Consider the following 72089-nt stretch of genomic DNA (forward strand, 5'->3'; position numbering starts at 1 on the left):
TCGATAATAACCTGCTAAGCCCATGAAGCTTCTAACCTCTATCACACTGGTTGGTGCTGGCCAATCCATAATAGCTTTGATCTTGGATGGGTCTACTAAGATCCCATCACCAGAAATAACATGCCCAAGGTACTTGACCTCTGATCGAAAGAAAGCACACTTTGATAAACTGCCAAACAACTGATTGTCCCTCAAACACTGCAAAACCTGTCTCAAGTGCTCCTCATGATCTTTCTCATTCCGATAATATATCAATATATCATTGAGGAACACAATCACAAGTGGTCCAAAAATGTGCGGAATACCCCATTCATGAGGCTCATGAAAACAGCTAGAGAATTCGTAAGACCGAATGGAACCACGGTGAACTCATAGTGGCCATATCTAGTGTGAAATGCGGTCTTATGGATATCGCTTTCCACTATCCTCAACTGGTGGTATCCTGACTTCAGATCAATTTTGGAGAATACTTTGGCACCCTAAAGTTGGTCGAATAAATCATCAATTCTGGGCAAAGGATATTGGTTCTTGATGGTTACTTTGTTTAACTGCCGATAATCCATGCATAATCGGAGAGATCCGTCCTTCTTCTTCACGAAGATGACTGGCACACCCCAAGGGGATATGCTAGGATGAATGTGACCCTTCTCTAGTAGTTCCTCAAGCTACATCTTGAGCTCATTAAGCTCATTTGTGGTCATCCTATAAGGTTCTCTTGAAACTGGCTCTGCTCTTTGTACAAGGTCTATATAAAAGTCAATCTCTCTACGGGGCGGCATTCCAGGTAGCTCTGAGGGAAACACGTTTGAATAACCCTTAAGGATAGAATGGTCATCAATTGATGTTTCTTTTTCATCCTCTTCCTCCCTGTCACTGATAGTGATGGAAAAAATCTGACATCCCTTTCGCATGCTCTAATTAAGCTGCATTGTAGAGATCATACGAAGAGACATGGGTCTCTGAATCCTGGTGATTACTATGGGTGAACCATGATCATCCTCACACTTGATTTCCTTCCTACGGAAATCCATCTTAGCTCTGTGGGCATAAAGCCAATCCATGCCAAGTACGATACCATAAGATCCAAGTGGTGTAACTCTAAGGTCTACTAGGGTGGTGGTATTGCCAATCTACAGCTGACATGCTCTAAACTTTGATTCCACTGACACTCTAGCCCCTAAAGCTAACTCCACTTCCGAATTGACACCCTGTCTAGTTGCCACTAGCCTGCAATGCTCCACAAGCAATGGAGAAATAAAAGAGTCAATAGCTCCTGAATCAAATAATATAGATACACTGTTACCTTTAATCATACCTGCAACCTCAATGACCATAGCCTGGTGCTCAGCCTGGCAGTTGTCCACTGCTACGAAGACTCTATGGGACCTGCCCATATCTCCAACTATAGGCTCTGATGTGGCCATCCATTGTTTCCCTGCCATCTGACCCTGAGGACAATCCCTCACCATATGCCCCATGGCTCCACATGTAAAGCAAGCACCTCATACCTGAAATTGAGAGCCTTAAGGCCTAGAGAAAGCATGTCCTCTTGTCCTGCTAGATCCACTGTACACACCCCTAGAGGACTGCTGAGTCCTCACCAAAGGTGTGTAAGGAACCTGAGCTCTCTGATCTCACCTTTGACCCTGAGACTGCCACTGCTTGGGCTTTGTGCCCTACTAATACTGTGGAGGCTTATGCCTCTGGTTCTGTTGTGACTATTGCAGAGGAGGGGGTTTGGAGAACCCCTATGAGTTTTTGTTATTACCCTTCCAATGGGGTTTCTGAAATCCATATGTCTGGGGTGTAAGGTTTCAGTTCTGGAACCAATCCCTAGTATCCTATGGTCTGACCTGAATCTCCTCTGCTATCAGTGCCTTCTACATGGCAACCTAAAGTCTCCCTGGAGTGGACATCCTCACTGGTCCTCCTATGCCGGCATTTAGCCCTCTGATGAAATGGTTAACAAGAAGTTTCTTGTCCTTTAGATAGTCCACATATGGCAAGAGCTCAAAGAATTTGCTCTCATACTGGGTCACTGAGAGACCCTTTTGTTGGAGGTCATGGAGCTCATCTATCCTACGCTGTCTATAATGTTCTGACAAGTACCTCTCCCTAAACCTCTCTGTAAATATCTCCCATGTGAGAGTATCAAGAACTAAACCACACTTGTATTCCTCTTGTCTCCACCATGTGGAGGTCATTCATCTCAATAGATGGGCTACAACACGTTCTTTTAGATTGCTCTCGTAAGAGCGCAATGCGAAGCACCTATCAAGGCTCAAAAGACAAGCCTCAGCTTCTGCCCCGTTGGTAGATCCCCCAAAAGATGGTGGCTGGAGGTGCATAACCTCCCTGATAAGATCCCCTGGATCCCAACGAGCTCTCTCATATAACACTGGCTCTACCACTGGAGGTGGTCCTTCTAGGTGCACAGACTCTGGCTCATTTCCACCCTAACTCTCTATGGGAATAGGAGGTAGACTCTTGCTTTGTTCCCTATCAGCTGATCTATGACTCCCTGAGTTCTGATTTTCAACATGATGATCCCCGGCTAGAATCCTATCCTGGACTATACCAATTAGGTTGTGGATTTCTTCTAAGAGGTTTCGGTTTGGGTCAACTAGTTGTTTGGGAGGAGCCTCTGGGTGCACTTCCTGAACTGATTCCTCCCTATCTACCTCTTCACGTGCCATGCATACACGCCTAGGACCCCTTCTGCGCTTGCGAGCTTGTCACGTAGTCGAAGGCATCCTAAGAGAAAAATAAAATAAAATAAATAAAATAACTAATTTCTTTGGAAAAATATTTAATTAATTAAATTTAAATATCCTAGAAAATTAATATAATAAAATTAATTAAACAATTAAAGCGAAACGTAATGCAGAAAGGTTCCTAGTGTTGGAAACCTTGCTCTAATACCAAAATGTCATGCCCAAACTTTAGGGCAAGAATAGGATAATTTTTTTTTTTAAATCACAACTTAAAACATTAAATTAGCAAATATGAAATGCTCTAACATGTTTTGTCTTAACTATGTTTCGAGTTAACTTTATCTACTAACTCAAGTAATAAAAAATAATTAAAATTAAATGCAGAATTCTAATTGAATAGTTTTATTGTCTCATCGATTTTAATCAATAAACTAAATTAATAAATTAATTAACATAGGTAACAATAAATCTCCAATGTCCATTATTTGATCTTAGGATCTAATTAACTAAGACCTAACACATAGATTTGTAAGTGTCTATATTTTATTTAACAAAAATTAAAATGTAGTTTAAACGAAATCGACTTAAAGAGTCAATTAAATTCATAAGGAAAATTTCCCTATAAAGTTTAATCTCATCACAATGTCTTACCCTATCTGTCATAGAATTTCTAAAGGGATTAAACTTCATAGTACTTTAAATTTAAACATTTTATATTCTTCTTTAATTAAATCCATATGTTTATTAAAAACACAAATAAATTATAAACACTTAAATAAATATTTAATCTAAAATCTACCTTATTCTCTTATATTTTCAATCTCTCTCTATATATATTTACACACACACACACACACACACATATATTTAAATACTATATAAGAATTTTCACATAATTATAAAAATAAACTTCATGCAAACCCTACCTAAAAATGCATATTATAAAATACCTCATATTTTATAATATACTAACTCTTTTCTTTACTACCTGGGCTAGGGTTTTATATTTTTCTTTTTGAATCTTATAATTATGCACGGGTCGACTGAGTTCATGGTGGAGCGGTGGCCATGATTTAAAGATGGCAAGGTTTGGGGGAGGCGGCGGTGGTGACCCCGTGGGCGCCGCTCACTGTGGGTTACCACAGTGGCGGCGACCACTATGGTCGCCCACAGTGTCAACCTTAGGGTCGTCCACTGTGGGAGGCCGCAGTGGCACTGACCACTGTGGTTGCCCACAGTGGCGGGAGATGCACCGTCCCACTATGTTTAACACAGTGGGTCTGGCCGAAACCTACCCCCCGATTTTTTTTTTAAAATAAATTTTTTTTTATAAATTTTTTTTTATAATTTATATATATATATATACGTGTAAATAGGTATATCTATATATATATACCTAGTATATATAGATATATATAGCTTTATATATATATATATATATATATATATGTATATATATGTATGTATATATCTATGTATATGTATATATATATATATATATACATACATACATATATATATATATATATACATACATATACATATACATATATATATACATACATATACATATACATATATATATATATACATATATATATATACATACATATATATATATATATATATATATGTATGTATATGTATATGTATATGTATGTATGTATTTTGCATTGTATTTTAAATATGAGTATAAATTTATATACATTTGATACATAAGGAGAAATAACATTATTGTGCATTTAATTTCTATATATATTTTTTAAAACTACTAAAACAGATTCCTAACGAAATCCTAAATTAAACCCATCTATATTTTTTTTTTTTTAAAAACCCAAAAATACTTTATTGCCAAAACATAGATGTACTAAGTTAACCTTAGATTTATCTTCAACATAAAGTAGCTGACTGAATTAAATTAATTTTATACAGCGACTGTAAAAATATATCTTTATATAGACTAGATAAACTATCTATCTTAGATATTATTTTTTGTAATAAATGAAAAGATAATTTCTAGAACTCTATTGTACTATATTGCATTTACAGAAAACATAACTATATGTTATAATTTCAGCCTACAATATGCATGCAAATCTAATTTATTTTTTTCCCATTTTATTTTATTTTAAATGCATAAGAATGAAATAAGATATAAAAAAATTTGTTGAACTTTGGAAAAATAAATTTAGGAATACTCATTTCTTTTCTGCAATAAATAGCATACTAAAATATTACAACTTTTTAAAACGTATTTCCAAGACACTATTGTCTCTTTACCATGGGTCTCTCATTTCTAATAAATGAGGACTTTTTTAATTATTAATTACATTTACAAATGATTTCCTGCAACAAATAACTCCTGCAACCTTCCACTTGTCCTATTCTTTTCTTCTGACAACCTACATTTTAAATCAAAGATATTACCATGGAGTGCTCACCTCCCAGCCTAGGCTAACTAGTAGCCACCTCCAAGCTTGGAGAACCAGGCCCTAGATAGGTAACACACATGCAAACACAAAAGACAAGGGAAAAACAATCTCAAACACAATCCCAACAGAGGTTACACTACACCACACATTGTGATGTATTTTCAAGGGTGGCAGTGGACCAAGTACCCTGAGGAGACTGCAAGTATGGTAAAATCTATAGCCACCTCATGGAAAATCAAATACATCATAAGTATAACAACCCCCACATCCTTATGCCCCCCAAGACATTCATGCCTTATTTCCCTCCTTATGGCCCCCAAATGCATAAACAAGCCATGTAGCAAGGGTCTCATAAAATCCCTTGTGAACACTCTCATAATGAGAGCCTCTCACTCGAGGGTTGTCACTTCTACCACTCACAAGACCATCCTCTCTCCCAAGAGTAGGAGGCCTTGATTACTCCCAAAGCACATAAAATGCATACAAAAAGTAAAACATAGATCACAATAATTTTCCAAGGAAAACATGCAAGAAACTAACCTTTTTACACAAGAAAATACTTTCAACACAACATGCAATATTAAACAATACAAGGAGAAAATATGACCAACCTTCAACTGCCCAAAGGTATCTAGATTGGTTGAAGATGAGCAGCCCAATTCCACAATCCTTGATTCTCTACACTTAGTCAAATTCCTAATGCAAATCCTATCTTTTTTTTTCTTTCAAAATTCCTTGTCTCCAAAAATGGAGAGTGGGTGATTACCCACAAAATCTCTCCTTCTTGCTTAAGAAGACCCTAGTGAGAGTTCTCACAAGTTTCTAAAACTAAAAATGAAAGGTAGGAGAAAATGGTAAAGGGATCTCACATCCAAAAGGAAAGTTTACAACTTAGATGATCCTTCTAATTTCAATTTTCGCACAACTTAGAAAAGTCACTTTTTAGGGTGTCTAAAGGGTCACATGGGAGTTGAAACATGCCTAGAATTACTTCTAACCCTTAGGTATACCTTATGGGCTTTATGAAACACTCTTAAACTACCCCTAGGTGTCCATTTAACCCCTTTATAACCCCTCTAATGTTAATTTTTGGGTCAAACCTAAGTTGACCACCCCAAAGATTCTCTTCCCAAGGGAATTATGGAATCACATTAAATTAATTGAAAAAGATATGGTTAAAAAACTCTCTCCAAGAGACAATTTAAAAAACAAAACATAAATCGATCACATGTGTCAAGTGACACAATAAAAATACTTTTACAAAAATTACACTTGAAAATTTGTTTCTTGTTGGACTTACACAAATAATTAAATTCATTCTAACATTCATGTAACAATCACTTTCACAGATAAAATACAATACGAATGGGATGTTGTCTCTCCAAATAGACAAACCCTTGTTTTACGAACGCACATAGGTCTAGGTTTGGTTCTCCATAATATTTCCATGGTCACATGGATAATTTTCCTACGCATCTCAATTACACATTAGTAATTTAAAATAACCTCATATAATATAAAACACATGAATAAGAATACGCATCAAACACTCTACATACAATATACACTTAAACAAATCAATACACCTTATATCCAAACAAATCCACATAAGCAATTATCATAATTCTCATAATTTTGATCCACCCATAAAACATGCATCCTATTTCTATCATCATACTAAAGTCCTGCAAATCCAATAATGACATATATCATCTCAAATTCATCCTATTCTAGAATCATATAGAGTTCTATATCATAAAGCATATAATTGAAGTATCAACATATAGCAATGTTATCCAAATCTTGGGATCATATAAGTTCTAAATCCATAATGCATAAAAATCACTGAAATTCTAGACTGAGTCGGGGTAGGGCCTCACATGCACAGTCACTGATATATCACTCACCGACAGGTTATATTGTTCACCAACACTAGGGATGATCTATTATCATATGGAGATTACTTGGTTATGTCGAAGACATGATTTGGAAACTTGGTTTTGGTATCTTGGTTATTGGTCTAATCGAGTTAACATATTTGTTGTTACTGACAAATTGGTCTAGGTTATGGACCAACATGCATTATCTATTCTAGATTAGCACAACACGTTATGGAGATGATTTAATCAATTGGAAATTTTTCTAAATGTATTGAGCCAACATGATGCATCACATCTTGACTTATTTGTAATTGATTTTTTTGTAATATTCTTAGTGAGTTGACCTACACATTTGGTCTTAGGTTTTGGTATATATTTAAGATCTCATTTGTGAGATAATGTAATAGATAGATAGAGGTATATGGTTATGGTATTGTAACATGGTATGTGTGAATATTAAAGATCATATGAGCAGACTATAGAGAAGGTTCAAGTAAGGTATGAAGGTGATTATCTAAGCTTAACTAGTACTGAATCCAGCATTGAAGATGCTACTTTGAGTAGTACATTATCATTGAATTTAACCATCCAATTGTAGTCATTGTGACTCCTACTTTATGATTGAGTAGTGAGCTCTAGGCAGTTGGCCTTTTTGCATGTGGAGACCCCATTTGTATACGCATACTATCTGCAGTAGTATCATTTGATTGTGGGTAAGGGTTTCCACCGTGGGTTTTCCCCTTATAGGGTTTCCACATACAAATCTCTGTGTTATGTGTTGTGGATGTTGTTTCTCTTTCTATTCTATGAATTAAGTTTCACCGGTATTAATATTAACTACTAATCTATCTACCGACATTAAGTTTGGTTTACCAGTATTAAGTATCAAGTTTGATTAAGTTATATTTGGGTTGAAATTAATTGACAACTGATTCACCCCCCCTCTCATTTGCCTTCGAGTCCTAACATTATGATGGTACACAAACTGATTATTGATACTGGTCGTAGTAATAATATAGTAGCTGTTGAAATGGTGGATATCCAAGGTTTGAAGAGAATTAAATATCCTACACCTTATAAAGTTTCTTGGTTACAGAAGGGGCATTAGTTATTTGTAGATGAGAAATATTTGGTTAAGTTTCAAATAGGCATCTGTAAGGATAGTGTTATGTGTGATATCACGTTCCTATGGATGTGTGTCACATGTTGCCTGGTAGACCTTGGCAATTTGTTGAAAATGCCATGCATTATGGTAGGAATAATTCTTATACTTTTGAGAAGTATGGAACCAAACATATCTTGTTTCCTTTGCAAGAGCCAAAAGAGGACAACCATAGTGGCAATAGTAAGGCGACATTAGTAAGTGGGAAATGGTTTGTTGATGGTGGGGAGAAAGAAACTATAGTAGCAACTAGGAATTTGTTTCTTTTTTTTTTTGAATGTTGCAAGGATGTGAACGGTGTTGAATTGCATGTATGAGAACCAACATGAGAAGAGGATAACCAAATTATAGCAGATAAGAAAGAATCCCATGTTGGGGAAGTAGTAAAGATTAGTCATAGTCTTCATGGACATGGTGTGGAGACAATAAAACAAAATATGGAAGATTATCTAGTTACTTCAAATTACAACCATTGAGGAAGAGTAGCTTGCATTGACAAGAAGTGGGACAAACATTGCAATAGGGTATGCAGAGGTAGTATTTTAATTTTGACAATCTTTTGATACAACTAGAGCTTCTTTACATGAATGTGTAATGATTACAATATCTGGAGGTACTAGGAAGCCAAACAACATAGTACAATAATGGAGACAAGAAACATTTCAAACACCATTATTACTTTCTCACATTTAATTTATACTGATGGTGAGATTTATTTTTGTAACATGGGAAAAGAATGGGAAAGGTAAAACAATGAGTGGCTCCATGTAGAATTGCAACAAAATATTAATAGTCATGAGATGGGGTGTGAAGACCAAAATTTTGGCTGAAAGAAGACATACAGAGAGGAGTTGGTTTTTATGATAGTTTGTTCTAAGTGGAAACTACCAAGTCAAAAACAAATGCATATAGTACTTGAGAGGATTAATTTGATAAAGGGTGGACATAGATCCACAAGTGAATATGAAAAACTAGAAATCATCTCTTTATGTAAAGAAGCCATTATTCCACTCACATGCAAGAAGAAAGAAAAGAAGTAAGTTGATAAAGGTTGATGATTCCAAGTGTAGGGGGTATGTTGCAAGTTGATACCAACTTGAAAGGGTAGCTCCACTATCATACTCCGTTTGCAAGCTATCCTTGCAAACATCTCACCCGATGAGCCTGATAAAGGAGAAATGACTCCTCTATTTTGTCTATTTGGTTTATTTGTTTGGTTCATGTTATCTGCTAGGTTTTGACTTGTAGATTTATTTTGGAGTCAATTTCATTTCTCTTTCTCAGATGACATGTTGACTCTGTTTTCCTCAAAATGGTTCACTCTTGCAACTCCTAGGTATGGACAATTATGGATGTTGTTAACTAGTATATGGAATAGTGGGAAAAATAAATAAATTAGAAAATGAATTAAGGACAAAAGGGGAAGAAAAGAGGGATAAAAAAATAATGGGAGAGGGGTGACATTTTCTTGGTTTGGGAGGCTAATTGGATTAGGGATACGTATGGTGTAGTTGGATAGAATGTACCAATCAGGATTCTTTGTCATCAATTTGGAAATAGAGAAAGAAGACTACTTTGGAGTAAAGGTAGATGGATTACATAGAGCCAACAAGAGGGAAATCAATAGAAAAAACTATGAAAGTTGAATAAAATTGTGTTTTATCCTTGTAATCATTTCATTTTTGTGATGTAGAAATAAAAATGAGAATTTGGTAGTTGTATTATTGTTTATTGTTTAAAGAACTGCCTCATATAAACATATAACATGTTGCTCTATTTTGAGATCTTGCAATTTCTATCATGAGATCAAGTAACTATTTCATTTTTGGGTTTTGTCACTATTGTAGGTAGAGTTAATGTGTAATTGTTTGTGTTTGGAATACGTTGCCACTAATATTTGGTATTAGTGCTTATGTGTCTGTTCCATCACATTCACAACCATCCACTACTGTAATATTATAATCAATAATATGCTGGATAACATGCTTCAATTGAATGTACTTCTCAGTATTATTCTCAGTTTCACAATGGAATTAGCAATAGGCTTTGGGATCAAAAGAAGGTGGAAAATGTATTGAATTATATATGGTATGGATAGGAGGGAGCTTCATTATATTAGAATTAATCAACTTAAGGATGATGCTATGCAAAGACTCGGAAAGAGGAGTAAAATTGCTATGTTTGAATTTTCAAGAGAAGTGAGATACAATAGGTGGTGTGGCTGACTCCTGAGAATCAATATGATTAAAAGAGTTCTTGGTATTGATATTGATGAAGTTATGATTTTTTTTTCTCAATTTTTTAATTTATTGATGATCATCTTCATTCTTTGAAACATGAGTCAAAGATGAAGATGATTCATATTGACTCACTTGAAGTTGATAATTATGCAGTGGTGTGCACAATTGTATGAAAGAAGCATAATTAGGAAACAAAATCTTATCTCTAATGTATTTTTTTAAAATTATTAATTAAAATCTTTTGAAAACCACCATAAGGCACAAGGTAAAAAATTTCTAAATACAAATATTTATATCTACAATTGAAGTCAAAGACTTTTCCTTAACACCTTGTCTACTATACACCAAATTAATGAATTTAATTTGCGGACCAATATTATTTTAAAATGCCAAATGAATTAATCAGTTATGTTTTGAAAAGTATGAATTGAATAAGTAGGAAAAGAGAAAAACCATTCCAAAGTTTTTTCTCCTAAGGTATAGGTGAATAGTTTCACAAGAAGTCTTTGGTCATATTATAAATTACTATAAAAAGTTAAAAATATTCTCAAATGAGTTTGGAGGTCATCTTGTCCATTATATTTCTCCAAACTGGGAACCTTAATGTGTTGTGGAAGAGGAATATGAAGGAAGTAAATGGAAAGTCATCTAGTGGTAGAATATATAAGAACAATGGATTTGGATTGGGTTATGCTAGTGAATTATTTTCATAAAGATAATTTTTTTTGAATCAAATGGTTTACAGTAACCTCAATGGATGACTCAGATTATGATGAAGAATTTGATGGTGTAGTCTGATAGCTAGGTGGAACATTATGGTAGGTACGTTGGTTCCCAAATCAACAACTTGCAAAACCCTAAGAGTATGCCAAGTTCTATAATCAAGCTTCACAATTGATCTAGACAACAAACAAGAATCTCCCAAAGGTAGATATCTTCTTCTCTTTTGGATCTTCTATGCCTTGGCGGGTGTACCCTTTATAATAAACAATCATTCACTGCTTTGAATGATAATGAAGAAGATTGAAATCCTCACACACTTTATGACTGTAAATATCTTTTAATTGTTCAATTATCTCTTTATCTATTTCATTTTGGCACAAGGATATTGAAATAGATAACTTAAAACAAGAAAATTTCTTCTACTCCTATTACTGAAAATGAAAAGAGCTAATTTTTAATTTAGTTGAAACAAAATCTGAGAATGTTTAAGATTGGTGCTTTTCCTGGAGGGCAATGAAGTCTAAATCATGTGAATCTGTGTTATGAACATAATTCAAATTGCTTGGCACCTTAATTGCTTATGACTTACATAAACGTGCATAAAATTAGTATTACTAAGTTGTTCTTCTTAATCCAACTGATTCTTCCAAATTACTATGACCTATTAAATGGATTTTAATTCTACCTTATAGAAACCAATTAGATAAACCACACAAAGCAATATAGAGATTCTTTGATAAATTATAAATATCCTTGATATAGTGATTTCAATAACATGAAAGAAATCAAATCAGAGACAACCACATAACATTCAGTAGATATAACCATACAAACAATTGAGAACAGAATCAGATTCTTGTAATTCGTGTTATCACCACTGCAAAAAGGTACAAAGATTTATTGCCTATTATTTTCTCAAATGAGTTCTTCCAACCCATTTATCAGTCTTGATTTCCCCTTTATATACAAAATGAGAGAAGAAAAAAGCATCAGACTATTACAAAATGACTTTTCAATTTTACCCACCCAAAATGAAAGGTTACACTTTTCATTAATTATAACAAAGCATAATTAAGACATTTCAAATACTTGTAATTTTAAAAAAAAAAATTTGAAACAAGAAACAAATAACATATGAGAATAGCTGGTGAGTATAAGAGAAACTCGTTATCTTCATGATTTGAATAGTAACCTGTGACCAATGGGTCTGGCGAGGTTTTTTTTGAAGTTGACTGAACTTCACATCCACCTGCTGGCACTTCACAACATCATTCATTAGAGGGATTAAGCTACTAGCTCTCCCACTGATAAACATCATAATAACTAGGCCACATATACCTCTACATCTTTGAAAAATTTATAATATGGTCCTTCCATATTTTATCCATCATGGCACGCACATCTAAAACAAACTTTGTATATCCATTATCAAGTGTTATTACCTTGTCTAGAAAGACATTTAGACTCCACATATTAACCTCTTTCTCCTCCCGCATGTGAGAAAGGATCCATGGTACCATCTGAGTGAAGCCACTTTTCCAATCACTAAGGTCTGTGAAGTGTTTATCCTTATCCACAATTGAAGGACTAGTCCAGTGTTTGAATGTGTAGAAGGAATTGATCTTGGCCTTTATCCTTGGTTCCTCTATAGAGATATATTTGAGTTCCTCAATTACATTCTTCACCATCTTCTTAGTCATTATAACAACAGGGGGAGCATTGTGGTCTCTTTGTAACACTTTACATAATATGATAAAAGTATGATGCACTGGCTGCCACCTCTTGGATAGAGGTTCAAATATAGGCTTATGCTCCCTAAATCTTTCCAATGCTTTCAACAATAATTCATACCCTCGGTAGAAATATTATAACTTATTCATGATATATTTCACTCTATGTGTCAATATTCTATCAAACATACAAATAATTTACTATGACATCCTCTGTTGGATTTCTTCATTTAATTTCTTGAGTTCTCCAAGTTCCTTTTCATACCTTTGTTTTTCCTCAATCCATTTTTTATCATCATCAACACTATCAGCTGGCTTTGGCATGGCATGTTTATGAAGGACTAGTGCCTTAGTCTGGCTTTCTTCTCCACCATTTAACTGATCCCTCATTTTAACATTTTCAATGTATAATTTATTTATTTCTTCATTCATATCAATCTGATTTTTTTCATATTCAAGTAATTTTTGTTGCATATTTTTCATAGCATCTCTGGTGAATATTGTAGAGTGCATTGTAATGGTGGACACCTCCAATAGGGAGGTATCTTTAAGTTTTTTCAATATTATAGTACCCTTGGTCTCTCGGACCATGTCAACTAGCTTTCGTTTATAGGTGCTCTTGAATCTCACCCATGCTGCTAGAGTTTCAGTTTTGGGGTTATACCTGGTTCCACTTACTCCTTTCTTTGAGCTAAACTCTACTATGAGCATTGGGTTGTCCTAATGCATAACCTGATCCAACAATAATATTTGTTTGATGTACCATTTCTCTAGCTTCAAGGGTGACATATATCTCATCAAATCTCAAATCTTTAGAAGTCTTCCTTGCAATCTCATCATGGTGAGATTCATCTGCACCCATCATATTAATTTGTTTCTTCTCCTCAAACTCCTTCATCTTTATTTTAATCCAAAAATCTTTGAATTCATGATTTTTTATAAATTCATCATCTTCAATAAATCTCAAAGAAATAGCCACTCTTTTATCTTCTTGGTCTTCTGGTAACACACCTCCCTCAGCCTAAGCCTCATACCCATGTGCCTCCTCATACCTAGGGGGTGATCCTTGGGGTTGATCAACCTCCTCTTCTTCTTTCAAGTTCTTAAAGTACTGACTGTTTCATCTGTGTTTCCTACTCCTTCAGTGTCATCATATGATACTAAGGGAACTAGCTCATCCTTTTGTTTCCTTTTTGGTGGAGGTAGAATGGGTGTATATTCTTTAAGAGAATGATATCTATAACATTTAGAATCATAATCCCTTGGACTTTCTCATTGACAATTTTTCCTTTCTGGGTGAGGGATAATCACCAACTAATTTTCCATATATCTTTCCAAAATTGTTTATACACAACTCAATTCTTTTGAGAACATTTGGTTCCATAGAATAGAGCCTTGAGAAGCTTGTGTCCTTCTTTCTTCTTTTCTTTTCTCATTCCACCAAAATATTCCATTTCCTTTTCCTCTGGAAGATTTCATCAAAAGTTTCACAGTTTCTAATAACATCTTCATCTAATTGCACCTCGTGGGAGACACCTTGGTTGGTTAACACTTTTATTTTTACATGATTAATGTGATCCTCAGGGTCAGACAATATATCCTTGCCAAGTTTTAAAGAATAATTTATTTTTAGGTAACCTTGGAGCTCTTTAATTACATCAAGTCCAAAGGAGACTCCTACAAATCTAGCCACATGGGGTAAAAATGTCCCCTTCTTCATTCTCTCCATAACTTCCTTCTCCCTCCATATCATTTGCCACATGAATTCCAAGAAGTTAATCTTATCAAAAACAAATACTAGCAATTGGTGGGGGGCCTGTGGGCATCCATATACTCTGATCAAAGTATGACCAGGCATGTAAAACTAATCACCAAAATTATGAGTGTGCCCTACTTTTGGCCTCTTAGCCAAGGGTCTTATCATTTCCATTATCTATGGTGACAACCTATTCACCTCTTGGTTGAAAGAACACAAAATTTACATGACAAAAACATCATGGAAGGTTTTGTAATAACTGTTGACTTAGTTTTTATCCCACAGGTAGCACCACAATTGCACTAGTACCTTGTTTCCCATCTTATAAACAATGCCCAACTTGTCTTGCAACACTTGTCTATTTTTATATAATATTAAGTGACACAACAAAGAGTAAGGGTGAAAATTAAAAGGTCCTTTCTTTTCCTTGAAAGCTAGAAGCTATATATGAATCCTCCTCTCAAGCTCCAAAGAAAAATCAAACTCTAAGTTTTGGATCCTCATAGCCATGTACATCATGGCATTTGGTATCTTGTCTTTAGCATCCTCATCCAGTATTTGGCACAAAGAAAAATATGTTCTTTGAAAGAAAACTTGGAAATCATCAACAAGAGAAGGCTCATTTGATACAATCTCCATAGTATGGTTATTAAAACCCCTCTTGTGGTATAGCCAAGCTCATATTTTTTATATGTCTTCTTAACCTGTTATAGTCTTTCTCAAACTTTAGAAACTCAACTTTAATGATAGCCTATTTGTTCGACATGAACCACTCTATAATGGCTAACCTGGCTACTACCAGTAGTGTGTTTCCACTTGGCATCCTCATTGTCCTGGTGATAGGGTGATAGTTTTTAGGTAGCACTTGAATTATCCCAACATCAAAAAATATATTAGGTACTATCAATTTGGCCAAATCCAAAGCCCAAGGTTTTTATATTGGAACATTTCTGTCTTGATTTTTATAAAAATACTAGAACAAATCTCTACTAGCTATGGGAATCAAAGAATCTCTACACCCTTGCATATTATCCTTAAAAAACTTCCTTGACCTAGTGTCCTCTGACCATGGAAAAGAATCCAACAAGGATATTTGAAGGGGTCTTTTCTTCTTAGTAGGGTTAGATGACTCTCCCTTTTGTTTTGACCTCTTCCCCATTTTAGGCATTATCACTATTCTATTTCTAGCTTAAACTGAGCTAGCTATCTTCAAACTTTTCGCAATTCATAGAGCTTTGAGGATTATAGTACGTACTTTTTGAATGTGTAGTTGCTTGTGTATCTCCCCTTGTCATTGCAGAGCTCTAGTTATCGATTACTTGGGTGTAGAATGAAATGTTCAAGTGGGAATTCTAGTTTTAATGAGGGTCTGCAATTGTCACCTAAACATTTAATTCATGTGTGTCGATTTACTTCTGCCATCCTTTCAAAAAAAACTTGGCTATAATGTGTTGATATCATCATCCATGTGTATTTTTCCCTTTACCACTATATTATAAATCCTACCCTTGCATTTATCTTGATTGTTGACCATAATACCCTTTTATATTGCACTTGTTCTCTTTATGATAATGTGGTATTAGGAATTTCTTCTTATTGCCTTATCGCAATATTTCTTTCACCCATTTATCAATGCCTTGCAATATAGTGGTAACTTATTATGTTATCACTCTACCACAAAGCTCATAAATATTTATTTTATTGTTTGTATGGGACTGCGGTGTCACTTTATTCTTTTATCGCCATCCCATGGTCGAACTGAAGGGTTTTGACATTATATTTTTGGTAGCGTAGTGACTAATATATTCTTACTGCTACACCGCCAATGGTTTTCTAAGATACAACAAACTCCTTACAAGATGGCAATGAATTGACTTAACACCTTTTATTTTTATCGCCATCTTGTAACCGTTTGACTATTCTTGAGCTTTAACTTTGTGGTATTGTGGTGTGTTACATTAATACTTCTTTTTACTAGTGTTATCTTGGAACCTCCTTGCAACTATGGAACATGATGCATGTAATATTGCAGTAACCCATGGTGGTGGATTATTTTGTCAATATAATGGGATGATTATAGTTAGAGAAGAAAAAATAAGATTTTATATCTCATGACAATGAGAAAATTTGAAGCATAAAGGATTTTCACATGTGGTTAATATTTTGTAGATTTCAAATTCATGATCTCTCAAAATTTTTGAGGGGTTCCAACAAGGTACATGGAGGAGATGGTCAGGAAACAAATGGAAGATTAGTTGAACGTGGTTTGTAGGAATATTTGTTCATTAGATTCCGCCTACTACTAACATATGTAGCATTAACATTTTGTGTAGAGGTAGATCCATGATGGAAGATGTATATGTGGGCACATTAGGCAAAGATATAGGAATAGACATAGAAATATCAAAATGGTTTGAAGGATTTGAATGTCCAAGAACTTTGGCACAATTTTTCAATGTCATAATATTATCATCCACTATGTGACCTATACCATGTAACACTTCCACACCAGTTTCATGATTTTGAATCAGGGTCCTTAAACCTTTTATCAAGGGGATTTCCTCTCCACCAAATTATTCTTGACTCACAAATTATTGAATCCCTTTAAATTTATTGTCAATATTCCCAAATTGTTCATTAGACACTTGATTTGAGGATTCATACTCATCATGAGATACATGAAATGAAGGATTTTGAATATAGTAAGGTATGTTATTGTTGGATTGAAAGAAGATGATTCAAATAAGCTCCTAGGTAATAAGTTATTCAACTTAGACTCAACACCCTTAATGCTTAATCATTGGGAAACCATTAGTTTATAACTTCTCCTCACTACCTAATATTAGATTCATCACAAGTAATGAAGCTCATACACAAAGAGACAAATCTAATGAAATATGTTTATTATTGCAATGCCTCTTATACAATTATAACTAATAATGAAAATAAAATAGAAAAGAAAGAAATTATTAAACAATGCAATATCTTAATAGGATAATTGATTCGCCATTTAATTAAGAAAAATGCACTATATAAATGATTAATTTCAACAATTAATGTATGTAAATGTGAAAATGATATGCAATTAAACATATATTTGAACATCCAAATTAGAAATTATGCAAGAAAAAGTTGAGCTTTCCAAAATATAGAGTGGTGGAATGGGTTTTACTAGCAAATAAGAAACTTGGAGTCAACCCTCTTACATAAACTTACATTAGGGAAATAACCAATAGGACCAAGTACAAATTGTATGATAGATTAGTGGGGTCATTCAATCAATTAGAAAAACAAGAAACTGATGTACCAATGCAACACTAGATATAAAGACTAACTTGATAAACTAGTTAAACTTTCAAAAGAGTCTCATTGTTCTCTATCTCATAGGATTCCTTAAGTCATGGTTTCTCCTAGATCATTGAGCAACTGACCTTTCGAATGAGAACTTCAATAATGAGTGATATGTGATGATAATGATCTATATGCAAATGCAACTAAAATCTCTAAGATGATAACAAAGCTTGCCAAGATGGAGATTTATCCTATGATAATGAAACTAAACATGCAATGCTAACATAATATATACTAATGTTAATCATAAAATGCTTTTGAATATTTAAGACGGTGATTGAAACAAAGAGAGGAAAAACTAAGACTTGATGACCTTGATAGACAATAACCTGGATGCATAAAACTCGTGATCCTGATAATGAGGGAATGAGACCTATTTATACAACAAATGGGCAATTGGATGGTCAAGATTGAATAATCCTAACAAGGGAAAAGATTGAATGAATCTCAATCTATGTGACCCCTTCAAACCAATCCCATGTTGATAAGTGTAACCATGAGGAGGCTTGAGAGGAGAGAGAAGAGGCATTAAATGACTAAAGAGACATGAGGGTTACCCAAAGGGGTTTGTGTTGGCAATTGACACTCATCCAGTCACTTATGGTAGTTGCTAATTGGTCTAGGGTTGTCATTGATGGCAACTTTTCTTGGAGATTCGACCTGGTGGTCATGATTCCTCCTATCTGAAAGAAAGAGTTAATCAGTTAAACAGGGCTATCTCAGTGATATTTTGGTCTGGAAATATTTTTAATGATTGCGGTGTTTTTGGTGATTGATTTTGTGATCTCAGTGAATGGGAAGATCTTTAGGAGGTGTGTGATTACACTCTTTTTGTCTGACACTATATTTTGATTAAATATTGAAACTGACTTGGAGCTACATGTTACACTTCTTGAAGGTGACTTGAAGGAGATTATTTTTTATTAAGACCAGATATATAAGATTAAATTGGTGATTGGTTTTTGGTGTAGTACTATTGTGGTGATATGTTTTGGTGTGATTGAGCACCGTTTCATGTGCGCATTTGGTTTACAAATAATTCGGTAGCTAACTAAGAGAGATAGAGTATTTGCAGATAGAGGACAGTTAGAGAGCTTTTGCTTAACTAAAACTCATTCATGCATTATCAGATGCTATTTCAGAGTTCATTTCATTGTATTTTCTTATTGTAATCAAATTGTAAGTCAGTGAGACTTCCCTAAAGGTTGTAGCCTTTTGAGTCTTTGTAATTGAGCAATGAGCTCTAGGCAATGAGCCTGAATGTAAGTGCATTCCCCATCCATGTAATATTTATGTACTCTTGGCCATAGTATATGAATATTGTGGGTCCCAGCCCCACCATGGTTTTTCCCTATCTAGGTTTCTACATTAAAAATTTTGCATTGTGGATCTATGGTTTATTTGTTGCTTGTTTATGTTCTTTTCTATTAAGCATTGCTAACCAGTGGATAAAGAATAAGTTTGTGGATTTGATTTCTAGGGGATCACTGATTCACCCCCCTCTTAGTGATCTCTGATTCTAACAATTTGTATCAGAGCCTATATCCTCTAAGGAAGATTAACCACTTGAGGAATATCTGGGAGATTGATTCAATGTATTTCAATTTTCAGAGACAAGTCAATGTGGCACATGAGGATCTTGATGTATCTAGAAATGAGAGTACCTTGAAGAACAACCTGAATGGCCTTGATGAATTCATTAGTGAGTTGAAGGATCAAGCAAGTGTATGTAGAGAGAAGAGGAAGGAATTGATGGACAAGTTGAAGGAGAAATAAGATCAGATCATCGAATATCAAGACAAAGTTGATGAAGTTAGCAAGCTTGAGAGAGAAAATGATGCTTTGAAGAATGAGGTGCAATCCATTATGATGAGGCTAACTAAGGAAATTGAGGACCGTAAGAAGAATGAAGAGAATATGGCACAATCATTGAAGGAAAGAGCTAATGAATGCTTCAGGCTTACCTATGAAAATGATCAATTGAAGCTTGAGTTGACACAATCGAGGAATAATGGTCAAGAACTGGAAAGACAAATTGCTACCTTGAGGGATGAACTTGCTACTGCCCATGAATACAAAGACAAATTCAAAGCTTGTTCAGCAAGGCTTGATGAGATTATAGAAAGTTAGAGACATGGAAAGGATATGCAAGGCGTAGGATTTGAAAAAGGTGAATCCTCTAGATCTGGATAAGGTAATGCAAAACTTGATCAGAAGAAGAGCAAGAATCCTCTGGTAAGACAACCTAATGCTCATGAATTCAATGGTAGATGTTTTACTTGAAATAAGTTTGGTTATATTGCGAGTCAATGCAAAAGTAGGATGAATAATGAAATGATGAACAAATATGATGAACAATATGAATAATGTTCCTACCTTTACCGATCAGTATTCTATGCAACAATTTTGGTTATATGTCAAATATGTGTAGAGCAGTAATGAATAACTTTTAGAACAAAAGATTCTATGCTTGTGGAATGTTTGGACATATCGCTAATCAATGTAGGACAAGACCAAATTAGATGAAATTCAGACCTATATAGAATAATGTTATTTGTAGAACATGCAACAAAACTGGTCACATTGCAAAGTACTGCAGAAGCAAAATCAATGCTCAGGTAGACAAGAACAAATTAGATGAAAAGAGAAAGGAAAAGGTAGATGAGATCAAAGATCAACATAAGAAGATGTGGGTAAAGAAGGATGAATCTAGGGAAGACGGTGGATCTATACCTGAATCTGGTGTAGAACCATCATCCGGTAACTAGGGCTTTTGGCCTTAGGGGGAGGCAAACTCATGTAAATCTTACAGTACCCCTTGATGAGATCTATAGTTGATGGATTACAGATGGTAGGAATTTAATTTTAGTTGATATCCAGAATTTAGATGGCTAATTTTGGCATCTGGTAGTTGCACAGGGCATCCGATTGAATATCTGAGGAGCATTTATTTCAAAGTCAAATTAGGGTTTATAAAGATAAAAGGGAAAATATGAGAGTTATTCTTCACTTTGCAAATAGTGTTTCTGAGCTGTAGAACAAGGTGATCAAGACTTCTAGGTGATTAGAGAGATAAAAGTTATCTGACGAGTGATCTATGACATTCGATAGTTAGTTGAGGTATTTTTTGAAGAGCATTTCTAAGTTTGGTTTTTTTTAAATTTCAAATGGAATCTTCTTCTTCCATTTCTATGCCACTAGTTGTTGAGGTCAAGGATAGAACCCATCCCATATTCAAGAAGCACCCCTACAAATCAATGGAGGTCAACCCACTTGGAGCCTTCTCTTCCATTTCGCATAGAGTTTTGCATGTAGATGATGTACGAGCCTATATTCATTATGAGATCGAAGAAACTAACATTAATGATATCTTGGACCTATATACCGACAACATCATGGATGAAATCAGAAATCCCAAGTTGGAGTTTGTATAGTTGTAGAGAAAGGGTTTCACTCAGTTTGTGAACTTTCTGTCATTCGATGAAAATGAATGGGTAAGGTATATGTTGAGAAGAATTCATGATGAGTTTATATGGCTTGACCAACCCTACAAGATTACTTCAGAAGAAATTAGGGTGGTAACTTGTTTGAATCAAACTGATGACAAGCCAGGGCTACACAAAGTCACAAAACCTACCGTCACCAAGTTAATAGGTGCATAGATGAAGATCAACACAATCAAGGAAGATGATATTAATTTTGTTGTAATGGTTATAGGTTATAAGGTGTATCAATCTAACTGACTGAATTTCATATCTTGCACTGCCATCCATGCAGCCTACCAGATGGTTAAGTAAGATGCTCATTATGATCTTTGTAGTGTTCTGTTGGAGGAATTGATGATAAATTTGAAGAAAATCAAACAAGATAAAAAAAATGTCTTCAGATTTGGTCCCTTGGTTATCTATCTAGCACATTAATTTTTGAATCATATTCCCAGAACCGATAGAGTGTAGTGGGATTTTGATAGACCGATGTCCCAATAGATAAAGCAGGGTCTTGATAGACATGGCAACAGAGACAATCAAAATGCCACATTATGGGCATTCTTCAAGACTTTTCAAGACAAGATGAAGTAGAGGGTTAGAATCCCCAAGGAAATTGTCAAGAAATATGAGGGGACAATTTGTTTCATGGTAAATAAAGATGAATGTCTTATGGAGGTGGTTGAGCCCCGGACGATGCGCATCATGCCTATGGGCTATGAGGTTGATGTAGAAACTTTGGATGGCTATGCACAACACCTGCTAAATGTTCTGGTAGACTCCAAAGAAGAAAGGTTCGGAACTTTGCAAGGAAAAAACAATGGAACTGCAAACCAAGTTCACTAAACCGACGAGGAAAAGAAAAGTTGCTAAGATAGTGGAGGAAATCCTTGTTGAGGAAGGTCACCCTCAAGAAAAAGTCATGGATGCAAGAGCTACAAGGGATGCAGTTGAAAAGGAAAAGAGACAAAAGATTGCACCTACTCCAGTCAAAGTGAAGGTGATAGGGTCTTCTCTTGCTCCAGTGAAGACACTTCCTACTGAATCAGAACCCTCCGCTTCATCTGCGAAGGGTAAAGGTATTTTGAGGAAGAAGTAGAAACCCCAAAGAGAGTATGTAGAAGTTTATTTAGTGGCGTATGAAACTGAGTCAGATGTAGACATTCACAAGGCCCTAAGAAATGAGAGTTTGCAAGAATAATCCAAAAACCTCAATCCGGTGCTCAAAAGAAAGGGTTGAAGGAGAAGAAGGCAAAGTCTGATCCTGTACTGACAAGAAAGCCTAAGAGAGGAAAGAAGATAAAATCTAACTTGGATGAGGAAATTGAATGCAATAAGATGGAGACCTCGCAAACCAAGTATCATATTATTCCTCCTCTGTCTACTAAAAAATTAATAGAAGAAATTATTAAAGATGGAAATTTGAAGAAAATTTCTGTATATTATGAAAATATGGATGATAGGGATAAGAGGAAGATTGAGGAAGATGTATTTTTGTACATGGATGTATTTAGTAAAGCATTGATTGAATTACAAAAATATCTTCCAAAAGGTCTGTACAGTATAATTGATGCTAGGAGAAAGTCTGCAAGAAAGATGGATAGAGAAATAAAGGAAAGTGATCTAGTCAATCAGTGCACCAGTATCACTATTGAAAAAAATTATAGATTAATTTTTCTAGCAAATAAAAAGGAATTCAAGAGAAAATGCAGAGTCAACAGTCTGATGGTTGGCAAAGTAGAGGAAATAAGGAGAGAAACCAGTGTAATTTGGAAGAATTTTCTCATTGAGAATTGGCTAGTAGAAACTATTTCACAAGATGAAGCCACTCAATTAGAGAATCCTTTAGTAAATGATGTAAATAAGGAGGAGGACACTCAGGATGTTGCAGAGCAACAAATTTTGGATTTTGTAGAGGTTGAGCTTGTTAAGGAGAATGATAAATCAGTTGAGGCAAAGGTTGGTGCACCAAGTGGTGACACTAGTACACAACAGGCACCCAAAGGAGACAAAATCAGACAGGATGAGGCTAAGAAAAAGGAAGAAGAAAAACATGAGGAACCAGATAAAGGGAAGGGTAAGGTAACAAAAACCTAGATCCTTATGACAATTGACACATCAAAAATACAATGCCAAGGCAACTTTCCACAATTTAATTAGTTTTGACAGACCTTTCAATCAAATGTCATTGATGTCAACACTAGGTGTTATAATATTCATGAAATTATTGGTTGTCTTTCACAGGGGGAGACTTGTTTGGCATTTCTTGGTACTTAGATGTTTTTCACATCTAGTGTTGCCATCAATGCCAAAGGGGGAGATTGTTGGCATTATGGATGAATTGATTATATGTTGCATTGATTTTTTTTCATTGATGTCAACACTAGTTGTTATGGTTGGTTACCGACATACAGGTTTTGGTTACCGGCAGATGGTTTTGGTTACTAGTAGAAGATCTAGTGTTACCGACAGAAGAGACTATCTGTTGGACACTTTCGGCATGTTTGGATCAATGGAGTATGTTTGATTTTATGTGTTACATTCTTCTAGAGCATATTTTGGTCAGTTGGTATTGACTTGGTAATTAGATGCTATCATACACTCTTGTAAACCCATACCAACATTGGTTTAAGGTTTAATTGGCAGAGATTTCATTGAGAAATATTGACAAGATGCATAAGTGGTGTTGGTGTGGCTTCTAGATGGATTTCAAGATGCTGAAGATGTTCTTTGATCATGCCTCAACTAATTGAAAACATTGCTTTGGTGTGGTGGACCCATAATAGGTCTGGTGCCTATCTAGGTTATGGACCAATATCATGTTAATGTGTTCTCTACATGTTATTAGAATGATTTATGGATTGGTTATTATTGTTTTGGTCTTAAGACGACATGGCATATCATTGTAATATGGATGTATGCAATGATCTTATTGTAATATCTTTTAGGTGGTTGACCTAATTGGTTTAGGTCTTAGGGCTTGTATAAAATGATGAAAGATCTCATTGTAGATCATGGAATGGAAAAAATATATGTTCATGGTCATGGAATGTAATATCATATCTGAAGGAGGTTTGGTCGATCACAGGTGATCGAATTAGGATTAAGGAAGTGGTTAAAGGCCTCCAGTATTGAGCTTAATTGAGATTGTAATCAGGCATGGTAGATGCTATCTCTGGTAGTTCATTATTATGGATTTTTGTCCATTTATCTTGAGGTGGTTATAAACTCTCTATAGTCAGTGAAACTCTTTTGTAATGAGTAGTATGTTCTAGTCAGTGTGCCTTCATGCATGTGCAGGCCCCTCATTGTATCACATACTTCCTACAGAATTATCATCTGACTTTGGGTAGGCTTCCCACCGTGGTTTTTCCCTTTCTGGGTTTTCCACGTACAAATCATGGTGTTATGTGGTATGGTTGCATTGTGTTGATCATTTGTTTTATTGTTAAGTTTTATTTCTTATTGGTATCTATTTCTACTATTCCGGTACTTAATGTTTATGTGATTCGGTTTAAGGTTATTGAGTATATTAATTGATATAATCTGTTAACAATTGATTCACACCCCCCCCCCCCCCCCCTTCATTTTTTCACCAGTTATCCTAACAATCCTCTAAATTTCATTCTTTGACCAAGGCATCAACCCAACAGGCTATGGATAAATTCAAAGATGCCAAAGTACAAACAATTTTGTAAATGATTAGCAATGATAAGGCCCAACTTGATAATGAAGTGAAGCTAATTGATGATGTCTTAATGGAAGGTGGTTAAATTTATGTCTTGTCTATTTTTGACTAATTTTACTACTCAAATAGACAAGAAAATAGATAATTGTAGAGGACAGTTAGCTCAGATTTTTTAGGCTTATGATCCTATGGCTAACTTAACTGGCAGTATTGAAGGCCAAATGTTGACTATTATGTAGTAGATTAGAAATTTTGAGAAGGAGAAGGAGAAAATGGTTAGGCAGTTAGGTGAACTCCGGAACCTAATTGGTCCCTGGTTAGAAACCTTAGTGTATCATAAAATGGACTGTATTCAAAATATGTCTCAAGAGACTCCAACTAAGATTGCAGCTATAGAATTTCATGCTTATATTTTGAATGGTTTTGTTTCAATTTTGGAGAAATTGCGAGCAGGTGGAATGCATATTTTGGGCTCCTTAAGATGGCATATGCAAATGTCCTTAAGCATGTATAGATTTGATCATCCGATGTGTGTGTGTATATGTATAGGCAATTTTGATGCACACACCATCTTTGGCATTGTTGTCAAAGGGGGAGAGATAAGGTGAAAAATGTACAGGATAATTGTGTATGGAGTGTAGATTTCAGTGATGCATATTTTTGGATTGTTGATCTAAGGGGGAGCCTTAAAATTCTCTCATCTAGTGTACATGTTTCACAAGTTTCTACACTTAGTCATTTTTTATGAGTGTTGCCATCAATGCCAAAGGGGGAGATTGTTGGCAATTGACACTCATTCGATGACTTCTGGTAGTTTTTATTGGTCTAGGGTTGTCATTGATGGCAAATATTATTGGAGATTCAATCTGGAGGTTGTGATTCCTCCTATCTAGAAGAAGGAGTTAACCAGTAGGCAGTTATTTGGTTAAACAGGGCTATCTCAGTGATGTTTTGGTCTGAAAAGATTATTGATGATTGCGGTATTTTTGGTGATTGATTTGATGATCTTGGTGAATGGGAAGATCTTTAGGGGGTGTTTGATTACACTCTTTTGGTCCAACACTATATTTTGATTAAATATTGAAGCCGACTTGGAGCTACATGTTACACTTTTTGAAGCCAACTTGAAAGAGATTATTTTTTATTAAGACCAGATATATAAGATCAAATTAGTGATTGGTTTTCGGTGTAATATTATTATGGTTATCCGTTTTGATGCGATTGAGTGTAGTTTCACGTACTCATTTGGTTTATAGATAATCTGGTAGTTTACTAAGATAGAAATAGAGTATTGGCAGAGCGAAGATAGTAAGAGATCTTGTGCTTAACCGGAACTCATGCATGCATTATCAGATGCTATTTTAGAGTTCATTTCATTGTATTTTCTCAATATAATCAAATTGTAAGTCAATGAGACTTCCCTGAAGATTGTAACCTTCCGGGTCATTGTAATTGAACAGTGAGCTCTAGGCAATGAGCCTAAATGCAAGTGCATTCCCCATCTATATAATATTTATGTACTCTTGGCCATAGTATATGAATATTGTGGGTCCCACCCCACTGTAGTTTTTCCCTTTCCGGGTTTCCACATAAAAATTTCAGTGTTGTGGATCTGTGGTTTATTTGTTGCTTATTTACGTTCTTTTCTGTTATGCATTGCTAATCATTGGATAAAGAAATAGTTTGTGGATTTTATTTTTGGGAGATCACTGATACACCCCCACTCTCAATGATCTTTGATTCTAACAGTTTAGTTAGGGTTGACTTAATGGATGATTATTTTATCAAAAGGATAAAAGAATGTGAAAGGTATAAAGAATAACCATGGTCAAAGCAATGAATGCTTGAAGAGACATGAGGCTTACCCTAAGGGGTTTGGTTAGGGTTAAGTTAATGGACAAAGCTTTTATCCAAAGGATAAACTCGTAGGATAACTATGGTCAAAGCAATGAATGCTTGAAGAGACAGATGGATAAAAAGGATGGTTAAGTTAGAGAGATAGTCTCTAACCAAAATTCAAAGGTGACAACCATTAATGGTTATGTAAGAACCTTACATGCTTTGGAAGACTTTATAGGGTAACTTGTTGAAGACATAAAGACTTTAATGTTTTATAAAGACTTTGCATGTTTTTGAGAAGTGACCCCTATTAAGGAATGTGCAAATGTTTAAGAGGAAATTAGGTTAATTACAATGGATTAGAATATTCTAGTAGAAGGGATTACTGATCAAGTGGATTTTCTTGGAGAATGCAAGTGGGACAGTTTTTAGGATTTTAATTGGAATAAAATTAATTTATTTCAATTTGCATTAGATGTATTTAAATAAATATTGATTTATTTAAATGTTAAAACAAGATTTAATTAAATGTGAATTTAATTAAAGGAGAAAAGGGGATTTAATTAAATAAATATTATTTATTTTATTAAAAGCTAGAATTTGTCTAAATGAATTAAATTAAATAAATTGAATAATTTATTTAATCAATAGAGGAAGGTGGTTAGGATTAATTAATTAAATATCAATTTAATTAATAGTTGAATTGTTAGTGAATTAAATAAACATTAAATATTTATTTAATTTGGTGGTCAGATTTATGTGTCTGTAGTTTGCCCATCTTTGAAGTGATGTGTCACCATATGTTGATTCAAAGAAAATTCGCTTGATGATGCTAATACGATTTTGGATTTGCCCCAGATGTTGGTTTGACAGATGGTGATGTGAGTATGCCCCCTTGGGAGATGAATTGGGGAATTTCCAAGTTTTTAAGAATTTTTTGACGATTTTTTGAAATTTCTATGATTTTTAATTTTTTAATTTTTTGATGATGTTTAAATTTTTTTCAAAATTTTTAGATTGATTCATCTCTCGCAAAAATGATTGATTACTGAGAAAGTGAGAAAATACACTCCCACATAATTACTTTCCTTTAAAAGGTAAAATGTGAAAAAGAAAGCTCATGTGAAAATATTTGTCCTCTTGTGATTAGTGAAGAGTGCTTTGGAGAAAATGTTGATTCCGTACTACACCCACTGTTATGTGTGATTCAGACAATTCTAGAGACCCATCGTGTATGGACCACCAGCAAGTGCTATGAAAAATGTGCCTTTGTGAGTTTTTTCAAAAAAAATTAGACATTTTTCATGTTTTTGTTATAAATTTTTTCCATTTTAACACTTTTTATTAGGTTTTAGCACATGCAAAATACATTTTAGTGCATAGGCTTACTAGGGCATAGGTTGAGATGAATAGATTAGCACTTTTGCAGGATATGTTAGCACATAGAGGAAATTTAGCGCATTGGTTGAATAGAGTAGCGCTTTCATAGGCCAGAATAGTGCATCAGATGAAATAGCGCTTTGGATGAGTAGGGTAGTGCATTTAGGTTTTCCCTTAGCATATTTGATGATTTAGTGTGTAGGAGTAGTTCTATAGCGCATTCACATGTTGTTTTAGCGCATTTGAAAATTTAGCACTTTTGATTGATTTGCTAGCACATACATGAAGTTTTTTTAGTGCTTTGCTTTGATTTAGTGCATAAGAACAATGCCCTAGCGCATTTTGACTAAAAGATATGAAATTTGATTTGTTTCCTTGATTTCTATATGGATTGACTTCGATATGGGTTGATTCGTCTTAGTTGACTGACTAATTTTTGATAATGGTTTAAGTTGATTTGTTTTGATTGATTGTGATATGGTTCAATTTGATTTTGATATGGTTGAAGTCGATTGTGATATGGTTTCATTTAATTTGATAGATTTTGATTTCGATATGGTTTAATTTGGTTTGATTGTTGGATTTTGATATGATTCAAGATGATTTTGATTATTGGATTTCGATATGGGTCAAATTGATTGGATTTGGTTTGATTTATGCACAATTGTGAGGCCCTACTCCGAGCCGTCATAGCATTTCAGTTATTTTCATGTTGGACCTATTATTGATACTATATTGTGATGCATTTTGGACATAGATTTTGTATGATCCCGTGTTGTCGATAACATTGATATGATTATGTCATTTACTTTGATTTGTAGTACTTCATTTTTATACTAGAAATTATGGATGCATGCTCTATAAATGATTTAATTCCATGTTTATGAGGATGATGCCATTTAGTAGATGATTGTATGTGGATGTTATTAGATAATTGGATACTTAATTTTTATAATTGAAATTTTATGTGATGTCTGAATTGTATTCTTTTGATAATATTATATGTGATTTTTGAAATTACTAATGTGCAAGTGAGATGTGCAGGAAAATTATTCCATGTGACCATGGAGATTATTTGGAGAATCAAGCCTAGACCTATGTGTGTGTGTGAAGCCAAGGGTTGTCTATTTGGAGTGACAACACCTTGTTTGTAAATGTATTTCAATTTGTAAATGTTTTGATGTGTGTGTTCTATTTAAAAATTGTTTAATTATATTTATTTCAAAAATGGACATTTGCCATGAGTATTATAGTGATGTGTAATTTCTTTTGTGGTGTCACTTGACACATGTGTTGTAGGATGAGTTGGCATTGTCATGTCTCTTTTTGAGGAAATTTATTTTACCAATGCATATATTTTCAATCATCCTAAATGGTTCCAAGAATGTCTTGGTTAGGGTTCCATAAGTAAGGTCAACTCAGGGTTGACCCGTAGGTAGACTTTGGATGGACTTTCAAGGGGTTAAACCAACTCCTAGAGTCAGTTTAGGAGCATTTTTAGTGGGCCATATGATGTACCTATGAATGAAAACCAAATTTAGCCATGTGTCCACTCCCTAGGGCCTGTTTAACCTCCCAAAAAATTGAGTTTCCCAAATTGGCCGAATTTCATCTTTAGAAGAGCTTTCCTAGGTTGGCCAACCCACTTAGTGAGTGTCATTTCTCTTACTCATTCCATGTCCCTTTTTGAGGTGCCTTGGTTAGGGGGTGTGTAAAGTATTGGGAAGGCCAACCAATGAGAATCCTTCACCCCTCCCAAGTGGGTTGGAAAGAGTGAGGAGTGTCTTCATAGGGAATAGTTTGGGAGGGAGAAGTTTGATCATCCACTCTGCATTTTGGAGACTTAGATTTTTGAGAAATTTTTTGTAAGTTTTGAAGAATTTTTGGCTAAGTCTTGAGAGTAAATGGTTGTGGATTTGGGAAGCTCTCCTACAACTTCTTTTACCCTTTAAGCATATTTAAGGTTGGTTGAACTCTTATCTCTTGTATAATGTTGTTTTCTTTTGAAAAGAATGTGGTTGTAATTGTTGAATAAATGATGAACACTTAGTACTAAACCGGTACTGAGAGGGGGGGGGGTGAATCAGTACAGGCAAAAGAACTTTTCCTGAACCAGTTTGACTACAAACACTACACTTTGACTGATAAGCACTAACACTAGTCTAAACCAGATTACTACCAGTAAAACATAGTAAGAATGTCAAAGAATTAAACTGGTAACCCTTAGCTTTCCATACAATCTAATACCTCATTTCACTTCACCCTTATGCATAAATGAGTAATCTATCATCAGAAATATAATGACTACTAATTCAACATATTTTACCAGCTTGACATAAAACACTAAACCATCACATGAAAGACATCACACATGACACACTGATTTTTGCACGTGGAAACCCAACTGGGAAAAACCACGGTGGGGATGAATACCCACAAGTAGTTCTTGAACTCTTTGAAATCCGCTCTGTTAGGAGCCTAGTCCGGTTAGAGACTTTTACAATAGGTTCTACTAGGAACCAATCCTAGTAGGGATTACCCAGTTAAGGGATGGCTAATTACTTGGTTAAAGGTTAAAACCCTGTTAAAGGTTACCTCGCAAGAGGATTTGAAGAACCCATTGAATTGAGTCACCTTATTAAAGGATTTACACAAAAGCCTATTAAAGCTACTCAGTTAAGGGATTTTCCAACTGCTAAAATGGTTAGAAGTCAACAGGTAATACACTGATCTGATAACAACACTTAATATAAGCTCCTTCTCTTCTGCAATCATACTCTGTAGGTATTAACACACTTCTCTGGTCAGGCAAGAATCAAGTATCACTCACTAGGATACACACATACCATTTGCCAAAAAATTCAATAGAATAAACCCTAAACCCTAAACATTTAGGTTTTATAACCCAGTCGGTTCAATCCTGACCATTAACCACACTATATGGAATACAACAGTCTTGAAAAGATTTCAAGATGTTCTCCAACGTTCATTCTTTGTCGCTTCAGGAAGCTGATAACTCATCATGCACTCTCCACCATTTACAAAGACTTCATACATTCCCGAGGTAGATAGGATCACTCTCCATGCAAGGTCCTTAAGTAAATTCTTCACGCGCACAAGGCTGATGTGGTAACACTTATCTGGTCTTCATACAATTCTAACTCATCATAAGATGTCATTGGTTGAATCGCACAAGCTTGGAATGCATCAACCAGAAACCCTGAAGCTAAGAATACCAATTGGTAGTCATGCCAAATGAAACCCCAATACAAAAATTCCATTTACCGGGTCTTATTCCAACATACCGGTTCACCTTGAACAAATATACCTCTTCACTTTTTCACAAATACCGGTTTACATCATCATACAGGTTCTCTTGCCAATTTGCTTACTACACCATATTGGTTCATACTTCAGCATATTGATATCAATGACAACATACAATATCACCATGTCATCATGCTCTGCACATATGCCAACAATCTCCCCCTTTAGCATTAATAGAAATATACAAAGATATCTTTTTGCTTCTTCTACTTCACATCTTCTCCCCAATACTGCAGATATCTTGTATGCTTCACATCTTCTCCCCCTTTGACAACAATGCCAAAGTGGAGGCATATACACCTATGTTCCACTATGCTTCTCCCCCTAAGGAGTAGCATCCTTCAACACATCAATCCTGAAAAAGATATATCAATGTAAGACCTGACTAATGTGGAGCACACACCTTTAGTTCACCTCTTGAAGGAGCAACACCCCTAATTTACCTCTCAAATAGGTAAAGGTAGCCTTTAGTAGAGGCTTTGTGAATATGTCTGCTAACTGCTCCTTACTGGAAACATGTTCCAATACAACTTCTTTGTTTTGAACCTTTTCCCTCAAGAAATGATACTTGAGCTCGAAGCATTTTGTTTTAGAATGTAAAACCAGAATCTTGGAGATGTTAATCGCACTTGTGTTGTCACAAAATATACTTACTAGTTCAGATACAGGAACCTGAAAGCCATTTAATACATGCTTCATCCAAATTGTCCAGGTGCAGTTCATAAATGTTGCAACATATTCCGCTTCTATTGTAGACTGAGAGATACAACTCTACTTCTTACTCATCCATGAGACTTGTCTACCACCAAGAAAGAATGCACCACCAGTTGTGCTCTTTCGGTCATCCACATTACCAGCCCAGTCAACATCTGTAAACACTTTCAAGTTGAAATCATTACTGTATGGATACCATAATCCATAGTCAATAGTTCCCTTCAGATATCTCAAAATCTGCTTGACCACTACCAAGTGGGATTCTCTTGGCCTTTTCTGGAACCGTGCAGTAATACCCACTGCATGTGCAATGTTCGGTCTGCTATGTACTACATAGTGTAATTTACCAATCATTGATCAGTATTCCTTCTCATTTACCAACCTTGAGTCATCCTCTTTTGATAATTTACAACCAGTCACCATCAGTGTACTAACTGGTTTGCTATCTTCCATGCCAAAAGTATTTTACACCTCTTTGACATACTTGGACTGAGTGATAAAGATTCCATCTTTCATTTGTTGAATCTATAGTCCAATGAAGAACTTAATCTCCCCTATAAGTGACATCTCAAACTCCTTTTTCATCTTATCTACAAAATCATGACTCATCTTGTCATCTCCTCCAAAAATTATGTCATCAACAAATACCTCATAGATTAGAATTTGATCTCCTTCTAACTTTAGATAGATATTGATATCTTCATTTGTTCTCTCAAATCCAATCTTCAAAAGATGGGAGTGCAAGTGTTCATACCATGCTCTAGGTGCCTACTTTAGTTCATACAAGGCTTTATGTAGCCTACACACCATGTCACTGTCTTCTGATAGGGAAAACCCATCTGGTTGCTCTATATACACCTCCTCTTCTAGTATTCCATTCAGGAATGCAGATTTTACATCCATTTGATATACTTTGAATCCCTTGAATGCTTCATATGCAAGAAGCATACGAACTCCTTCCAATCTGGCTACTAGAGCAAAATTTTCTCCATAGTCTTCTCCTTCTCCTTGAGCATATCCTTTGCACACCAATCTAGCTTTATTTCTTACCACAGTGCCATCTTTATTCAACTTATTTCTAAAAACCCATTTGGTGCCTATGACATTTTTTATGCTCAGGTGTGGGTACTAGAGACCATGAACCACTCTTTTCTATCTAGTCAAGTTCCTCTTCCATTGCCTTGATCTAGTCTTCATCTTTATGTGCCTCTTTGAATGTTTTAGTCTCAAATTTAGAGATCATGCAAGAGTTTTCTCTGACATTTCTTCTTGTAAGAATTCCTGCATCCTTGTCTCCTATGATCTTCTTTGGATCATGATTCAACTTTACATACCTAGGAATGATCTTAGTTGTTTCCTCTTGCTTTCTTCTTCATCCTCATCTTCATCAACATCAACATCTACCGATGTAGGAGCACTGTTACTGGAGGTAGGTAGTTTTGCAACCGGTTCCCAGAAGGTTACTATCGGTTCATCTCCTACTTGCTCACTGTTGGTTATCTCAGATTTCTCAGAGGTTTCATCAATTCTAACATTGATGCTTTCAACAATTCTCTGAGTCCTATTGTTGAAATATTTGAGAGCTTTTCTCTTTGTGGAATACCCTAGGAATATTCCCTCATCACATTTAGCATCAAACTTGCTCTGATGTTCACTCCTCTTGATATAATATTTTCTACCAAACACTCTAAAGTAGCTTACCACTGGTGTCTTACTAGTCCAATACCCATAAGATGTTTTATCCTTACCCTTTTTTATGAGTACCCGGTTCATTGTGTAGACTAGAGTGCTCACCGCTTCTCTCCAAAAGGTGTGAGCAACTTTTCCTTGGATCAACATTGTTTTGGCTACTTCAACTACAGTCTAGTTGTCCCTCTCTACTAGGCCATTCTGTTGTGGAGTCTAGGGGGTAGACAGTTGCCTCTTGATGTCGTTATCTTCACAGTACTTGTTGAGTTCACCAGAAGTGAATTCTCCTCCTTGATCAGTTCTCAGGCACTTAATCCTCGTACCGCTTTCTTTTTCAACCAATGCTCTGAAGGCTTTGAACTTTCCAAAGGCTTCAGGCTTGTCCTTCAAGAATGTGACCCACATCATTATTGAGCAATCATCAGTAAGAATCATAAAATACACCTATCTCCCTACACACTCCTAGTTTTCATAGGACCACACAAATCCGTATGCACAAGATCAAGTAAATTATCTGCAATGAAAGATTTACCTTTGAAGGTTGAGGAAGACATTTTCCCCAGTTGACACTCTCTACACAAAGGATTTTCCAGTTTGCTCAGCATAGGCAATCCTCTAATTGCCTTAATCTTACTGGCTTTCACAATATTATCAAAGTTTACATTGCAGAGTCTCCTATGCCATATCCAGCTATCATCAAACTTAGCCATTAGACGGGTACTAACATTAGCATTCAACTGAAATAGGTTACCTTTGGTCTACATACCGATGGCCATCAGTTCACCACTCTTACCTTTTATTTTACACACTCCATCTCTGAATTCCAAAGTGAGTCCATTATCATTCAGTTGGGCAACACTCAAAAGGTTGTGTTTGAGAGCTTCTACCCAATACACATTGCCAACACTGCTTTTTCCATTTAGAGAGATGGACCCTTTGCCTTTTACCATACATGGTACATCATTACCAAAATGAACCACACCACCATCATACTCTTCCAGAGATAGAAACTTACTCTAGTCACCAGTCATATGGTGATAACAACCACTGTCAATAATTCACTCATTGGAATTATCAAAGTGGGAGACAAGAGCCTTCTTGTCTTACACATCTTCCTTAACTACTACAAACACAATGTCTTCACTTTCTTCATCTTCTGATTCCTCATCAGTGACACCTTCATCAACTGCTACAAAATAGTTTCTCCGGTTTCCTCCTTTGAACTTCTTGAACCTCTCTGGTTTGTCTTTGTTATCACCATTAGGACAATCTACATCAATGTGTCCTATCCTATTGCAAGAAAAATATTTCAAAGGAAGCTTAGCTTTGTATTTACCAGTTCCCTTAGGAAGTCTCTTGGCAAGAAGAGCTTCAAATTCCATCAGGATCTCCTCATCATCCATTTCTCTACTTTGTCTTGGTTCACCACTGGTACTAGCTTCTTTTCCCTTGCTAGATAGTGCAGTAGATGCTCTAAAGGTTGATTCAGTCTTTTGAATATTGTCATCATAATTATTTAGCTCATAAGTTGTCAACTTAGGAATGATGGAGTCTAGGGATACCTTTGTCTTGTCTATAGACCTCAATTCTTGAATAGCAACAACCCTTATTGCATAGACTGGTAATAAGGATCTCAAGACTTTTCTAACAACAGTGGAATCATATATTTTACCACCTGCACTCTTGATGTCCCCAACAATAGTTTTGATTCTTACTCCAAATTGTTGAATGGTCTCTCCTTCAACCATCTGCATTTCTTCAAACTTTCCCTTAAGGCTCTCTTCCTTAGCTTGTTTCACATGATCATCACCGCCATAGATATTCTCAAGAGAATCCCATACTTCTTTGGGATTGTCTTTATCCTGAACATCAATGAACTCAATGTCAAATAGACTAATGATTAGGGCTTCCATGACTTGGCCATTCTTCTAAATTTCTCTCTTTTGATCATCGGTGAGAGTACCAGTAGGGATAACATAAGCATTCTCAACATAGCTCCAGTGTTGAGCACCCATACTTTTGATGTATATCTTCATTCTGTCCTTCCATATTTTAAAGTTGTCTGTGTTTAACTTTGGACCTTCCCTCTTCATCATTAGAGTAGGATCTTTTCCTCAAGTGGTAAAGCTTACAACACAGAGGACCTAGAAGTTGCTCTGATACCAATTGTTGAATAAATGATGAACAATTAGTACGAAACCAGTACTGAAAGGGGGGGTGAATCGTACAAGAAAAAGCATTTTTGCTGAACCGGTTTGACTGTAAACACTGCACTTTGACTGCAAACATTGCACTTTGACTGATAAGCACTAACACCAATCTAAACTAGATTACTACCAGTAAAACATAGTAAGAGTGTCAAAGACTTAAACTAATAACCCTTAGCTTTCCATACAATCTAGTACATAATTTCACTTCACCCTTATGCATAAATGAGTAATCTATCATCATAAATATAATGACTGCTAATTCAATATATTTTACCGGTTTGACATAAAACACTAAACCATCACATTAAAGGCATCACACATGACATACTAATTTTTTCATGTGGAAACCCAACTAGGAAAAACCATGATGGGGATGAATACCCACAAGCTGTTCTTGAACTCTTTTGAAGTTCTCTCTATTAGGAGCCTAGTCCAATTAGACACTTTTACAATAGGTTCTGCTAGGAACCGATCCTAATAGGGATCACCCAGTTAAGGGATGGCTAAATACCTGGTTAAAGGTTAGAACCCTATTAAAGGTTACCTCGCAAGAGGATTTGAAGAACTCATTGAATTGAGTCACCCTGTTAAAGGATTTACGCAAAAGCCTGTTAAAGCTACCAGGTTAAGGGATTTTCCAAATGCTAAAATGGTTAGAAGTCAACATGTAATACACTGATCTGATAACACCACTTAATGCCAAGGTAGATCCACTTAAGCTCCTTCTCTTTTGTAATCATACTCTCCAAGTATCAACACACTTCTTTGGTCTAGAAAGAATCAAGTATCACTCACTGGGATACACACATACCATTTGCCAACAACTTCAAAATGAAAAACATCATCAAGCTTATAGAAAATAGATAGGTCGGTAGCATAAACCCTAAACCCTAAATATTTGGGTTTTACAATCCAGTCGGTTCAATCCTGACCGTTAATCACACTGCATCGAATACAATAATCTTAAACAGATCTCAAGATATTCTCCAATGTTCATTCTTTGCTGCTTCAGGAAGCTGATAACTCATCATGCACTCTCCACCGTTTATAGAGACTTCACACATTCTCAAGGTGGATAGGATCACTCTCCAAGTAAGATCCTCAAGGAAATTATTCACACGCATAAGGCTAACGTGGCAACACTTATCTGGTCTTCATACAATGCTAACTCATCACAAGATGTCATCGGTTGAATCGCACAAGCTTGGAATGCATCAACCAAAAACCCTGAAGATGAGACTACCAATTGGTAGTCATGCCAAATGAAACCCCAATACAAAACTTCCATTTACCAGGTCTTATTCCAACATATTGGTTCACCTTGAACAAACATAGCACTTCACTTTTTCACAAATACCGATTTACATCATCATACCTGTTCTCTTGCCAGTTTGCTTACTAAACCATACCGGTTCATACTTTAGCATATTGACATCAATGACAACATACAATATCATCATGTAATCATACTCTACACATATGCCAATAGTAAGTGTTTTTCCATTGTTGTTGTTTTTTTTATATGTGTAGGAAGAAATAGAGTTCTTCCTTATGTGTTTTGGTTGAGTTTTTATGTTTTTGTTTTTGGGAGTTTTCAAAGTCAAACTCACCCTGGGGAGGGTAGAGTGTCCTTGGGGTGAAGGGTTGTTTGACAGCCTTTGAATGAGAGGCTCTCTTTGGAAGAGAGTGAATCTTAAGGGATTTTGTGACCCTTGTTGCATAGTATTATGTTTATGCAATGGGGGTCATAAGGGGAGTTGTTAGCTTGTATGCCTTGGGGGTCATAAGGAATTGTAGGGACAAGTTTGGAACTTGTGGATGTGTTATTTTTGCAGCCTTGTTATGGCATTATATTCACTATTTGCATAATTCTCCTCAAGGGTACTTAGTCCACCTTCACCCCACTTTAAAAGTCACAAAAGTGACATTGTTTAATCCTTGGTTGGGAGTGTCTTTGTTGTTATGAGTTTCTACATGTATGTGTTTGAATGTGTGTTTCCTATCTAGCCTTGATTCTCTTAGCTCGGGGGTGGCTTCTAGTAAGCCTAGGTTGGGAGGTGAGCCTCCATGGTCACAACCTCAAGCTTTTTATTGCAAGTTGCTTTGGAAAGGATCAGAAGGAAAAGCTTTGATTGGATCCTATCTCTATTTGTATTATGAAAATATATGTATTTGGGAAGCCCTCATTTAATAGAAATGAGAGGCTAGTTTTTATACCTGCCTATTTGCAAAAGAAATACCATGATGTTTTAAATATATTTGTTTGATTTAATTTTATCATGAAAAAAGATGTATTCCTTTTATTAGATTTTGGATCTTGCAAAGAAAGAATAAAATTTGAGTTATTTCCCTATAGCTATTTGAGTAATTTCTTTGTAATTGTTCATTGCAAAAAAATAAAAATGGAAAGGAAATAAATAGTTGTATATCTAGGTTGTTCCATTCTATTTTCTTTTATTATTCTGCAAATATAAGTATCAGAAATGCAGTTAAAAATAAATAGGAAAAATTTATTTATGTCTATAGTTAAACATCAAAATTATTGGGTAAATGCATCTTGTTAATAAATGAATGGATTTAGAAGAGGTTAATTGCAGCTATAAATAAAATTATGTCTGCTTTATTTACTATTTTGTAAATACATTTATTGGTGTTATATATTTTTCTATAAATCTAGAAAAAGCATGTGAAGTGGAAAATAGATTGATCTAAGTATTCTTATTTCATATCAAAAGAAAACTGCATGTTAATGAATGGAAATAAAAATTAATCTACTCTTTTTATTAAAAATATCCTACTCTAAATAATGTAAATGCAGACTTAAACTGTATATATATATATATATATATATATATATATACACAAGAGATAATGCCTACAGTTTTATATATAAAACTTGTTTGCAAATGCACACTCCAATGAGAAATTGTAGATGATTGAAGGTATTTTCATTGATTGCAACCTTACAATTATATTATACCGGCAGGCACTGACACCAGCAGACTATACCACCAGCTAAATCTGAAAAGCCCAAGCCTTTGGTAGTAGAAATGCAAACACAAACTGACCATCTAGAGAAAGAGGACAATTGGATAGTTGGATCCAATAATGATGTACTGCTCAAAATAACATTCAGTACCGGTTCAGTTCTGATATGTCTTCACAAAAACCTTCCTTCAACCTTCAAATGATGTCTGCGTGTATAGCTCTGCTTATTCTCACATATACTGAATTACAATCCTTCTTACATTTGCATATCAATCTTATAAATAAAATCTTACATATATACCATAAGCTAAGACCAATTTTAGTAGGTTGGCTCTAAAAGATATTACAATAAAACAATTACAAGTAAATCAATAACTGATGCAATATCTGATTCAACATGTCAGATTAATGCATTTACAACATTGATAATTCATCTCCAAAGCGTGTCGTGCTGATCTGGAATAGATAAGCTTGTTGGTGCTTATTCTAGACCTATTTGCCGGTAACAACAAATATGCAAATACGAATATACCAATGAACAAATCTCCAAGACAAAGTGTCCAAATGATGTCTTCAATATAACCAAGTGTTTTCCATGTTATTCCAAGTGCCGGTGAACAATTTCTCTTGTCGGTGTACGAGATACTAGTGAAGGTGCATAAGTCAATTGCTTGCCAGTGAACATTGCCAATTCTCAAAAGTGCTAGAGTTGATAAGTTTAATAGGTGTTGACATCAATGACAAAACCGTATCAACATATCCAAAATACCAACAATCTCCCCCTTTGGCATTGATGGCAACACAAGATGGAAAACCCATCAAAGTGCCAAAACAGAAATGCCAAATACCAAAAACCAATAATCTCCCAAAAGAGATCATAACTAGAAATCAAAATTCAGATACAAAGAGTAATCAATCTCTCCCGAAGTAACAATCTCTCCCCCTGAGAGTAACAAGTGTTTTCCTTGTGTTTTTCCATATCAATCTCTCCCCCTTTGACATCAAATGCCAAAGCAATACAAAAACTAGATTCAAATACAAAATACCAACCTATTCAGTATACCAACTACTCCCCCTGAGAAGTAGCTCTCCTCATCAAAGCCGGAATAAAAGATTTCTCTGTTAATTCTATCGGTTGATGATAAATATCAACTATCTAAGTCTCTACCTGTGGGGGTATGACCCCAAGCTAATCTCTGAGATATTCAAAGGTCTCCTTAGGTAGAGGTTTAGTGAAAATATCTGCAATCTGCTCTTTAGTATTCACATAAACTAGTTTTACTTCTTTTTCTTCAATATTCTCTTTCAAAAAATTTAGTTTGATAGAAACATGTTTAGTTTTAGAACATAGTACCAGATTCTTAGATATATCAATTGTTGTTGTATTATCACAATAGATAGTTATAGGTTCCTTTCATTTTACCTTTATCACCTGCAACATTTGTTTAAGCCATAATACCTATGTACAGTTAGTTGCCGTTGCAACATATTTTGATTCAGCCGTTGATAAAGATGTGCAACTTTGTTTCTTACTCAACCAAGAAATTAATATTCTTCCAAGAAAAAATTCTCCACCGGTGGTTCTTTTTCTGTCACACACATCTCCTACCCAATTTGCATTTGTGTATGCATATAATTCAAAGTTTTCATCTCTAGGATACCATAAGCCAAGATTTGTAGTGCCTTGTAAGTACCGGAAAATCCTTTTTACTGCTAATTCATGATTTTCTCTAGGATTACTCTAAAATCTTGAAACAATACATACTACATTCATAATATTAGGTCTTGTTTGTGTCAAATACAGTAGGCCTCCTATCATAGATTTGTACCTAGTTGGATTAATAGGTGTAGATTTGTCCCTTAGTGATAATTTGTCATTTGTACTCATAGGTGTGCTTACCGGTTTAGAGTTCTACATCCCAAATTTCTTTAGTAGCTCCTTCAAGTACTCAAATTGACTCAAGAATCTACCTTTATCAGTCTATGAGATTTGCAATCCTAAAAAGAATTTTATCTCTCCAATCATAGTGTAGACACCTAAAAATGGTCAACGCTTGCGGGATCATACTTTAACATTTGCGCATTGCCTCATCTTAGGTTTTTGCGTCGCATTAACATTTCTCCTATGTCACGCACTTGGTCTTTATCATTTGCGAGCATCGAGTCCTTCTTCTGCATTCCTCATTTTTCTCGCTTTCGAATTAGGTCTTGTCGATAGCAATTTTCAGTCATGATTCATCATCAATCCTTGTCCTCTTGTCAATCTCTTATCAACTTGTCAATCTCGTCATTTTACGATCGATTTGTCATTGATCCTTGTCCTCTTCAATCATGTTAATTGGCGCATATCAATTTGGTCTCTTTGTCAATATTGGTCAATTTGTCAACCAATTTCAAATGTTTATCAATCAAATCAATTCAAAATCATGATCGATATCAATTATCTTCAATCAAGACCTAATTGTCATTCTCGCATTGCTAATTCATCTTCTAGGGTTTCATGATTTAATCATTTAACCTTGTGTGTCATTTCTTCCTCTAGGATTAATAAATTATTTATTTATCCTAAGTCTTCTCATTGCAATTAAATGTTCATTTAATTGGCTAATTATTCCTCTTTTTGTGAATTAATTAATAAATGAAAAAATTGTTAATTAATTCACTTAATTTTCCAATTTTCTAATTTTCCTAATTTCTAATTCAATTTCCTCCTATTTTTCTCCTAAATTCATGGAATGACATGTCAATTTGTCATAATTGACAATCAATCAATTTTTGACATAGAAGTTTGTCATAATTTGTCATAAATTATCAATCAACAAATTTTGCATAGAAAGTGCATAATTTGTCATAATTTGTCATAATTGACATAATTGATTTGTAATTTCCATTTGAATTGAGTCATCTTTTTCTCCAATTCTTCTATAAATTGGATGAATTTCTTCAATCTAACCCCTAATCAGATTATCGAATTTCTAATCAATCACGCTTCGAGTACTTTTGAGCAATTTTCTTATCTACTTGCTTTCAATCATGTATGTGCACTTGTAGGTGAGATCCACAACCAAACTATTTGAAGACGAAAGAAGAACAATGGAGCCACATGAAGGAAACATTTGGATTTACCTCTAGTTTGCATAATCTTTTTGAATGTTTTATCTTTATGTCTCTATTGAATGTGTTTAGGATAGATCGTTGCAATGAGTTTTCGTGATTGAGCTAACGATTAGTATGTTTATATTGCTTTGATGATTTCCTATTTCCTATGCTACATTAATTGGTGAACCCGATGTGAACACTAACCAGCTAACCCCTTAACTATGTTTTTGAGTGCTTATGAGTTGTTTTGCAGGTCAAAAACCCAAAAATAGGGTAATGCAGGGCTTTCTGGGGACTTTTGCGCCTGTGTGAGACAACCTGCACTTGTGTCAAGCAACTTGTGCTTGTGTTGAAGACCTTCTATGCCTATGTCATGACTTCTACACCTATGTCATGACTTTTGCGCCTATGTAAAGTCCAGGACAGAGGTAAAAATGCAGTGTTTTACTTGAAATTTGTTTTGTTTTTGCATTTTGTTTTCTTTTTTTTGGACTTTGGTACTAATTATCTATGCAACATCTTGGCATATGCATGGCAAAGACAACAAATGAAACTACTAACATGTTTTATGCAGAATCGATAGTCAAAGAATAAACACCTCAAACTTCTAACTTGGGTTTTGCAGGTTGCCTTGGAGAAACAACTAAACTTGGTGTTTGCAATTAATGTTTTAGGCACCTAGTGATTTCTAAATAGGTTGGAATGAACATGTTTTTTCTTTGATTGTTGAGTGTGACATTGGAGTAGGAGAGTATGCTCTCATCCTTCTTAGGGTGATCAGAAATCCAAATCTTCGATACCATGCTCATTGTTTTGATTGTTTGTCACCTTTAGAGGGCCTGCCTTCCTGACCATTTGCTTTTGCAAGCAAGTGATAATCGTGAGAAGGGAATGACCCAAAGTGAGTATAGCTAGAATACCTTGGCATTCTAACTCACTATAAATAAATACCTGATGGGCGAAAGCTTTGAAGGAAGGGTTATGTGGGAATTGTAGTTACTTGGGAAGTGATGACCCTTGAACTCTTTCTCATATCAACATCTAAGTAGGGCCTCATGGTCTAAATCGTGCTTGCGCGACTACAGTTTTTTGGTATCTTGATGGGCTTAATGTCTCAATCACACTTGCGTGACATCAAGGAGTAATGCTTAACAGAAATCCTGACTAAACACCTTGTATTTAGAAGCCAAAAACCCTTCTAGTTTCTTGACAAGGACAAGTTCGGATACTTGGAAGAGATACTAAGTTCGCCATGGGGAGATTTCCATGGGGACTAATGCTTGGCTGCCCTGAGAAGTGAGTGCCATGGAGGGGAGCCCGTGGGGTCAAGCATTTATGTATTTTCCTTGAATCCCATAACAAGTCTACCTCTCAAGTACCTACTATCCTTGCCTACCATAAGAAATGTGTGAATGAGCATGATTGTCTTGAGTCTATGTTAAAATATCTTGTCTTCTTTACTTGTCAAAAGTTGAAATTGCATTTCATTTCAAAAACAAGGCAAATTGATTCAAAACAAGGTTAAACACAAGAGTATTTCATCCAACAAAGTTCAAATTCAAAACATCTTCAAACATGGTTGTCAAACATTGTTCAAAATCTTGTCTCAACATTCATGCCATTTAGATTTAGGTTCATCTTAGGTTTGTATTTTGCAAAGTCATTGTCAATTACCAAGGTTAAGTTTCACCTAGGTCATACTCCTTTGCATATCAATAAGGGTCATCCATTTTGCATGTGTCCTCTTGCATTAGAGTAATACCATTGTCATACATTTGCATTTGCATACCCTAGGTCTCTTCATTAAGCTTAGGTTATTATCATATCATATTAAGGTCACTTGCATAGTAATTGTCCCTTTGCATATAGTGTCAAAATTAGGTTTTGTCATACTTGAGTAATCTAGATCTTTGATAAACCCTAAGTCATTGTTAAGAAGTCTAAACCTTATCAAACTTTTGTCTTTTTGTCATCAATGTCATTTGGTCAAACCTAGCTTAGTATCCAAGCATATAGGGGAGACTTTGTCATTTGTCCTTTTGTCACTTGGTCCTTTTGTCCTTTGAGGTCTAGACATCATTTCAATTTCCTAAGGGTCTCTTTTAGATTTGCATTCCAAAAAGTTTGTCAAAATCTTGAAAAACAACCAAAAACATAGATTGCATTCTTGCCATAGATTGCATTTTCACCTATTTAGGTTGCATTTAGTTGCATATCATATATTGTCTTTGAAAAAAATTCCAAAAATATTGCATTTGCATAGTGACATGTCTATTGAAACAAGGTTCCAAGCACCAATGATGCAACAAAGTTTGACGTATCAACCGACAATGCAATCAAATTTTAATCCAAGGCAATCACAATTATATCAAACCCAACAACAAGGCAACATTGATCAAACTTTTTATGATGAAAAAAATCTCCAAATACAAAAACTAGAGGAGAAACTAGCTCAAGAAAATGAGATTTTGGAACAAGGAGTGAAAAACATTGCGAAGAATAGATCACAAATGTCCAAAATGTTTCAAAAACTTCCAGGTCGAAATCCAAATATTGAGCCAATTGATGTAAGGTCTCTTATCAAACGATCAGACATACCAACTCTCCTCTCCCAAATAGAGATGATGAAACAATTTCAAGAAAAGAGACAACATCAATTTCAATATTATGTGCCTCCACAACAAGAACAAGAAGGTGTTTGCTATCAATCAGATTTTCAACCATCACAACCAATTGTCCAACATATGCAACCAACACAACCAATGGTCCAATTTCAACAATATGTCCAACCAACTATACAATGTCAACAAATGGTTCAACCAATGGTGGAATATCAATGTCAACAACAACAACCAAACATTCAAAAACAAAGGTTGCAGCCCACACCAAGCCAAGTTTCAAACATGTCAGAACAATTGAACCAAGTTTGAAATCAAAACATGACATCAAACCAAATTCTTTCCAAACAAGTTCAAATTCCAGATACTACCATGTCAAAACCTCAAAAGAAAGGTGGCTTTATTGCAATGATCTTAAGGAAACTACCAAGTGAGTTCTTTGAGGAAGATCAAGATAATACACTTATGTCTAGCAATGCCTCATCCCCCCACAAACAAATTGACTCTCCAGTGGCATCTATCCCTACATCTTTAGAAGTTTCACAAGAACCTTCCATATTGTCCTCATCAAACAATACACCCAAGGATGCAATTATCCAAGAGCTATCCATAATTGATTGCCAAAATAATCCAATTCATGATGCACATCCTTGTCATGTTTCAGAAATACAAGACCCAATGCCACCATGCACTTTATTGCCATTACCTATTTTAGAGGACCCCATTCAAAGTCCCTCATCCTCATGTTCAAGCATTGATTCCTTGCCAGAATCCATCACAAATCTTCAAAGTGCATTTCCTTCATCCCAAAACATTAATCCCTTGCCAGAATCCCCCATGCATATCCAAAGTCCAACCTCATGTCAAGAGGATAATTTAGAGCATGAAGAAACGTGTCCTAAGGAAAATCAAGATCAAGATCCTGAAACCTTATCATCCCATCCAATTGTTGACCAGGACTCCATGTTCCCAGACACTCAAGATGATTCCCTTATTCTTGTCCATCCTATCCAAAGTCCTATTGACACTCCATTCCCTGAGCAAGATCAAGATATCCCAGTCCATCCAATCCCAAACGATCCCCTTCGATTTCATGAAAAAAATGTCCTTTCAAATCCCATTGACATTCCAGATATCCCTTCTGTCCTTTTCGATGATCCCATTGAAAGTCAAGAGAAAATCAACTTTAAAGAGGATTCCCATGATCTTCCTCCTTGTCAAGATCAAATTATTCCTTCAGATCCTCCACAAGATCCTTTTGTTCCTCCATCTCCTTGTCTTAATACTCCATATACACTCCAAGATCACATTTCTTTTGATGATCCCATTATTTCTCCCATTCCATCTCTTGAAGAGCCTGTCATTGAACCATGTCCACAACATGATCCAGATCCCCCTAGTGATCCTGATACCCCTCATGATGCTAATGTGTCAGTGCAAGATGTTCATGAACCCTCGACATGCATAATGGGTTCTTCCACTTTGGTCCAAACCGATCCACTTCATGATCTCATTATTTCTCTCATATCATATCCACCTCATAATGGACTCGCGTCTTCTTCCCAAAGAAAAGAGTATCCTACAAGTCAAGATATTCATAAAGGCAAAGGAGTAGATCTCCATAAGAAAGAATCTCTCCATATCAAAGAAGATCTTAAGGGTAATGTCTGCACAACTCACTCTCAAGATGTTGGTATCCCTCCATCAAAATCCAAACATATCCCTTCCCCATCATACCTTCCATCCATCTTAGGTCCTTATATCCTCCATCTCCTATGCAACATCAGCAAAGGCACACATCTTGGAGAACCTTCCATCCATCCCACATTCCTCCATATCATTCCCATCCACACCGACATTCATTCCCTCTTCCAAGCAATTTGGATGCCAAGTATAAAAGTCATAAGTCTAGAAATCCACATGTATTCAAGGATCAACATGTCCAATATAATCGACATGTCAAAACAAAGAACAATATGACCTATAAAGAAAAAAATATATCCAAAAGGCCACAAAGGCCCACTAAGCAAAATACAGTAAATTCAAAATATATATGGGTTCCTAAATCCCTTGTGCAAGCAATGCACTCCAAGGAACCACAAAAGCATGAAAAAATAAAAAACCATGTGGATCCCTAAGCAGCTTCTTGAAGCACAAAAAGAAAAATCCAAATTGGCATCTACAATTGCTATTCCTCCATCCAACACTCTCAAATTTTTTCCTCCATCACCTCCTTCATCCATTTTGGGCCCTTATGTCCCAAAATCCATAGCCTTTCCTTCCTCAAAATCTCAATATCCAAAATACGTCTTTCCTCCATCAGTCCATCACCCCTCAAGGTGTGTGTCAATGTCAATCTTGTCTTCATTTCCATCCACTGAAGCCCAATTCTTCCAATACCCTATCCATTATCCAATGCATATTTTCCATCCTTCCATCCCTTTGATCCCATCCTTTGCATAAATCCTTGCCTTAGTTTCATCTTATTTTCCATGTCCTTATCCTACCAACGTCTTTGAGCATACTTTTAAAGGTCATGGTCCATTTTTTTTCAAGGCTACTATCCAAACAAAAAGACACTTGAGTCCTGCTTCCATCCCCTATCATGTGTCCATCTTCTATTGAAAAAGTCAAAATCCAAAAAAAAATTGAAAAAAAAAAGTGAAAAAAAAAGACAAAAGAAAAGAAAAAAAGTAAAGAAAAATAATTCCTCCACTGGTGAAAACCTGGCAAACAAGTGCCTTGGGCAAGTGCCGTGATGAAAACCTGGCAAACAGGCATCATGCGTAATCTATGAACTTCTTGCACACCACACTTGGGGGTAGGTTTTATCCTATCATATCCTTTTGTCCTTCATTGTTCCATTACCTTATCGAACCCATGTCATACTCCTTCATATCCTATTACCCTTCCTTGTCCTATCATCCCTCATATCCATTTTCCCTTTCCACCTTTGATCTTGACAAGGCTGAGGATCATCATGAGCATCATGCATCTTGTTTGCAACTTTTAGTCTATCATAGCTTTTGGTCTTTATCCATTTTCTTATTACAACCTTTCATCCATATTCTCTGTCTTATTACAACTTTCTACCACTATCCCTTAGCCTATCCCATATCCTACCTCGACCTTCAGTCCATGTCCCTTATCCATTCTTGGTCTTGCTTATCCTATCCATATCTTATCACTATCCATACACTCTTTCCATTCGTTGATCTTGATCTGACATAAGGACGCAAAATTTAAACATAGTTTCAAAATCCTCTTGACATGTCCCTCATGCCATGTCACTGCTTTACATTGTCATATCCAGTCTCTTGTCCCATCACGCCATAGCCCTTGAAAATTGCTTCCGTATTGTCTCCATGATAAAAGGCCTTTGTCTTCCCTCTATCCACCATCATTTCAGAAAGCCTATTTATTCACCTGTCATATTCCTTGCCTTGCTAGACACTAGGGGCAAAATCCAAAAAAAAAATCAAAAAATGTCCTGAAAAAATTTCAAAAAAATTTGAAAAATGTCCTGCAAAAATTTCAAAAAACATTTAAAAATGTCCTGAAAAAATTTCAAAAACATTTAAAAATGTCCTAAAAAAATTTCAAAAACATTTAAAAATGTCCTTAAAAAAGATCAAAAAATAATTGAAAAATGTCTTGAAATAATCCAAAAAAATCAAATAATGTCTTGAAAAAATCCCTAAAAGTCAAATAAAGTCCTGAAAAAATGAACACAAAAAAATTGTAAAATCTTGAAAAGCAAAACAAAAATAATCCCTTTGTGCATAGACAGATCACTGAGCATACATCCAACGACACGCAATCAAACACTACACTTTTAATGCAATCATGCGTAAACAGATGAACTCTTTCAATCAACTCAGACATTCAGACTAATCAGAATGGTCATATCAATCAACCTCCAAATCATTTGTCCTTGTCTCTACTATCATGGGTCTTATACAGGGTGTGGTATACTCGAAACCAAACTATGTCCTGTCTTAGATGGGGTACCGCATTCCCTGAAACCAGACAACATGATTGTCCTATCAACACTTTCAACTTCTGACAATGAAGATCAAGATGTTTGTTTGATTTGTTAGAATTTGTGCATCTTATCTTTTTATTGATTTATCTTCAGTCATGTTCCTATGTTTCTCGATGATGTCACTAAGTGATTTAGAGTGACCAGGATGGTTCATGGTTCTTTTCTTTTTGGTTGTGATTGTTGTTTGTCTGTGATGTGTCTGTCTTTTGCAAAAAGGGTTGCATTTCAGCTCTGGCCTTCAATGCCATGATGCTACGCATCCATTTTGCCATATCAAATAAAGGTTCTCACCTACTTATGTGCATTTGTGAAAGCAAGTTTTCCTTCATCTCTAACCGTCCTCTGTCTAATTTCTAATTACTAACATTTCTTCTGTCAGTCTTGTCAATCTGTTTGCTTCTATCATTTTCTATCATTCTTATCGATCAATTGGCCTCTTTTCTGGACATTTCCGGCCAGTTCCTCGAGGGGGCATGCATATGTCATTATCATTGTCTGGGGCATTTTCATTACTGTTCTTTGAAACAACGCTTAAAATCACATTGTCTCAAAGAGGGGCAAAATGTAGACACCTAAAAATGGTCAACGCTTGCGGGATCATACTTTAACATTTGCGCATTGCCTCATCTTAGGTTTTTGCATCGCATTAACATTTCTCCTATGTCACGCACTTGGTCTTTATCATTTGCGAGCATCGAGTCCTTCTTTTGCATTCCTCATTTTTCTCGCTTTCGAATTAGGTCTTGTCGATAGCAATTTTCAGTCATGATTCGTCATCAATCCTTGTCCTCTTGTCAATCTCTTATCAACTTGTCAATCTCATCATTTTACGATCGATTTGTCATCGATCCTTGTCCTCTTCAATCATGTTAATTGGCGCATATCAATTTGGTCTCTTTGTCAATATTGGTCAATTTGTCAACCAATTTCAAATGTTTATCAATCAAATCAATTCAAAATCATGATCGATATCAATTATCTTCAATCAAGACCTAATTGTCATTCTCGCATTGCTAATTCATCTTCTAGGGTTTCATGATTTAATCATTTAACCTTGTGTGTCATTTCTTCCTCTAGGATTAATAAATTATTTATTTATCCTAAGTCTTCTCATTGCAATTAAATGTTCATTTAATTGGCTAATTATTCCCCTTTTTGTGAATTAATTAATAAATGAAAAAATTGTTAATTAATTCACTTAATTTTCCAATTTTCTAATTTTCCTAATTTCTAATTCAATTTCCTCCTATTTTTCTCCTAAATTCATGGAATGACATGTCAATTTGTCATAATTGACAATCAATCAATTTTTGACATAGAAGTTTGTCATAATTTGTCATAAATTATCAATCAACAAATTTTGCATAGAAAGTGCATAATTTGTCATAATCGCAATAATTGATTTGCAATTTCCATTTGAATTGAGTCATGCTAATTTGATCTTTTTCTCCAATTCTTCTATAAATTGGATGAATTTCTTCAATCTAACCCCTAATCAGATTATCGAATTTCTAATCAATCACGCTTCAAGTACTTTTGAGTGATTTTCTTATCTACTTGCTTTCAATCATGTATGTGCACTTGTAGGTTAGATCCACAACCAAACTATTTGAAGAGGAAAGAAGAACAATGGAGCTGCATGAAGGAAACATTTGGATTTACCTCTGGTTTGCATAATCTTTTTGAATGTTTTATCTTTATGTCTCTATTGAATGTGTTTAGGATAGATCGTTGCAATGAGTTTTCATGATTGAGCTAATGATTAGTATGTTTATATTGTTTGTGATGATTTCCTATTTCCTATGCTACACATAGACATTTCAAATTCTTGTTACATTTCAATAGAAAAGTCTTTACATAATCCATCTTCTCCTCCAAAGATTATATCATCAACAAAAACTTCTATAACCAAGATGTCATCATTTGTTACTTTATAGCATAAGTTGCTGTTAGCATTACCTTTAGAAAAACCAATCTTCAAAAGATATTTATCCAATCTAGCATACCAAGCTCTTGGAGCTTGCTTCAACCCATACAAATATTTCCTTAACCTACAAACCATATCTTTGTTATCTATCAAAGAAAATCCATCAGGTTGCTCAATGTAAACTTCTTCTTCAAGATCTCCATTCAGAAATTCACATTTAATATCCATTTGATATACTTTATAGTTCTTGTGTGTGGAAAAAGCCAAGAATAATCTGACTGCCTCAATTCTAGCTAACGGTGCAAAGGTTTCATTATAATCAATTCCTTCTTTCTGTGAATATCCCTTACACACTAGTCTTTCTTTATTTCTGATTACCTTACCATCTTCATTAAGTTTGTTTCTAAATACCCATTTTGTTCCAATTACATTTTTTTCTTTAGGCCGGGGAACTATTGTCCATGTGTTATTCTTTTCAATTTGTTCTAATTCTTCTTCCATAGCTTTAATCTAGTGTTTATCTTCACATGCCTCATTAATTGATGATGGTTCAATTTGAGAAATAAGACATACCTCTTCATTTTCCAATCTTCCTCTTGTCATAACTCCTTGATATTTGTTCCCAATTATCTGATCTTCAGAGTGGTTCAATCTTATATACCAGGGTGTCTTAGTTTGCTGCAGTTCATCGGTTACAGTGGAATTTTCAGATGATACCTGTGTAACTGAATCTTCATTTTGTACCAGTGTGGGTTCATTTGTCAGTATCTATGTTGCCGGTTCAAAGTCTATATACCTTGAAGTTCTTCTAAATTGTTCATCAATCTTCACATTTGTACTTTCGACAATTTTCTGCAATGTCTTGTTGAAACATCTATATGCCTTGCTCTTAGATGAATAACCAAGAAATATTCCTTCATCACTTCTAGGATCAAATTTCCAATATACTCATCTCTTCTAATATAGCATTTACTTCCAAATATTCTGAAATATTTAAGAGTAGGAGTAATACCAAACCATATTTCATAAGGGGTCTTACTAGTTTCACCTTTGATGTGAACTTTGTTAAATGTATAGATTGTTGTGCTTACTGCCTCTCTCCAATATACATGTGGTAGATTTTCCTTAGATAACATACTTCTAGCTGCATCCAAGATAGTTATATTTTTCCTTTCAACAACTCCATTCTGTTGTGGTGTCTCGGGTGCTGATAATTGTCTTCTAATACCATTTACTTCACAAAATGTATTAAATTCCTTAGATGTAAATTCACCTCCTTGATCTAATCTCAGACATTTGATTTTCTTACCAGTTTCATTTTCTACCATTGCCTTGAATAGTTTGAATTTGCCAAGTGCTTCTGATTTTTCTCTGAGAAAAGTAACCCAACACATTCTAGAATAGTCATCAATGATTAGCATGAAATATCTATCACCTTGTAAGCTTGTAGTTCTAGCTGGACCACATAAATATTGATAACTCAATGATGAACGAATAGTACCAAACTGGTACTAAGAGGGGGGGGTGAATCAATACAGACGAAATACAGACCTAAACTAGTTCAACAACAATTACTCCAAATGACTGGCAAACAGTGACACCGGTTTGAAACAAAGTGCAACTGGTAAAACTCAGAACAACTAAAACAATCATAAACAGGTTACTCACTGATTTTTCCACTCAACTAAAAACTACACTACCATTTCACCCTTATGCATGAATAGGTAATCTTTTATCATATCTTCACAATAGCTAGTTCAACATGTTTTATTGATAGGCGTAAAACACAGAACCATCATATGCTTAACAGGCAATAACAAAGCATCACAAGATAAAATCATCACACATGACACACATATTTTTCATGTGGAAACCAAACTGGAAAAAACCACAATGGGGATGAATACCCACAAGCTTGTTGTTGAACTCTTTGGAAGTTCGCTCTGTTAGAAGCCTTGTCCAGTTAAAGACATTACAAAAGGTTCTGCTAGGAACCGATCTTGTTAGAGATCACCCAGTTAAGGGATGGATACAATACCCAGTTAAGGGTTAAACCCTGTTAAGGGTACCTTGTTAGAGGATTTCAAGAACTCAATAGCTAAAGGATTTGCAGAGCTCTCTAGCTTTCCAAATCTCAATGACTTTGAGTTACCCTATTAAGGGATTTATAGTAAGCCGGTTAAGGCTACCCTATTAAGGGATTTTCCAACTATTGAGGTGGTTAGAGATCAACAGGTATTACAATGATCTGGTAACAGCACTCAATGCCAATGCAGATCTGCTTAAGCTCCTCTTCACCTTCTGCACTTACACTCTGCAGGTATCACTTCTCTCCTCTAGTCTGGCAAGGATCTCGTATCCCTTCTCTTGGATACTCACACATAGCTTTTGCCAACAACCTCTAAAAGAATCACAACATTGACCTTATAGGACAACAGACAGGTCGGTAGCATAAACTCTAAACCCTAGACCTGTTAGGTTAAGGAATTCAAATAGTTCAATCGTGACCATTGATCATACTGTATTAAATGCAGTAGATCTTGAATAAATCTCAAGACATTCTTCATCGTTCATTATCCACCGATTTCATGGTGGCTAATAATCCATCACGCGTTTTCATTGTTTACAAACTTCACACATTCCCAAGATAGATAGGGATAGTCTTCTTCATGCAAGATCCTTCACGTGCACAAGGCTGATGTGGCAACATGATCTGTTCTTTGTTATACTGCTTACTCATTACACAAAGATCACTGGTTGAGCCATACAGGCTTGAAGCACTTCAACTAGAAACCCTAAAGTTGAGACTACCAACCGGTAGTCATACAACACTTCCATATGCTTGTTCCCATAACCATATGTCGGTTCACCTTGAACAAGCACACCGCTTCACTTTGGCACAAATGTTGGTTCACAGTGTTATACCAGTTCTCACATATGCCAGTTCATACTTCTTCAACATATTGACATCAATGACAACATACAATGTCATTATATCCACATACCGGTTCACATAATGCCAACAATCTCCCCCTTTGTAATTGATGGCAATATACAAAGATATCTCTCCGCTTCACAAAAGATATCTCTCCGCTTCACATCTTCTCAATTTCTGCAGATATCTTCTTTGCATTACATCTTCTCCCCCTTTTGACAATAATGGCAAAGTGGAGGCACAAGCTTCTTGGTTCCATTATGTTGCTCCCCCTGAAGAGTAGCATCCTTCAACAAATCAATCCTGAAGAAAGATTTGACTATGCAATACATGACTGATGTGGAGCATATACCTTTAGTTCACCTCTTGAAGGGGCAGTACCCCTAATTCACCTCTTAAGTGTGTAAATGTAGTCTTTGGAAGAGGCTTGGTGAATATGTCTGCTAACTACTCCTTACTAGACACATGCTCCAGTGCAATCTCTTTGTTCTGAACCTTTTCCCTTAAGAAATGATACTTAAGCTCAAAGTGCTTGGTTCTAGAATGTAAAACCAGATTCTTGGAGATATTAATTGCACTATTTTTGTCACAAAATATACTTATCAGTTTCGATATAGGAACTTTGAAGCCTTTCAATACATGCTTCATCCAAATTGTCTGATTGCAGTTTTTGAAAGCTGCAACATACTTCGCTTCCACTATAGACTGAGAGATACAACTCTACTTTTTACTCATCCATGAGACTAGTCTACCACCAAGGAAGAATGTATCACTAGTTGTGCTCTTCCGATCATCTACATTACTAGCCCAATCAGCATCTGTGAACACTTTCAAGTTGAAGTCCTTGCTATATGGATACCACAATCCATAGTCAATAGTTCCCTTCAGATACCTAAGAATCCGCTTGACTGCAACCAAGTGGGATTCTCTTGGACTCTTCTGGAACCTTGCAGTAATGCCAATTGCATGTGCAATATCTGGTCTGCTATGCACTACATAATGCAACTTACCAATCATTGATTGGTATTCCTTCTCATCAACCAATGCAGAGTCATCCTCTTTGGATAGTTTGCAACTGGTCATCATTAGTGTACCAACCGATTTGCTATCTTCCATGCCAAAGGTCTTCAACACCTCTTTGACATATTTGGACTAAGTGATAAAGATTCCATCCTTCATTTGTTGAATCTGTAGTCTAATGAAGAACTTAATCTCCCCTATGAGTGACATCTCAAACTCTTCCTTCATCTCATTAGCAAACTCATGACTCATCTTGTCATCACCACCAAAGATAATGTCATCAAAAAATACCTCACAGATCAGGATCTGATCTCCTTTAGACTTCAAGTAGATATTGCTATCTTCACTTGTTCTCTTAAATCCAATCTTTACAAGATGGGAATGTAGGCACTCATACCATGCCCTAGGTGCTTGCTTTAGACCATACAAGGCTTTATGTAGCCTACATACCATGTCACTGTCTTGAGATAGGGCAAACCCATCTAGTTGCTCAATATACACCTCCTCTTCAAGTATACCATTTAGGAATGCAGATTTTACATCCATTTGATATACTTTGAAGCCTTTAAAAGATGCATATGCAAGAAGCATACGAACTCCTTCCAATCTGGCTATAGGAGCAAAGGTTTCTCCATAGTCTTCTCCTTCTTCTTGAGCATATCCTTTGCACACCAATCTGGCTTTGTTCCTAATCATTGTGCCATCCTCATTCAGCTTGTTTTTGAACACCCATTTAGTGCCAATGACATTTTTATGCTCTAGTCAGGGTACCAAGGACCATGTACCATTTTTCTCTATCTAGTCAAGTTCCTCTTCCATTGCCTTGATCCAGTCTTCATCTTTATGAGCCTCTTTGAATGATTTGGGCTCAAATTCAAAGATCATATGTGAGTTTTCTTTGATCTTTCTTCTTGTAAGGATTCCTGCATCCTTATCTCCTATGATTTTCTTAGGATCATTAGTCAGCTTGACATACCGAGGAATGGTCTTGACTGGTTCTTCTTTCTTTTCCTCTTCATCCTCATCTTCATCAGTATCAGCATTCACCGGTTCAGGAACACTGTTACTGGTACTTGGTTGACTGACAACTGGTTCATTTATAGCTTGCTCACTGTCAGTTTCCTTAGTTTTCCCAGAGGATTCATCAACTCTTACATTGATACTTTCCATAATTCTTTGAGTCCTATTGTTGTAACACTTGAGAGCTTTACTCTTGGTGGAATATCCTAGGAATATTCCCTCATCACATTTAGCTTCAAATTGCCCTGATGTTCACTCCTCTTGATGTAACATTTGCTACCAAATACCCTAAAGTAGCTAACCATAGGTGTCTTACCGGTCCAATACTCATAAGGAGTTTTGTCTTTACCTTTCTTGATGAGTACCTAGTTCATTGTGTAGACTGTAGTGCTCACCGCTTCTCTCCAAAAGGTGTGAGCCACCTTTCCTTGAATCAACATGGTTCTAGTTGCTTCAACCACAGATCGGTTATTCATCTCTGCTAGGCCATTCTATTGTGGAGTCTGAGGGGCAGATAGTTGTCTCTTGATGCCAAATTCTTCACAATACTTGTTGAATTCTCTAGAAGTGAATTCCCCTCCTTGATCAGTTCTCAGACACTTGATCCTTTTACCACTTTCCTTCTCCACTAATGCTCTGAAAGCTTTAAACTTTACAAAGGCTTTAGACTTGTCTTTCAAGAATGTGACCCACATCATTCTTGAGCAGTGATCAACGAGAATCATGAAGTACCTATCACCCTGTACACTCCTAGTTTTCATAGGACCACACAAATCAGTATGCACAAGATCAAGAAAGTTGTCAGCAGTGAAAGATTTACCTTTAAAGGTTGAGGAAGACATTTTCCCCAATTGACATTCTCTACACAAGGTATTATCCGGTTTACTTAGCACTGGTAATCCTCTGACTGCTTTGATCTTACTATCCTTTACAATGTTATCAAAGTTTACATGGTAGAGTCTCATATGCCATATCCAGCTATCATCAAATTTGGCCATAAGACATGTGCTTATATTTGCATTCAGCTGAAATAGGTTACCTTTAGTCTGCATGTCGGTGGCCACCAATTCACCATCTTTTCCCTTGATTCTGCAAACTCCATTCTTGAATTCCAAAGTGAGGCCACTGTCATTCAGCTAGGCAACACTCAGAAGGTTGTGTCTGAGACCATCAAACTAGTACACATTGTTAGCACTACTCTTTCCATTAAGAGAGATGGACCCTCTATCTTTGGCCATGCATGGTGCATCATTGTCAAAGAAAACCACACCACCATCATACTCCTCCAAGGATAGAAACTTGCTTCAGTCACCAGTCATATGGTGAGAACAACCATTGTCAATGATCTACTCATTGGAATTATCAAACTGGGAGACAAGAGCCTTCTTGTCTGACACATCTTCTTTGACATCAACAAATACAATATCTTCATTTTCTTCATCCTTTGATTCTTCATTTGTGACACCTTCATCAACTACCACAAAATAGTTTCTCCAATTTCCTTCTTTGAATTTCCTGAACCTTTCCGGTTTGTCCTTGATATCGCCATTAGGACAGTTTATAGCAATATGTCCTATCTGATTACAAGAAAAGCATTTTAAAGGTAGCTTACCTTTGTATTTACCGGTTCCTTTAGGAAGCTTCTTGGCAAGTAGAGCTTCAAATTCCATCAAAAACTCCTCATCATCCATTACTCTACTCTGTCTTGGTTCACCACTAGTGCTTGCTTCTTTTCCTTTCCTAGATGGTACAACAGAAGGTCTGAAAGTTGATTCAGCCTTTTGAACACTGCCATCAAAACTATTTAGCTCATAGGCTGTCAACTTTGCTATGATGGAGTCCAAGGATACCTTAGTCTTGTCTATTGATCTCAGCTCCTGAATAGCAGCAACCCTTATTGCATAGACCGACAATAGGGATCTCAAGACTTTGCTTACCACAGTGGAGTCTTCTATTTTACCACTTGCACTCTTAATTTCTCCAACAACTATTTTGATTCTTATTCCATACTACTGAATGGTCTCACCTTCAACCATCTGCATATCTTCAAACTTCCCTCTTAGGCTTTCTTCCTTAGCCTGTTTTACATTTTCATCACCACCATAGATATTTTCAAGAGCATCCCATACCTCTTTGGGATTTACCTTGTCCTAAACATCAATAAACTGAATGTCAGATAGACTACTAATAAGAGCTTCCATGACTTGCCCATTTTCTTGTATCTCTCTCTTTTGGTCATCGGCGAGAGTACCGGTAGGGACAACATAGACGTTCTCAACATAACTCTAGTGTTGAGCACCCATGCTTCTGATGAATATCTTCATCCTATCTTTCCATATACTGAAATTTTCCCTGTTAAACTTTGGACCTTCCCTCTTCATCATTTGTCTAGGATCTTTACCTCAAGCGGTTAAGCTTATAACACAGAGGACCTGGAGGATGCTCTGATACCAATTGATAACTCAATGATGAATGAATAGTACCAAACTCGTACTGAGAAGGGGGGGTGAATCAGTATAGACAAAATACAGACCTAAACTAGTTCAACAACAATTACTCCAAATGATTGGCAAACAGTGACACTGGTTTGAAATAGAGTGCAACTGGTAAAACTCAGAACAACTAAAACAATCATAAACTGGTTACTCATTGAGTTTTCCACTCAACTGAAAGCTACACTACCATTTCACCCTTATCCATGAACAAGTAATCTATCATCATATCTTCACAATAGCTAGTTGAACATGTTTTATTGACAGGCATAAAATACAGAACCATCATATGCTTAATAGGTAATAACAAAGCATCACAAGATAAAAGCATCACACATCACGTGGAAACCCAACTGAGAAAAACCATGGTGGGGATGAATACCCACAAGCTTGTTGTTGAACTCTTTGGAAGTTTGCTCTGTTAGAAGCCTTGTTCGGTTAATGACATCGCAAAAAGTTCTGCTAGGAACCGATCCTGTTAGAGATCACCTGGTTAAGGGATGGCTACAATACCCAGTTGAGGGTTAAACCCTGTTAAGGGTACCTTGCTAGAGGATTTCAAGAACTCAATAGCTAAAGGATTCCCAGAGCTCTCTAGCTTTCTAGATCTCAATAACTTTGAGTTACCCTGTTAAGGGATTTACAATAAGCTGGTTAAGGCTGCCCTATTAGGGGATTTTCCAACTGTTGAGGTGGTTAGAGATCAATAGATATTACAATGATCTGGTAACAACACTCAATGCCAATGTAGATCCACTTAAGATCCTCTTCACCTTCTGCACTTACACTCTGTAGGTATCACTTCTCTCCTCTGGTCTGGCAAGGATCTCGTATCCCTTCTCTTGGATACTCACACACAGCTTTTGCCAACAACCTCTGAAAGAATCACAACGTCGACCTTATAGGACAATAGACAGGTTGGTAGCATAAACTCTAAACCCTACACCTGTTAGGTTAAGGAATTCAAATAGTTCAATCCTGGCCATTGATCACACTATATTAAATACAGAAGATCTTGAATAAATCTCAAGACATTCTCCATCATTCATTATCCACCGATTTCATGGCGGATGATAATCCATCATGCGTTTTCACCATTTACAAACTTTGCACATTCCCAAGGTAGATAGGGATAGTCTTCTTCATGCAAGATCCTTCATGCACACAAGGCTATCATTGCAACACGATCTATTGTTTGTTATACTACTTACTCATTACACAAAGATCACCAGTTGAGCCATACAGGCTTGAAGCACTTCAACCGAAAACCCTGAAGTTGAGACTACCAACTGGTAGTCATACAATGTTTCCATGTACCGGTTCACCTTGAACAAGCATATTGCTTCACTTTGGCACAAATGCCAGTTCACAGTGCTATACCGGTTCTCACATATGCCAGTTCATACCTCTTCAACATATTGACATCAATGACAACATACAATGTCATTATGTCCACATACCGGTTCACATAATGCCAACAATAAATCAGTGTGAATTAAGTCAAGAGCATTATTGGATTTTTCTAGAATACTTTTAAAAGATGCTTTAACTTGTTTTCCAAATTGACATTCCTTACATACCGGATTGTGAGGTTTGACAATCTTAGGTAAGTCTCTAACTGCCTTAGTAGTACTGATTTTCACCATGCAATCAAAGTTTACATGAAAGAGTCTCTTATGCCATAGCCAACTTTCATCAATGTGTGCAATCAAGCATGTATTTTCACTATTATTCAAATGAAAGATGTTACCTCTAGTTTGATTACTGGTTGCAATTTCTAAACCAGTTTTGTTCATAATTTTGCATTTCCCATTCTTGAATTGTAACTGAAATCCTTTTTCAACTAATTGATCAACACTCAATAGATTATGCTTTAAACCTTCAACATAGTAAACATTGTTGGTATTATGCTTACCATCAAGAGATATTGTATCTTTTCCTTTGATCAAACAAGCTTTATCATCTCCAAATCTTACTAGAACTCCTTTATATTCTTGAATGTTCAAGAATTTACCTTTATCACCAGTCATATGATGTGAACATCCTGAATCAATGATCCATTCATCCTTGACTTCAAATTTAGCTGCCAGGGCTTGCTCTACTAGTTGAACAGTAGGTGCCAGTTGATCTTCTATTAAAGCAACAAAAACCCATCCATCATCCGTCAGATCCTCATTAGAATCATCAGTGACTCCTTCATCTGCAAGATAACAAGATTTATCTTTATTCTTTTTAAATCTATATCTCTGATATTCAGGGTTAGGCTTGTATGTTCTTCTAGCTTCTTCTCTTAATCTAGCATGTCTATCAGGACATCTTGAAGCCATATGACCAATCTTATTATAGTTAAAACATTTAAAGAGTGTTTTACCTTCATACTTACTTCCAACTAGACCTTTAGGCATTTTCTTTACAAATAGTGCTTCAAGCTCTTCAAGTTCTCTTGCATAAAAGGCTTTCCAATCAGATCTGTCAAATGATGGTGCAGATGATGTTGATGCCTTAAAAGGTAAGTATGTCTTTATAGTAGTAGTAGGACCAAATTCCTCAATTTCAAAGGCTGAAAGTTTTCCAATTAATGTATCCCTAGTTACTAATGTATTAGGTATTGTTCTTAACTCATTTATAGCAGTAAATTTCATTTTGCATGCTAGTGGAAATCCTCTTAAAACTTTTGAAACAATTTCATCTTTACTTAAGGTTCCTCCACAACATTTAATACCCCCAAAAAATTCATTAACTCTTTCCATAAAAGTATTAATCCTTTCATCTTCTTCCATTTTCAGATTTTCATACCTGACCCAGAAGCTTTCAAGTTTTGCAATTTTGACTGTGGAATCTCCTTCATTCAATGTTTCCAAATGGTCCCAAATAGCTTTAGCAAAGATCTATCTGATAATCCCATGATTTTCTAATCTGATAATTTGCTCAAAAGTGCTTCCCTTACTTTGAAATCATTTTCTTCATCTTTTCTTAAGGTTGGTGGATTAGGCTGACCCAGAGTAGGAGCAGTATAGCCAATCTTTGTAACTTCCAGATGTCCTTTCCAATGCAATTCAGATGTGTCTCCATCCTAATCTTCTATATCCCATAGTTGGTTCCATCAAGTTTAGGATTGTCCTTCCTGAAATGGTTAGAAGAGATTGGATCTCCTCAAGCTGTTAAACTTCTACAAAAAGAGGACTAGGCTCCAATAACAATTGTTAGGTCCCAGAGACAACTGAGAGGGGGGGGGGGCTGAATCAGTTGTCTAACAAATTTTAACCAAAAACAACTTAACCAAACTTAATGCTTAATACCGGTGAACCAAACTTTATGCCAGTAGATAGTTTATCAGTTAATTGTAGTATCGGTAAAGATTAATGCATGAAACAGAAAGACAATAACATCCACAACACATAACATGAATATTTGTAAGTGGAAACCTTGTAAGGGGAAAAACCATGGTGGGAAACCTTACCCACAATTAGATGGTACTACTGGAGATAGTATGTGTATGCAAATCGAGTCTACACATCCAGAAAGGCTAAGTGCCTAGAGCTCACTGCTGAATCGCAAATAGGAGTCACACTGACTACAATTGGATGGTTAGATCCAATAATGATGTACTGCTCAAAATAACATTTTAATATGTTGGATTGAGTACCGGTTTAGTTTTTATATGTCTTCACAAAAACTTTACTTCAACCTTCAAATGATGTCTGCATGTATAACTCTACTTATTCTCGCATATACTGAATTACAATCCTTCTTACATATATACCATAACCTAAGACCAATTTTAGTAGGTCGACTCTAAAAGATATTAAAATAAAATAGTTACAAGTAAATCAATAAGCGATGCAATATCTGATTCAACATGTCGACTTAATGCATTTACAACATTGATAAATCATCTCCAAAGTGTGTCATGCTGATCTGGAATAGATAAGCCTGCCGGTGCTTATTCTGGACCTATTTGACGGTAACTGCAAATATGCAAATATGAATATACCAATGAACAAATCTCCAAGACAAAGTGTTCAAATGATGTCTTCAACATAACCAAGTGTTTTCCATGTTATTCCAAGTGTCGGTGAACAATATATCTTGCCGGTGTACCAGATATCGATGACTATGCATAAGTCACTTGCTTGCCGATGAACATTGCCTATTCTCCAAAGTGCCAGAGTTGATAAGTTTAATAGGTGTTGACATCAATGACAAAACTATATCAATATATCCAAAATACCAACACTGACAACTTAATAGGAACATCAAATTCATTTTTGGAAGTTGAAAAGAATATTGCAGTTCTTGAGGAGAAAATTGAAAAGCTAGAAAAAGATAAAGATAAGATAAAGTTTAAGGCAAAGGATTTAAAATGAAAACTAGGCCCTAAATTGGATTGCCTCATTTCTTTGAGAAAAGAAATTTATGAGGCTCTAGTTCCAGGACATAAGATACTGGAAGAGAAAATGCACTTACTCATCGGTACAATTCAAAGAACAAAAGCAACATTAAAGGACATCGAAAGGTTTAACGATAGTCAAAATTTTGCATTGGCAGACATCTATCAGATTGCAACCCACCGGTTACAAGGATCTAGGCAGGAACCACACTCCATTGATAGTGAATGACAACCTTTATCATTGATGCCAAAGGGGGAGTAGTGGAGATGAGAAAAATAATTAGCAGGGACATCATCAGCTTAGGGGGAGCACACATTTTGATAAGACATTTTGGCAGATTCTTTTGGACAACTTTTTTTGGACACTTTTTTTAAATTTTTCTCATGAGTGTTGCCATCAATGCCAAAGGGGGAGATTGCTAGCAAATACACACTCCAATGAGAAATTGTAGGTGATCGAAGGTATTTTCATTGATGGAAACCTTACAATTATATGATACCGGTAGGCACTGACATATAGTTCACCAACACCGAAAAGATTGATTACCGGCACGGCCATGACCGACAAGAATTTTGTTTAATTATATTTTATATTTAATTGTAAAATCTTTTTGTAAGCTGACATGGCGGATTGTAATAAGACTCATATAAGTATGAGATCTTGTAGATTATTTATGAAGAGTGGATGTGGTTAGATTATTGCAAACCTAATGTGTGAATTATAAGGTAGAACTTGGATAAGGGTTTATGATTATTACATAGCTTAAACCGGTACTGAACCTAGCATAGCAAATGCTGATCTAAAGCAGTACTTGACATTGGATTTGTATAATCCATTTTGTAAGTCGGTGAGACTTCTCTTTTTGTATATAAGCAATGAGGTTTAGGTAGTTGGCGTTCCTACATGTGCAGGCCCCTATTGTAATAGTAATATTCTCTTATTGGCTAGTAAGCGAATATTGTGGGTCACAAATCCCACAGAGGTTTTTCCCACACTGAGTTTCCTCATTAAAATATTCTGTTATGGTGTGCTTTTCGTGTTGTGCTTATTGATCTTATTTACTGCATTAATTTTGGTTTACCAGTACATAGTTTTGAAATGCTTTTCATATAATAAATTCAGAAAATTCATTAACTAGTCATATACTGATTCACCCCCCCTCCTTCTCAGTATCTTTGGGAATCCTAACAAAACTAAGTCGTTGTTTAAAAAATATATATGTAAAATAGACACGTATGCTACTGTAAATGAATAGAATAACATGCTCATGTACATGTCTATATATATACACATAGATTTACTTAATTACATTTTATTTCTAGAAATTAAATACTTTGTCATTTTTTACTTCCTGGTTCATACTACTATAGACATCTAAAAATGGTCAACGCTTGCGGAGTCATACTTTAACATTCGTGCATTTCCTTATTTTAGGGTTCTTGCATTGCATTAACATTTCTTCTATGTTGCGCACTTGGTCTTTATCATTTGCGAGCATCGAGTCCTTCTTCCGCATTCCTCATTTTTATTTCTTTCGAATTAGGTCTTGTCGGTAGCAATCTTCAATTATGATTTTGGTCGATCTTATCCTATCACATCATGGTGCATGCTCACTTATCATCATTTTGGACATCGTCAATCCTAATCGATGATAGAATTAGGGTTTTGTCCTCTTGTCAATCTTTTCATTTTGTGATCGATTCGTCATCGATCCTTGTCCTCTTGTCAATCTCATCATTTTGCAATCGATTCGTCATCGATCCTTGTCCTTGTCAATCTCATCATTTTGCGATTGATTCGTCATTGATCCTTGTTCTTGTCAATCTTGTCATTTTGTGATTGATTTGTCATCAATCATTGTCCTTTCAATTATGTCAATTTGGATCAATTAGTCATTGTTCCTCGTCAATTGGCACCTATCAATTTGATCTCTTTATCAGCATTGGTCCTTTGTCAATCAAAATCATGATTGAATCGACATTAATTTCTTGTTGTCTTGACCTAATTCCTTGTCCTCTTATTTCTAGGGTTTTATGATTTGATCATCAAATCCTTTTCTTCTTCTTGGTGGGTTAAATAAATCTATTTATTTAGTCCTAGATCTTTTCATGAATTAATTAATGGATGAAAACCTATTAATTAATTCACCTAATTTCTATTTCATCTTTTTCCTCAATTTTCCAATTTACTAATTTCTCCTAATTCCTAATTTCTATTTCTCCTATTTTTCCCCTAATTTTCTCCTATGTTTATGCTTCCATTTGTTGCAATCATGGAGGCTATTTTCTCTCTTCCCTTTTGTCATGGGAATGACATTTTAATCTTGTCATAATTTGTCATAATTTTGTGAATCAATCAATCTTGCATGTCAATCTTGTCATAATTTTTCATAATTTTGCCATTCATGATTTGAATTTCCATTCGAATCAATTTCATGCTAATCTTGTCCTCTCTCCAATTTTTCTATAAATTGGATGGGTTTCTTCAATCAAAGGAGAGAAAACCATGCTTCTAGTATCCTTATGCTGCCATTTTTCTAGTCATCTTGCTTTTATACTATGCTTTTGCACTTGTAGGTGAGATCCACAAACACACTAATTTGAAGAAGAAAGAAGGACAATGGAGGAACAATGAAGGAGATATATTCTTTGGTTTGCTTTTTATTTTAGTATTTCATCTTCATGCATTTATTGAATGTTTTTAGGATTTCTTATGATTGCAATCTAGTTTTTGTGGTTGAGCTAATATCTATTGCTTTGATGGTTTCTGTAGCATAGGAATTCAGAAATCATCAGAAGCAATATCAATACTAATCTAGCCCAATCACGAAAGCTTAAATGTAATGATCTATCCTAAACACACTCAATAAAGACTTAAAGACAAAACATTCAAAAACTAAAGACTATGCAAACCAAGTGTAGATCTGAATGCTTCCTTCATGCGGCTCCATTGTTCTTCTTTCTTCTCCAAATAGCCTTTGTTGTGGATCTCACCTTCAAGTGCACACACATGAGATGAAAGCAAGTAAGTAAGATATTGGCGCAAGAGTACTCAAAGTGTGATTGATTAGAAATTCGATAATCTGATTAGGGATTTGATTGAAGAAATTCATCCAATTTATAGACAAATTGGAGAAATGATCAAATTAGCATGATTCAATTTGAATGGAAATTGCAAATCAATATGACAAATTATGACAAATTATGCACTTTCTATGCAAATTTGATTGATTGATAATTCATGACAAAATTATGACAACTTTCTATGTCAAAATTGATTGATTGTCAATTATGACAAATTATGACAAATTGAAATGTCATTCCCATGAAATTAGGAGAAAAATAGGAGAGAATTGAAATTAGGAATTAGAAAAAGAGGAAAATTAGGAATTAGGTGAATTAATTAATAATTTGTCATTTATTAATTAATTCACAAATTGAGGAATAATTAGCCAATTAAATTAAACATTTAATTGTGATGAGAGGACTTAGGATAAATAAGTAATTTATTGATCCTAAAGGGAGAAATGACAAACAAGGTTAAATGATTAAATCACGAAACCCTAGAAGATGGATTAGCAATGCAAGGATGACAATTAGGTCTTGACAAAGGATAATTGATATCCATTTGATCATGATTTACAAAGGACCAATGTGATAAGTGATTTGATTGATAAATGCGCCAATTGACGAGGAACAATGACTAATTGATCCAAATTGACATAATTGAGACAAACAATGATCGATGGCAGATTGATCACAAAATGACAAAATTGACAAGATGACAAAATAGATTGCAAGACGACAAGATTAAAAATGACCACGATCGATGACAAATCGATCACAAGATGACAAGATGACAACGATCGATGACAAATCGATCACAAGATGACAAGATTGATAAGAGGACAAAACCCTAATTAGGATTGACAATGTCCAAAATGATGACAAATGAGCACGCACATTGATGCGACAGGATAAGATCGATCAAAATCATGACTGGATAGTGTTGTCGACAAGACCAAATTTAAGAGCAAGACGAATGAAGAATGCAGAAGAATGACTCAATGCTCACAAATGATAAAGACCAAGTGCGTAACATAGGAGAAATATTAATGCGACGCAAAAACCTAAAATGAGGCAATGCACAAATGTTAAAGTATGATCCTACAAGCATTGACCATTTTTAGGTGTCTACATTTTGCCCCTCTTTGAGACAATGCGATTCTAAGCATTGTTTCAAAGAACAATAATGAAAATGCCCCAGACGATAATTATGACATATGCATGCCCCCTCGAGGAATTGGCCGTAAACATGTAGAAAAGAGGCCAATTGATCGATAAGAATGACAAAAGATGATAGGATCAAACGGACTACCAAGACTGATAGAAGAAATGTTAGTAAGAAGAAAATAGACAAAGGACAGTTAGAGACAAAGAAAAACTTGCTTTCACTAATGCACTTTGTAGGTGAGAACCTTTATTTTAATGTAGCAAAATGGATGCATAGCATCATGGCATTGAAGGCCAGAGCTGAAATGCAACCCTTTTTGCAAAAGACAGACACATCATAGACAAACAACAATCACAACAAAAAAGAAAGGGACCATGAACCATCCTGGTCACTCTAAATCACTTAGTGACATCATCGAGCAACATAGGAACATGACCGAAGATAAATCAATAAAAAGACAAGATGCACAAAATTCCAACAAAGCAAACAAACATCTTGATCTTCATTGTCAAAAGTTGAAAGTGCTGATAGGAAAATCATGCTGTCTGGTTTCAGGACATGCGGTACCCCGTCTAAGATAGGACACAGTCTGGTTTCGAGTATACCACACCCTGTATAAGACCCATGATAGTAGTGACAAGGACAAATGATTTTAATGTTGATGTTCGATTGATAAGACAATGCTAATCAGTTTGAATGTCTGGTTTGATTGAAAAAGTTCATCTGTTAATGCGTGATTTCCAGTAAAGCGCAGTGTTGGATTGTGAGTCATTGGATGTATACTTAGTGATCTGTCTTATGCACAGAGGGGTTATATTTTTTTTTTTGTTTTGCTTTTTGAGATTTTATAATTTTTTTGTGTTCATTTTTTCAGGGCTTTATTTGATGTTTAGGGATTTTTTCAAGACATTATTCGATTTTTAGAGGATTTTTCAGGACATTTTTCAATATTGTGGGACATTTTTCAATTTTTATGATTTTGAATTATTTCAGGACATTTTTCAATTTTTTAGAGATTATTTGAGGACATTTTTCAATTTTTTTGAATTATTTCAGGACATTTTATGATTTTTATGATTTTTGCCCCCAGTGTCTAGCAAGGAAAGGAATATGACAGGTGAATAAATAGACTTTCTGAAATGTTGGTGGATAGAGGGAAGACAAAGGCCTTTTATTATGGAGACAATACAGATGCAATTTTCAAGGGCTATTGCATGATGGGACAAGAGACTGGACATGACAATGTAAAGCAGTGACATGGCATGAGGGACATGTCAAGAGGTTTTTGGAACTATGCTTAAATTTTGCGTCCTTATGTCAGATCAAGATCAAGGAATGAAAAAGAGTGTATGGATAGTGATAAGATAAGCAAGACCAAGAATGGATAAGGGACATGGACTAAAGGTCGAGATTGGCTAAGGGATAGTGGCAAAAAGTTGCAATAAGACAGGGAATATGGATGAAAAGTTATAATAAGCAAATGGATAAATGACCAAAAGCTATGATAGACCGAAAGCTGCAAACAAGATGCATGATGCTCATGAAGATCGTCAGCCTTGTCAAGATCAAAGGTGGAAAGGGAAAATGGACATGAGGGACAATAGGATATGAAGGGTAATGACAGGGGTTGGATAGGATAATGGAACAACGAAGAACAAAAGGATATGATAGGATAAAACCTATCCCCAAGTACGGTATGCAAGAAGTTCATAGATTACGCATGACGCTTGTTTGCTAGGTTTTCATCATGGTACTTGCCCAAAGCGCCTGTTTGCCAGGTTTTCACCAGTGGACGAATTATTTTTTTTTGCTTTACTTTTTTTTTCTTTTGTTTTTCTTTTTTTTTTTTTTTTTGTAATTTTGAGCTTTTTCAATAGAAGATGGACACATGATAGGGGATGGAAGAAGGACTCAAGCATCTTTTTGTTTGGATAGTAGCCTTAAAAAAAATGGACCATGACCTTTAAAAGTATGCTCAAAGACGCTGGTAGGATAAGGACATGGAAAATAAGATGAAACTAAGGCGAGGATTTATGCAAAGGATTGGATCAAAGGGATGAAAGGATGGAAAATATGCATTGGATAATAGGTAGGGTATTGGAAGAATTGGGCTTTAGAGGATGGAAATGAAGGCAAGATCAACATTGGCACACACCTTGAGGGGTGATGGACTGATGGAGGAAGAGTGGGTTTTGGATATGAAGATTTTGTTGAAGGAATAGCTAGGGATTTGTGGACATAAGGGCCCAAAACGGATGAAGAAGGTGATGGAGGGACAAATTTGAGAGGTTTGGATGGAGGAATAGCAACTTTGGATGCCAAGTTGGATGTTTCTTTAGGCTTTTGTGCTTCAAGGAGCTGCTTAGGGATCCAGATGGTTTTTGATTTTTCATGCTTTTGTGGTTCCTTGGAGTGCATTGCTTGCACAAGGGATTTAGGAACCCATATATTTTTTGACTTTGCTTGATTTTGAGAAATGGGCCTTTGTGACCTTTTGGATATATTTTTTTCTTTATAGATCATATTGTTCTTTGTTTTGACATGTCGATTATATTGGACATGTTGATCCTTGAATACATGTGGATTTCTAGACTTATGACTTTTATACTTGGCATCCAAATTGCTTGGAGGGGGAAAGGAATGCATGGATGGATATGAATGAAATGGAGTTATTTTGGATTGATGAAATTTACTTGAGGATGTGTGCCTTTGCTGACCTTGCATAGAGGATGAAGGGATATAAGGACCTAAGATGGATGAAAAGTATGATGAGGAAGGGATATGTTTTGATTTTGATGGAGGGATACCAACGTCTTGAGAGTGAGTTGTGTAGACATGAGCCTTAAGATCTTATTTGATATGGAGGGATTCTTGCTTATGGAGATCTACTCCTTTGCCTTTATGAATATCTTGACTTATAGGATACTCTTTTCTTTGGGAAGAAGACGTGAGTCCATTATGAGGTGGATATGATATGAGAGGAATAATGAGATCTTGAAGTGGATCGGATTTCACCTAAGTGGAAGAACCCATTGTGCATGTCGAGGGTTCATGAACATCTTGCACTGACATGTTAGAATCATGAGGGGGATTATAATTGTGTAGTGGACATGGTTCAATGACAGGCTCTTCAAGAGATAGAATGGGAGAAATAATGGGATCATCAAAAGGAACGTGATCTTGGAGTGTATATGGAGAATTAAGACAAGGAGATGGAGGAACAAAAGGATCTTGTGGAGGATTTAAAGGAATAATTTGATCTTGACAAGGAGGAAGATCATTGGAATCCTCTTTAAAGGTGCTTTGCTCTTGACTTTCAATGGGATCATCAGAAAGGATGGAAGGGATATCTTGAATGTCAATGGGATTTGAAAGGACATTTTTTTCATGAAATGGAAGGGGATCATTTGGGATTGGATGGACTGGGATATCTTGATCTTGCCCAGGGAATGGAGTGTCAATAGGACTTTGGATAGGATGGACAAGAATAGGGGAATCATTGTGAGTGTCTGGGAAGATGAGATCTTGGTCAACAATTGGATGGGATGATAAGGTTTCGGGATCTTGATCTTGATCTGTTTTAACACGCATTTCTTCATGCTCTAAATTATCCTTTTGACATGGGGTTGGACTTTGGATATGCATGGGGGATTCGAACAAGGAATCAATGTTTTGGCATGAAGGAAATGCACTTTGAACATTTGTGATGGATTCTGGCAAGGAATCAATGCTTGAACATGAGGAAGAGGGACTTCGAATGGGGTCCTCTAAAATAGGTAATGGCAATAAAGTGCATGGTGGCATTGGGTCCTGTATTTCTAAAACATGACAAGGATGTGCATCATGAATTGGATTATCTTGGCAATAAATTATGGATAGCCCTTGGGTAATTTCATCCTTGGGTGTATTGTTTGATGAAGACAATATAGAAGGTTCTTGTGAAACTTCTAGAGGTGTAGGGATAGATGCCACTAGAGAGTCAATTTGTTTATGGGGGGATGAGGCATTGCTAGACATAAGTGTATTATTTTGATCTTCCTCAAAGAACTCACTTGGTAGGTTCCTTAAGAGCCTTGCAATAAAGACACCTTTCTTTCGAGGTTTTGACATAGTTGTATCTGGAATTTGAACTTGTTTGGCAAGGAGTTGGTTCTGATCTGATGTCATGTTTTGATTTCGAACTAGATGTTGATCAAATTGGTTTGACATGTTCAAAATTTGGCTTGGTGCATGTTGCAAGTTTTGTTTTTGAATTTTTGGTTGTGGTTGTTGACATTGATATGTTGATTGAACTTGTTGATATTCCACCATTGGTTGAACTATTTGTGGACATTGTATAGTTGGTTGGACATATTGTTGAAATTGGACCATTGGTTGTATTGGTTGTATATGTTGGACCATTGGTTGTGTCTGTTGGAAATGTTGGAGCTGTTGAACAATTGGTTGTGATGGTTGTATTGGTTGAAAATCTGATTGATAGTAAACACCTTCTTGTTCTTGTTGTGGAGGCACATAATGTTGAAATTGATGTTGTCTCTTTTCTTGAAATTGTTTCATCATCTCTATTTGGGAGAGGAGAGCTAGTATGTTTGATCATTCAAGAAGAGATCTTACATCAATTGGCTCAATCTTTGGATTTTGACCTGGAAATTTTTGAAACATTTTGGACATTTGTGATCTATTCTTCTCAATGTTTTTCACTCTTTGTTCCAAAATCTCATTTTCTTGAGCTAGCTTCTCCTCTAGTTTTTGTATTTGGAGACTTGTTTCATCATAAAAAGTTTGATCAATGTTGCTTTGTTGTTGGGTTGGATAGAATTGTGATTGCCTTGGATTAAAATTTGATTGCATTGTCAGTTGATATGTCAAGCTTTGTTGCATCATTGGTGCTTGGAACCTTTTTTCAATAAACATGTCACTATGCAAATGCAAATTTTAAAGGATGATGTATGATATGCAAACTAAATAGATGAAAATGCAATCTATGGCAAGAATGCAACC

Source organism: Cryptomeria japonica, chromosome 3, assembly GCF_030272615.1.
Source record: "Cryptomeria japonica chromosome 3, Sugi_1.0, whole genome shotgun sequence".
In the NCBI taxonomy this organism is placed as follows: Eukaryota; Viridiplantae; Streptophyta; class Pinopsida; order Cupressales; family Cupressaceae; genus Cryptomeria; species Cryptomeria japonica.